Source organism: Mastacembelus armatus, chromosome 3 (genome assembly GCF_900324485.2).
Source record: "Mastacembelus armatus chromosome 3, fMasArm1.2, whole genome shotgun sequence".
In the NCBI taxonomy this organism is placed as follows: Eukaryota; Metazoa; Chordata; class Actinopteri; order Synbranchiformes; family Mastacembelidae; genus Mastacembelus; species Mastacembelus armatus.
In genome coordinates this window covers 21,896,060-21,968,148 of record NC_046635.1, presented here as the reverse complement: position 1 = coordinate 21,968,148, position 72,089 = coordinate 21,896,060, and the positions used below count along the sequence as shown (strand labels likewise).

The 72,089-nt window shown below is 38.7% G+C and overlaps 1 protein-coding gene across 1 annotated transcript; it reads right to left on the bottom strand.

Annotated features, from left to right (window-relative positions):
• Nucleotides 1-32,765: 32,765 nt before the first annotated feature.
• tox3 (TOX high mobility group box family member 3) lies at nt 32,766-71,580 on the bottom strand. The gene is made up of 7 exons (XM_026293733.2): nt 71,141-71,580; nt 49,835-49,900; nt 42,372-42,623; nt 35,851-36,114; nt 35,535-35,765; nt 35,304-35,384; nt 32,766-35,098 (listed from the first exon to the last, which is right to left on the bottom strand). The coding sequence occupies exons 1-7, from the start codon at nt 71,240-71,242 to the stop codon at nt 34,292-34,294; spliced, it is 1,803 nt and encodes a 600-aa protein (XP_026149518.1). The 5' UTR covers nt 71,243-71,580; the 3' UTR covers nt 32,766-34,291.
• Nucleotides 71,581-72,089: the final 509 nt, after the last annotated feature.

Genomic DNA, 72,089 nt, shown 5'->3' with positions numbered 1-72,089 from the left:
CCTTTGAGTGATCATTTTTGTTTTGTTTTGTTTTTTCAAATGAGATTTTTTAATTTCATAATAAACCCTTTTTATAGATGAATCTGTAACATTGCTGAGTTAATCTCTCTGTATGTTACGTGTTTTTCTCTCTATTATAGTAAATTACCATAGTGGCTCTTTGGCAGATATGATAAGACAGGACAAAGATAGAAGTCACAATTAGTATGTCGCATGTAGGTGTTGGAAGGACCGACCAAATCACACCAAAGGGGAGAGGGGTAACTACACTTGACTGAAATGAAACAGTGATGTCAGGGTGTACTGACCGCACCCTGAGTACAAGTCTACATGACTGCAGCAAATTAAGAATTACAACAACAGGATGTTATAAAAAAAAAACAAAAAAAAACAAGACAGACGACACCTCTCTGATGTTAAATTATGGTATTATTTAAGTGGCTATTGAAAAAACAAGTCAATCAAGTTCAACATTTGGCTGATGATCTGATGCATGGAATTACTGTATATCTTGAGGTGACAAATTGCCTCTATAGCTATTATTACAAATGACTGCGGCTACACTAAATGCTTTCCTATGCTGAAAGAAAAAAAATAAATATGGATATAATATTATATCTTGAATACATCACAAAGAAATAACTCCCCTCTGCTTAATACACAGCACAGAGATACAGCACAACAATGCATTTATTGATTTGCTCTAAATAAACAGATTGACACTGCCATTAGCATCTGGTAAGAATAATAGTGCACACTGTGGTCACAGTCTAAAGCAGCAGCAAAAAAAAAAACCCCCAAAACCCCCTAATAATTATTCTGCTGTTTCTGACACAGGAATGCAGTCCGCAAGGACTTTGTCTGAGTAAGGTGACCTCTGTTCTACTGTGGCAGATCTTTCAAAAGACATCCACATACAAAGCATTCAAAGGCTTTGTTCAACAAACCACTGCATCAACCTCAGTAGTGTTTTAGTTAAGACGAATAAAGCACATACTGCGCATGCAAAGCAAGTCTGTTATTGACAGGTTTTTTTTTCAAGTGACCATACTGAGTGTGATTGCATGTTTCCTTATCAAACGAATATAGGGAATTATTTTGGCCCCAAATCTCCAGGCAGTTTAAGGTTACAGTAATCACTGTTTCCTCCACAATAACCTCAAAATATTTCAAGGTGACAGAATACCCCCCCCTCTGGAGGAATGAGTAAAGACCTTTGATTTTTTTATGTCAACCACCATTGTGGATTGAAGACGCCTTTTTGAAAACACAATATGAGATAATCATTAAAATACTGTAACTAGATAGTCTGGTGAGTTGACATTGATTGATTAGTGAAGACAATTCCCTAATTAGTCTATTAAAATTCAGCCAGGACCATATAAATGTGTGAATGTAAAGATGTGTTTCATTATTATGATCATTTCCTCCAGTATAAATGTCCCTTTTGCCGTTATAACTGAGATGCAGACTAATGAATGAGATTTAAAACAAAATCTGGGGGGAAAAGGTAATAAGATTTAAAGTGATCCGAATTTGAATGGTCATTGGGACATAAAGAAACGGTTGAAAGGCCTGGGTAAAAATATACACACAACTCCGGACATGAAACATCATTTCATTTGCATAGGTTAATTAAAAACAATGTCTGACTTCTCTTTTCTCTATGTTGATCAGAATACCAATTAAAACCCACAAGTAATATACATGCAACTGATAATGTTGACAGCCATATGCCTTTGGGGGACAATTATTTTTTACTTTCAACTTAGGTGTTGTTTTGCAAGACTGTTGACTGTATTTAAAATATAATTGGTTGTATTTTGTTTAACTATAAGATGGCTGTCACCAGGAGTGCTAAAACCAACTCCAACTGTCGTAACAAAAAGGTATATTTTCATTAATATGTCAACATTTTCTTTGCAGAGGCATTTTACAAGAGACACAGCGAGCAGTTGTCACTGATGTGACAATATTAACACAATCAGTTGTCATGATGGTAACATCTAGTGATTGAATTAATAGTAATGCTCCAAAGTCTCTTTGAATTAAATAGTTTGACTGATGTAGTCCTAACTCTTAAAGAGTCAAGAGGTAGGCAAAGATGCATGTAAAGCATTTGTTGGTGAAAAGTATCAAAAACAGTGATGCGGTTTCATTAGTGTCGACAGAGACATGTAATGTGTTCTCAGCATCATTTGTTAGAGTGAAGCTCTTGTCCTGTGCCATGTGCAAAATTGCCACAAAATGATATTTTTTGAAAAATTATGTGCCTACAAATTACAATTCACCATGTGACACTTCCATCAAACTGGACTTCATATACTGAACACCCTGAAAGCATCTAATGGTTGCTTGTCTGAACAAATAGCAGAAAGGGCATATGCCTGCTATTGGAGCATTTTAGAACATGCTTTATTTTTATACAGATATTTTATGGCCATCCAGATAGCATTGCAGTGCAGGTTGACATACCCTAGTAAAATGTTTATGGTAAAGCCCTAGGGCTTGCTTAGAAATTTCCATTTGGAAACAGCAAAGTTACTTAAGTCAAAGTTGAAGTTGAACTGACAAGCCCTTGAGCAAGGCATGGTACATGGAAACTAGTGCTTTGGAGCTCTATTCTTATCAATGAGAGCTCGGTTTAAACAGAGAAGACATTTTTTTTTAAAAACACCTCCTTAAATAAGTACATCTATTTTCACAATTTATAACTGATTTGTGTTTGTACTGACATCTTGATGATACATCTGCAAGTATCAAAGCATGGTATAGTAGACGCATGATCCATTATCATAGACTAACATATCTGGACAATAAAAACCTTCCCTTCCATCTCAGAGTTAGACATAGATAATGTCTAAGTCTTGCTGGTAATTAATTGGAGTAGTAATTATATGCATGCAGCTGTTCGGCCAGATGCCGGTGAACTCTACTTGGAAGTGATGTTGGCAAATTAAACATGACAAACATCAGGCTTATAATCAAGAGTTTGTCTAATAAATGCATCTGGTCTCAGATACACCTGAGATTACAAAAAGTCAGCATTCAAAATGTTATGTAAGTAAGAGTTCAGAAGAACTAGTAATATAGTTTTAAAAAAAGTACTCATCACGTGGAAAAACGGCTCTTGTCATTGTGTTATTTTACTGGATCATACATAATCTGTGATCCATTAATGTAATATACAGTGTGTATCTTCTGCTGCAGCCATTTGACGTGGCAAAGCTAATAACAATGGCTGTTGAATAAATGTACAATGTAGTACAATGAATCCCTCTGTGATGGATGGACTAGTAGTAAAATATAATTATTTAATGTAAGTAAAGTACAATTACTTAAACATAACGTAATTACTACTTGTAGCTATTTTCACTCATATTTTTGTGCTCCTGGGCCAAATTAAATGAATTGTATCTTTTGGCGCAAAGCAGAACTGATGTTGGAAATTATTATTTTTGTTATCATATTATTAAACTGTATTATTTCATTTAAGAAGCATTTTTTGTCAGCAGCTTTTTTATTATATTTGCTTGGTGGTAATATGAAACAATCAATTGTGCATTTGAATCAATTCTATGTGTGGGTAAGAAAGAACAATCTTATTTGGAAAATAGTTAAGTAAGGACAATTTGGATGGCATTTCAGTGTCAAGGATATTAGTAATGCACATTAGCAAAAATTATAGTTGCGCATCACTTCAGACTTAATGTAATGTATACAGCAGAAAAAAAAAAAACATTTTCATTAGTTTCAGTCTACTAGATCTAGCCTCTGTTCATCTCCTCCAGTGAAAACCATGTAGCTCCAAAGCAACCAAGCTGTGATGTGCTGCAATGCAGATGGATTTTTCATTGCCCTGCTTGGAGGAGGGCAAAGAGGTAACATTGCCTCCGTTCTCACCAGTGTCTCTCTTGTCTCAGCAGCCTCCAGTCAAAACACATGATCATCATTCCTTCTCTCTTTATCACCACAATGTACCGCATACTCACCACCTGACAATTTCACAGTGAAATTCATGAGCTCATCACAAAGTAGAAATTGATTTAGCATGCTGTGATTTCCTTTTGCTTCTGAAGCACATTCTGGTTTTTTAGTTTTGATGGCACTGTGCTGAATTTTTGCACCGTTCAATTATATTTGATGTCGTGAAGTCAGATTCGATGGCCCTTGAAGAACACAAGCAGCTGGTCCAATATATGACAACAAACAATGGAACACAGAAATATTATACAGCCTACAATAAGACTACAGAGCTCTATTTCCACTTTAAAATGTCACAATAAATGTATGTCATGTGTTTTCAAAGTCATAAAGACGCTACAAGGCCTCTCTTTTCTCTGTAAAGTCTCCAGTCCATAAAATTTACATTCATCTGGGAGGAACCAGATGATTATGCACTGCAATGATTTGGAATAGGAATTGAATTAATAACTGGTTGCCTTAATAAAGCTTCTGTTGTTGTCAACGATGACAGGTTGAGGCAATGTATTTGATAGGTAGCGTTTGTAAATCCCACTGAAAGGCATCATTAATCTTCTCATCTAGATGCTGTGGGACATAAAATGAAAGAGTGGGAAATTACATGTCATCCTCACAGCAGTGCACTGGAACATTTTAAATGGGGGTGTAATTGTTTTCCTGATTAGTTCAGCGTGGGTATGTGTCTATTTATTTACATGTTCTGTTAACAAGGACAGTGTTTGTTATGACCTACTTCCCCCCACCACCCCACCCCACCACCCCATACCCAATTGAGGATGAAAAATCCCTTTGAGCTCAGGGAGCAGCCACAGAAATGCTGCCGCTGGAGAAAGGAACGTTATAGCAGTTCAAGTAGGCAGTTCAAAGATGCATTTGCACCAGTGAAATAAATGGATTCTTTTCTTTATGAACAAACAGATGAGCATATCTGAAGGTACTAATACCCCCCCCTCCCCACCAGGTTCCCGCTGTGAGAGTACTCTAATGGTAATGTAAAGGAGCTGTGATGAACAGGCAGGATTAGTGTTTTAACAGGGAGCCGTATATTTTGAGGTTGAAATTATATGATTATTTATTTGTTTGGAAAATACAACTAGCTACTGCTACATAAAAACGGCCTATTACTGGACTGCTTGCAGTTTTCCACTTACAGTGGAACATCCATCCAGGGTCAGAGTTGGGTAGTGGGTGCTGGAACCAATCCCAGCTGACACTGGATGAGAGGCTATCAAAGGGCTGAAAAAACAGAGACAGACAAAACTCTCACATTCAAATTTATTTAGAGCCACGAATGAACCTAACCCCAATCTGTATGTGTTTGGACTGTGGGAGGAAGCTAAACTATCTGGAGAAAACCTACACAGACACAGGAAGAACATGCAAACTCCACACAGAAAGGCCCTGGATCAACTGGGATGTGAACCCCAAAACTTTCTTGCTTTGAGGTGACAGTGCTAACCAGCGCAGAGCAGAGTCTATACCCACTTTAGTAACTTTGTGAAGTTACACACACTGTAGACACAGTGCTGTGTTGAGCTAAATATTGACAATGCTAAAATGCGAATGTATAGAGGTAATGTTTAATTTACGATAGTAGAATCACCCACGCTTTGCTGCTTAGACTGAAACTTCAAGAATATCTAATAATAAAAAGACTGGAAAAGTCGGGCTATCATCGAAATCAGTTGCAACAATTCACATGACATTGATTTCTCTACTACACTTCATAGCTGTCCAACCAATATTGTGCTGTAATATAGCTATATTGATAAGATATTTTAGCTTGGACTGTCCGACCAACAGGTTGACATGTCCAAGGCTACTAAGATAGCTGAAAAAAAATCATTCTAGATCATGAGTCTTTTAGAGTTAACACTTAGATACGTAACCTGAACTGAATTTTGGGGCATTGAGGGAACAAAACAAAAAGAGCATTTATTAAAGGTTTCTGAAAACCAAAACAGTATGCTGAAAGATGCTAAAAATACTGTAGCACAGAGTAAACCTCTATTGGTTTAGCACTAAAATGACCTCTTTCACATTAAATATTATCATTCTTTAGTGAAAAGATTTTTGTTTAATTAAATACTGTACAGTAAATTATATGATATATTGTTATTATGTGAATTCTTTCATGAATAAAAAGTTGCTTCACATGGATCTATGCGATATATTGTGAATGGGGGTGAAGCAACGCTGCAATAGTCCTCAGAGCTACAGTAAACCACCCACCCACATCACCCACTGCAACAGTAAATAATAATTTAATGCCACTGTTTTATGAGTATAAAATGATACATTTAAAATCAGCAGTTTATCCTTGGCACATAACTCTCAATTGTATAGAAAATACATAAAGCGGTGTGTAGTGCTTGGCTTTGCTTTGGTGCAGTATGTTTGGTTTAAATGTCCTTTCCAACCCTATAATTAAACTACCTGCCCTAGTTTTAAAGGTTCGAAAATAACTCCTAAATGAGCAGATGTTTGCATTTTAACAGCAGCTGTCATGGCGGGGTACTGGCAGCCTCATAACACACATACTTGTTGTAATTGAGAGGTAGTTCTGCTTGTCAAGTGAAAAAATACATCTGTCATAACAAACTGCTGCTGCAACTGGCAGGATTTATTGATAAGGGTTGTAGAAGTTCCCGGCAACCTGGAAATAATTTGAACTTTGTCACGGAGCCCCGAGCTGTACTGTGCTATCGGGCACGCTAGCCATCCTTCATCACACCGTATCTGAACTCTTCTGTCATGGCTGTGCTCAGGCTCCCACTGCGGTTGGATGAAAAAGGTAAAGAAAAATTATATATATATATATATATATATATGTATATATATATGAAATACACATATGAATCATTAAATGCTTAATGTATCTGTTTACAATGCAATTACATTCTTATTTACTGTACATGTCTTACTTCACACAACAAAATTCAGTGTCAATATGTATGCATCAGTATTTATAATCACTATACACAGACTCGCTGGTATAAAATATTTACATTATTATTTACATCATTAGCAATTTCCATTAAACATTAATAGTATGTTCACTTGTGATGTATTATTACTTTACTTTAAAAAACATACTGCACAGTAAACATTGTAACAGCATGTATAAAACCTAGTTGTTTTGTCTTGTGTACCTTGGAGCGATCTGTGCTGTGAAGTGTTGGTCACAGATACTCACTCCACTTCATGATACAACTAGATCTAAACACAGAAAGCTGAACCTGATCATTCGGGTCTCCTGGGAATGTGCTGATGTGCCAGAAAGGCTCAAGTTCACAAGCAACAAAAAACCCAAGGACGCAAGCCACCTGCTGCTGCTCAAACAAAACAACAGCCAAACACTGCAGGTCACACGGCTACTCCTCCGAAACACTGCTGACCAGCCAATGCAACATTAGCATTGATCTAGACAAAGCCAGTCCGCATGCACCATCAATAATTAATGACAAGTCATAATCACAGGGGTTTTTTATTAAATGGTTGGTCTTTTCCCCATGCAGTTGGTAACCAGCTGTGTTGCAGGAGAAAGTCACAAGTCAAACCAGGACAGTGTTACATCCATTTTCTTCTAGACATAATGTTATGGTTATGATTATTCTAAATCGAATGTAAAAGCAGAGATTAGTCTGAAAGATTTTGACATATTCAGTTATTGAAATATTTTGAATTATTTCAACATGTTTAAAAAAGTTGTTTCAAATTATGCACAAGGGTATGTAAACAAAACCACAGCCAAGCAATATTTGTTAGGATAGTTTGAAATTTACCGCAGTACCCACTTACAACCCCAGAGTTGCGTATGGTCGGCCATACCCCACTCTGGAAGTGCTCTCCGCTGCTGTCATAACAGAGCTTTATATAATATGTGCTATTTTAGTCTTCAGAAATAGGACACATGATCCTAAATATCAATGCCTCATCCACTGTACAGTCCTCAGCTGTTCAGAGTCCAACTTAATGAAGGTGCACAGACATAAAATCAGAAGTTAGAAATCGTCTGTCACCCTGGGGCAGAAAAAAAAAATGTGACAAGACAACTGGTATGTGTGAATGAGTAGGTGTGCACCTCCGGATGTTAAAGCAGTGTGTCTCCTCAGACCATTAAATAGCCTATAATTCCAAAGACTGGAACAACTATTCACGTAAAACAAGTCACGGACAGCAACAGAGAAAAAAAAACAAAAAACATTTATGTTTATTTCTTATGGCGTGTTCGACCAACAAGTGTTCATACTTCATTTTGCACATTTAAAATTCTGGGGTGGCAGTGGTGGATTATTTTTAGTGTGTTATACTATAACCACTCATGAGTTAGAGGTTAGAAAAATTAGGTTGACCAGAGCTTTTCACAACAATGTAGAAAATTTCTATTGCTACAAAGATGAAGTCACTGATTATTAATCCCATTGTACAGGATAGAACAGACCGAACAAACTAGAAAAAAAAACTCAAAGATGTGAGCAGTAATTCAGACATCTGAAACTAAACTCAAAAACAAATCAAGTTGTAAAACTAGGCAGCTGAGAGGGCTCTGTCAAGATGATCTGACCAACCACACCATCTTGCTTCATCTTATAATTCTAAACCTGCTGAGACTGGGCAGGTGGGTTAACATTTTAACTTTTAGTGTCTTTATAAACGTTTAATAACATCACCACTGAGGATTCGAGGCAGCATTGAAAATGAATTTACTTTTCGCTGCCGTTTGGCATGCAAAATTAGAGGGTTGCATTCAGTACAGCTTTGTTTGCGAGTTTGAACCCTATCTTCCTGCACAAACCAAGGAAACACAAGCTGGTACCCTGTTGCTTGTATTACAGCTCAGTTTTACATACAAGTGAATGAGAGAAGGAAGTTGCACCTGCCCTTTTGTTCTCTTCCCAGAGGGTGATCTTTGTGTTTGTCCCAAAGCACTATGGAGTACAGTGACAAATTTCACTCTATAAAGCACACATCCACTGGCAGGGACTGAAGAGTTTATACCACCTCCTATTCACTGTTACTGTTACATGTATGTTAAATGAGTGGAATTAAACAGCGTGTTGAGCTATCGAGAACTATTTGAACAGAACAATTCCCACTCCTGTTTTTTTTTTTTTTTTTTTTTTATGCCTTTCTAGTACAAGAACACACTTACACACTCTCACACACACAAATACAAAAGAAATAAATTAGGCATTCTGCCAAGCCCATTACCATTTTTTACAAAGCCATCTACTGATTTAAAGGGGCAAAATACTGAAAAAGAAATCAATTAAAGTGAATTGGATACAGTATAGTGGATAAAGCAGACATGTTGTTGAAATGCAAACAGCATCACCAACACCTCCCTGGAAAGAAAAAAAAAAAATCCCTCCCATCTCTTCAGCTGCTGCTGTCCTGAGAGATTGGAGCTGCAGAATAAAGACGGCATCTGTACTCTTCCAGGTCAGTCATGCCCTGTTTGGGAAGGTTGGAATTTGAGATCCAAGGATAAACATAAGCTCCCCAGAGAGGACGGTTACTCATGTTTGAATACTGCATGGGGAAAATGAGTCTCTCTACAAGCAAAACAACCATGAAGAACACTTTTTTTGCAAAAACATTGGCTCTTTTGGGAAAGTTAATTCTTAACCTGAGGCTTTAGACTTCGCAGCAACTATGCCTGGCTCATCTTTAACTGTTTGTTTATCACTCATGAAAAATATACCATTGTGGAGAAGATTTAGAGAAATGAAATGAATCCAGAGAAAAACACAAAGTGTTCCATTTGTCAATGAAAACTACATTCAGCTTTTTGTTAACAGAAGACACTCCTAAGCTCGATTTGAATAAGCAAAAGCCTGCAAATATCTAAAATGCAAATTCAAGGTCCAGAATGAAGCAATATTCTAACACTTCTTTACTTCTTTTTTTATATATATTTTGATCACCCATCTATTTTTCCTGGGGAGAGAATAATGTCTCCATGGACAGAACCAAGAGTAAACAGCTGTGCCTTTGTATTATGAGTGGTTACAGGTAATCAACAATGCATCCACTTACCCAAGACTCTTCACAGAGGGGATTGTTTTCAGCTGCGCTCAGTGATTGAAAGCATTAGTGATGAATGGCAAACGGCTTAGGTGATCCACAGACTTTCACTGTGACCATGACTGCAGCGTGATCATTGAAAAAATATAGAATGTTCTTACTATGCTTTGAGTAACGTTGTTTTGCAGTTGCATGCACGCAGGAGGATTTTGTTTCTAATAGCATTTGTAGGTCGACTGTCTTTTGGGCTTATATAGTAACGGGCAGTGCAAACAGAATGTGTTTTAGTGAGCTCCAGGTGTCTATTTGTTGTACCTGGAGAACCATTTCAGGCTCATGATAAGAGTCGGGGACAGAGACCTGTGGTTGCCCAGATGCAGAGACATTCAACATGTAGATCAGACCGTAAAACGTTTTAGAGTTACACCTTTATTTTCCAGATTCTTTTACTTAAGAGAGATCTCAGTCTTTATCTAACCTCCCTCTGACACACAGTCACACCTGTTTTCAAAGCAAATGTTATCAGACCAGAGGCTATCCAACCAAATCAAACAGACATGGCTCAGCTGTTGTGACTTGGTAGCATTTCTTGTTCAAAATAGCTACTTTCTTTTCAAGTAAATCACACGCTGAAGGGTTCACATTAAATTGCCTCGCTGTGGCTTCAGGGCATCACATCTAAGCTTCATCTCCATAAAAACATGCGGTTGTGTACTTTTCTGGTGAAAATTTATGCAGGGGGAAAATAATCCTGCATTTTATACATCACCAAATGTTTTTTTTCTGTGGAAAATATTTGCGTTTTACTGCTAATGAACAATTTGGCATCGAGACAATGCTTTATTGTTTCTGTTCGGCTGCTGAGATTCTGAACAGTGATACGGCTGTGGCTCTGCGGTGAACCAGTCCAAAAAGAAGTGCAGCACAAAAATGAAACTTTATAATGTGAGTTCTGTACCCTTAAACGTGTATTTTTTTTTTTTTACCCTCAAAAAGTCAGGTCATCAATGGTATAGTATAAAATAAAGATAAAGTTTCATGTAACAGTGTTGCTGATCATCAACTCTGAAGTTTTTTAAGGGGGACAGATGGTGCAGGGTGCACAAAGAGAATAAAGTAATTGCTTGTCAACATCTTTCCTAATGCATCCAGAAATAAGACTTTACGACCATGGAAAACACCCTCTCAGCATTCATCTGGTAGTAAATAACATAAAGGAAAAAGGGTTTTTAACCCTATAATGATGCTTTTTTCTTCTTCTCTTCTTCAGTTAATGCAGCTTTACCATAGGGTTAAGTTGTGTTATAACATAGGGCTTACAGTTCTGCCCTAATTTTTGGAAATGTCAAATCATGACCTACAGTCTCCATGGACATTCAAATCCAAAACTTGTCTTATTTTTTTCAAAATTTTTGTTTACTATAGTGTGTGTGTGTGTGCGCGTGTGTGTGTGTGTGTGTGTGTGTGTGTGTGTGTATGTGTGCACTTAGATGCACCAACCCATATGGAAAGTATGGAGCTCTCAGTCATGCACCTGAGAGACTTCGTCTTATTTGGCTTCACCTACAGCTGTCATCCAGAAAGTAAAAAGTATTGACTCCAACAGATAAATGGCTATTAAACTCTCATTCCTTATCATTTCATGCATATACAGTGCATGTTGTCTATAACATTATTCCAGGACAGGTGTGTGTGATGCCATAGATTCTATGGCATCACACACATGGCATAGAACAACTAAACATATTTTTTAAAAAGCAATTTTGCCTCTACATGCATAAGTTTGGGACTAATTACCGTCTAATAGAAGCTGCAAGGAAAAGGCGTGTGCCAAAAGAACTAATTTGATTGTAGGGAGGCCAATTATAACCTAATTATGCACCTTACCTTGTCTGAATTAGAGCTCAGTGGGTTTTCAGTGGGTGAAATGAGCATGCTTAGATGGGTTTTAGTCAAGGCAAGTGTTTATTAACACAAATGCTCTAAGAGCTTTTTTTTAAAATAAAAGTTATATATAAGGGCTTTTGTCTCCTGCAGTTATAACCAGCTCTACATGGTATCTTGACAAAATCAGCCCCAGTGAATCTTTTTTGCTCCAAACTCTTCTACACCTTAAACCTGTATTAATCAACACTTACGAGCAGCACAAATAAGCTGTAAATAGACCACCCACTGCACATTTACAAATATAGATAAAAAGGCTTTTTTAGCTGCTAAAGGCTCTGCTAACTTCACCAGCTAGTTATTGGATGTACCTTTGATTTGGTGTTTTGCAGGTAGTGTACAGTAGGTTTATCACCACTTAAAAACATGTCCCAGCATCCTTTGTCTGGGAAAGACAGTGATTAGAACCATGAGAGTCAAACGACACAGTGAAACTGTGGGCCACAAAACCAACAGAGTGTTGCTAAAAAGCAGTGAAAAGCTTAGAAGAAACTGCAGTGTCAGATAGAAATACTCTGTGGGTTTCTCATGATGAGTAAGACCTTTCAAATTAGTTGTCAATTTATTGTTCAAATAAAAATATTGGTTATAGCAGCTTTAATCTTTTTAAGTATTCATAATAATTATATTTTTTCAGGTGAAGTATGTTAGATGGAGAAAATAGAAAAAAAGACATTTATATTATCTTTACTTTATGATATTACACAGGTGCTCCAGTTAAGGAGTAAACAAGTATATTATTAAAGACACAAGTACAACTGGTATCACCAGTTGTGGGCAGGTGTTCCTTTTTACCCCAGCATCTCTTATTTTAAAAAAAAAAGTATTTTGTAAGTCTGACCAGTCAGCAGTGGACAGCCTGCAGCACTGTGTCCCAGAACTGGCTCCAGTTGTGTTGTGTTGTTCTGGATTACAATCAGACATGACAGGCTGGATAAGTGTGAGGCAGATGGTTACTAACATGGCATCCTTTTACAGGTCTTACAGGGAGAACCTTTCATCCTTTTGTTTGCCCTCTGCCTGACGCTCTCAGAGATCACATCATTAGAATCCCATTCTTCACCGACGCCATTAGTCAACTACACTGTCAAACAGGTTGTGAGTCTCTTTTCTTTTGATGGCGTGTTTTGCGGCGTACCGGTCTGCCGGGTTACACTAGTACTTTATTCTTATATACTGTTTAGAAAACAAATAATCTGTCGTGTTTACCTATCTGTATCCCTAAAATCCAGATGTTTTAGGTTTTTGTTAAACAAGGACACGACTGAAAAAAATCCATGTGTTTGCTTTAATTTTTGAGCTGTCACTCATGTTCGCAGAACCCTGGATTACTGTTTCAAAGGAAAGCTCATAATGATAAATACTGAATCCATACTGTTTGGTCTAAGAAAAGGTAAAAAATCACAGAGTTTGTTTTTAAAAGCAGACAGACAAAACACTCAACCGAGCCGCTGGTTCACAAGCAGCTGCCTAAATGCTGTTGAAAGTACCCAAAGAGTGCAGCTGCAGCCTTAAGCTTAGACTGTTGCTCATCAGCGTAAGAATGAATCTGCTACTTCTGTTCACTTTAAACATACTGAGAAACACGTTAGTTTAACACTGCCATTCAAAGAGGGAGCAACTAACATGTAATTACTGACATTAGCTGTTTTTGAAACATAGTGCAAATTAAAAAGAAATCTCAGGTGGACAGCATGACAAACCTGGGGACCAGCTGGCGTATTGCATCAATTACCGTATTGCACTGCGCAGAAGTCTACAAAATACTCAGTTCAGTATATTCAGTTCAAATAAAAAAAAAAACAGACACTTTTAGGTCTTTCTTCAGCCATAGGATGGTGATGGAGCACTCTCTCTCTCTCTGGCTTTTCTCTTCAAATCTCATAAAAAAATAAGTGCATGGAAAAATGAGAAACTGTCTGTAAGAACCTTGAGCACTGTGTGGTGTACAAACCATCAAAATATTTTCAGTTCATGTCCATATACAGCAAACCTCAAAACACATTTCTAGTTCCATATGATCAAGTTTCATAGTAAAAGCATAATCAATCATAATTTTAAAATGCAACCTCTGTGCTAATCTAATTCAAAACATAAGCTATACATGTTCAAAATTCTTCCTATTAAAGTTCTTCTTAAAAGAAATGTAACAACAGAACAAAGTATACTCAAACCAGCCGGGATTCTTTTTACCACCCTGCTTAGTTCAGAAGTGAAATAGGACCAAATAAAAGATGGCTAGTAATGTGTTAGTTACACAAGAGAAAATGGTCCTGGGTAATTATGCTCATGCTGAGTCAGTTTCAAGAGAGAAAATTCAGCAGCTGCTGCCTTATGAATAAACTGGAGTGGCATTGCTAACTGAAGGAAACGCTGTGAGACATATCAGTAATTTCTTCAGTTATTATAATTAACTCAGTATGATACTGTAAATCTTTCCACTAAATACCTGGAGTTTTCATTATCCTGTGATACAGTTTTTTTTTTTTAGATTAGAACTTACTTTAAGTAAAATAGAATATTCTGCTGAACACACCTTAACTCTGTGTGAATCAGCTCAGTTCAGATACAAAAGTTTGGTACAAATGGTCTTAAACCCTCCTATTCAGGCCACTGGTGTCGAACAATGACAGACCATGATTCTTCTCTCTCCAAGTCTTGTATAAATGGCTTTGGGCTGGAAAAGATGTTGTCTGGCAGCATCTTAAACAAGCCACATGGCAATATCATGAATGGGGCAGAGCGGACATTTCTCTAATTGGCATGCTGTTCTATAAGAAATAATTGGCTCATTTTACTCAGTTGAGTGATGACTGGAAAATGTACCCTTAAAGAGTATCTATTCTGTACTTTGGGGACTAATCTGAGAAGCATTCATATTTATTGTCTGTGCTCAGATAGACATGGATTTCCTTGTCTCACGTGTCAAGGGTATGAAAGGAAGGGGTGATTAATGATGCAAGTTTCTCTTTAAGTGTCATTATGGGACGTCATTCACCACAGCTATAACCTCAAGCACCACATATCTTTATTCAGACCAAGCTGCCTCTGTAAAGAAGACAAAATTCACTTTCCCCTCAGTAGTAAAAGAGACTGTTTGGAAACCACGTCTTGTTTTTAAGGCATGTAAAGTTGAGCAGCTAAGCTCAGTTCTGGTTGTACAAAATGGTCCAACTACAATACATGGAACTGAAATAGTCATTTAATGTTTTAATCAATTCTTAATTGTGGCATTTGGAATTCATGATAGCCTGTTTTGTATTTGAAAGATGTCATATATGTACCAGTGCTTGCTCTGCAGAATCCCATTGCATTTTTGTGGTAATGAATTGTACAAACCACTTTCCTATGGCACACAGCTTCCTTGCATCAAATTGCCCTACAGCACTTTCTCACACAGAAGTTAATGGAAATATAATCCGAGTTCTCCATACAATCGGTCAGCCACAGCAAATATGCACTTTCTTATTGTTATACTTGTATCTCTACAAACTATTGCACATTTATTTGCAAGTATTTTGCATTACTAATCAAGTTTTGGAAATGGTAACATAATTGCTAATGCAAAATGGTTGAATGTGAATGTAATTTCTCAGATATTGGATTGCTCCATGGATGAAATTAGTACTTTCCTGCTGAACAGCAGCCCAATAACCACACTGAGTCCATTGAAGTCTACTTTTTTCTTTTGGCCAGTGTCACCGGTTCAGTTTTGTCCCACTCTCAAAACATCATAGGGGATTTTGTTTCATAATTCTGCCTTGAACGTGTGCAAAGAATGGAACACTGTAGGACATACATACTGTACAACTAGGACATATCTCTGTGCATGTACTATTGCTATATGGGACAGAATTACCAGAGACCAGAGGGTTCAGTGGCCTTCTGTTTATCTGCACTAACAACCTTGTTGGAGTTTTGTTCCTGTTGAGATATACTGTATACTCTCATCAACAATGTCTTTTCTTATTATGTTCTGCAATAGTCTGAAGCAACAGGCTGAAGGTAAAGAACAATTTTGAACCTCACAATTATCATTCTGGTTGAAACAAAGCATAAACGATTTTTAAATAAACCTCTATGGTAGTGCTGTGGCCATGGAGGTTTATTAATTTATCCTTTATTTCTTTTTTTCATAGTTTGAACTTGGATACTATTTATGAGATGATTGAAACACAATTTTTGTATGCAACTTGGAACTGGAGTTGCTTTTAGGAACAATATGCTTTATGAATAAAAGCATAACAAATCAGTTGGTCCAGTGGTCAAAGCGAGATAATGTAGGACTGCAAGCCAGAATATCCATCAAATCACAGTGGATATGTACATTCTGCAGATAATTATGACTCTTTTCTGTGATCCCACTGACCTATGGAATTATTTTCAGACGTGAATTCCATATACCTTTGCCGTGGATATTCATAATTTAGAGAAGTCTAGTATTTTTAGTGACCCTAGGACTTTTCCTTTAAGATAACAATTCTTGCAGAATATATATTTAACCTTGTCCTACACAGTATGTTAATAATGTGACTATGCCTCATACACATGAGAATGTAAATAAGTGTGATTATGTTGTAGTTGTTGTATTATTACTGTGCTACTTAATGATGTAGTCACAATAGCTTTTCTAGCTGTTAAAGAGCATCAGCTCTGGCCCTAAAACTCCAAACAAACATGGTCTGCGTTGCCAGGCAACAGACAAATGTATCAATGGATTTAAACATACCCAGACAGGCTATTATAAATGGAGGAACTTGTTTGGCATGACATCAACTCAGTCTCATCGGTTCCCAGTGCTATATCTTAAGTTCTTTCCTTAAGCAGAGCAGGCAGAGCATAATGTATTGCAAATAGGGTGTTATGTAGTGCGCTCATCTCTGTTTACACCTCAGGCAACACAACATTTGCTATTAGTGTGCAACTGCAGTAAAAATGTTCACTCACTTGAGTTTTGCAATCCACTACACTTAAATAGATGTCAAATGTAACATAAACAGAACTGTGATGTGTATTGAAATCATTTTAATGTCTTAAGAGCAGGTCTCTCTCTCTCTCTCTCTCTCTCTCTCTGTCTCTCACTGTGATCTATGTGGAAGAATGGTCAGAGCACTTTTGTTCTCTGAAGTTATGTGCTATGCTTTCATTAAGTGCTTCTGTTCGTTTCTTGACTTGTCCCACTAAATCTAATTTTACCCACTGTGATTGTTACATAGACTCATGAAAAAGTCAGAGACAGGGTCAGGACCTAATGAAAATGATTTGTACTGGCATTTCCCACTCCAGACATAATTTAACATCTAAATAACTCACTGATCCACCCTGTGTAAAAAAGCACAAGTTCAACCTGTTTTTTTTGTTTTTTTTATGTAGTGGAGCCTTCAGTTAAATTAAAAAGTAGAAATCTGAACAAGATGATTGTAATGCAGCATTGTGAAATCAAAACACCCTATTGAGTTAACAGTATTGCCTAAAGCCAGTAAGGGCATAAAGGCTGAATGAATGAATGAATCAATGAGTTACTGTGTAGGTCAAAACTGTATTTCTCATATAAATAGAAAGGCCCACAGTTTAGTTTTCTGTTACAAATGATAGGAATCTAACATTGCATATCTTATTATACACACATTTGATAAATTACCAACATATTGTAATAATACTGCTATATTTTGGGATTCTGTTGTCAGATTGGCTCAAGTCATAATTTTATGAAATAACCATAACTAAGTGCTGCACATGCCTAAATGGAACCATGAAAATTTGAATTCATACCTGCTATATGAGTAATGAAAATATATGTTGTAAGTGATGGCTTTGCAAATACATATATTCAGTATGAACATTTGGAGACATATTATTATTAAAACCTTTTTCTCTTCTAATTAGATGGGGGCATTTGATTTTTTGACCAAAAAGTAAAAACTAAGTTGTTCTTCTTGTTGTTTACTTGTTTAGTAAGTAAAGTTGAGTAGAACAGTGATATGGTATTTTAGTAAAACTGCATATCAAAAACCCTAAATCAGGTCTTCATAATAACACTGTGATTTGCATTATTCATACTTCTTGGGCTTTTGTTCCTGTAAAAAGAAGCTTTATCCTTTACCAAAAGCATCTATTTATCTACGCAGCAGAGAAGAGAAAAAGCAGCAGCTGGTGAAGCAATGGAAATAAGCTTTTCCATAAACATCGGTTGCAGTTTGCTTTGTAGAAATAGCTGAGGAGGATGATGTTTAGAGGTGAGCAATACACTGTAAACTCAGTCATGCAAATACTGTCAAATACAATCCAGAAACCGATTTACTGCTCTGAGAAAACTGCTAATGATTGTGTTACATGAGGACTTAAAGAAACAACTAAGAGCCTGCTCACGTCAGCGTATTACATGCTTAATCAGCTCTTAACCTTTAACTACTTTTGATAAAGTTATTGTCCTACCAAGGAATATTCGCCCAGCGTCCTGCAGTTACACCTAAAATAACATGCCCTTTCTCCTCAGTTCTGCCTTTCCCCGACACACTGGAGGGCCATGGCAGTTTGTGGTACAGGTGACATTTACCCCTTTTCCACCAACACAAACTACGTGCTAGTTCGGAGCTGGTGTTAGAGCCAGTTCAAAGGTTCAACTTCTAAGAACCTTCTATGAATCGATTTGCTTTTCCACAGCCTAGAGAGCCACCACAGAGACACGTAATTACATCGCTGTATATGTCCCAGTCAAATGAGCTCCACTGCATCTTATAAGTTAAAATAGTGCAGCGTCGCTTTTGTTTTGTTTTTGTTTTAAATACCCACAACTGTGTGACACTCTGAGGCTGAACTGAGCAGTGAGCACAGAATATAGGTCAACGAGTTAATGTTAACGTTGACAATTACAGGACAGGAGTTTAATCCCACTCAATGTGCCAGGAAAACAAAAAGACAAAACAAAAGAAGCGTTATAATAAACCATGTCACAGAGAACACAAATACACAATAAACTCACAGACCAGCTATTTAATGTATTTTTTCTTCCCCCAAAACAAACAATTTTAACTGTATTTGTTCCAAGTAGATATTAATAAAGGCCCACTATTTGTGGTTTGCCAAATTTCATGTTCGGATTCAGCTCTTGTTGGTCTCGATAATCCCGCTCAGGCTCCCGACGTAAGCGGCTCTTTCTTCTAGACCAGCAAAGAGTTGGTGCCAGTTTTCCTGGCCCCCAACCAGTTCTTTGGCTGTTGAAATGCAAAGAACTGGTCCAAAATTAAGCGAAAAGGGAGATGTGTTCTGCTAGTGTTTGCTCCAGATGTGCGGCCATCTTGTTCTTTCAGTATTTTATCTGGACTCCAAGTGGAAATGAAAAAAAAAAAAAAAACCCTGCAGACTGCTTGTTATTTCTGCTTTAGTGTTTCTGTTCAATGTTTTGGTTTTACAGTCTGCAATTACATTGTTTTAGTTCGGACTCATTGCTCTCGTAAGCATTGTTACCAACAGAAGCAGGCAGCTGTTTACAGAAAAAAAGGATCTTATTAGACTTCTCAACAACAGGTAAGTAAAGTTACTAACAGGTGACCATAATGAAACATTTAGCAGCTAAAGAGCCAGATATTACTCTCAGGAGGTGGTGGAGACCTCAAGTTTCGTAGATGCACTTTTGAAAAATGGTCACTGTTGGTGACTAGCCTCTGTGGCAAATTGTCAGAGACAAATTGCATTTCCTGTGACTGCTTCACAAGAAAGGCCAACCCACAGTGGATGCTTCTGATGTGTCGTAGCACCTGTAGGAAGTGCTGGCTTTCCGTCTTTAGTAGCTTGATGCAGCTCTGATACAGTGTTAGGAGAGTCAAGCATAAGCAGTGAGACAGAGATGGGTCACGTTGCTCTGAGACGGGAGATTGGATTATATGGATGTATTGCATCCTTAGAATTAATTCCATGTAGATAGATGGTTTGAACCCAACACAGAAACGACGGATCTGGTCACTAACAATGCAAACTATTTTATACATATTGGTAACAACATAATGTAAATTCAGTGAAAACTGTTGAGCCAAATGTATATTAAAATTTGGGGAGAACAGACAAGTCTTTATTAATTAAATACCTCTATAGAGCTGCACTCAGAGCTGAGCATAATATTTATCAACCCAATAAGATCACAAAAAAAAAAAAAATCAGGACCCAGTGAGTGATAGAACATGACAAGGAAGACATTGCCTGCCCGTAGTTTTCCTTGCTGCCCTACTTTTTTCAAATGGTACAGAGGGAGAAGTGAGGTCGCACTACAGTAATTCAAGCTCTTATCCAAATATAAGGAGGGAAAAAGAAACACTTTGAACTCTGCAGGAACAGCAAACAGATGCTAATGAACATGATGTTCTAGTACAGGCCTCAGGCATCAGGATTACAATAATTTAAAGAGAATATATCCACTGAAAATACCACGCTAAAGACAATTTATACTTGGCCTGGTCAGAACAGCCAAGAAAATGATTTTCTTTATGAACCGCTTTCATAAACAGTGGGGCCAACTTTATCAATATAACAATGATCCAATTCAAATGTTAGAGGATTTTCTATAATTTCATTTGCAGTAAATATGGCATAATATTTCTGCAAGCAATTACACTTTTGAGGTCAATCAGTGAATACAGACGAAATGAAAGTTAAGGTTTACTTTGAAATACTCTGCCAGCAACCTTTTTTTGTGTGTATTTTAATCAAGGACAGAATCTAATGGGTTTCAAATAATCACTACACAGTCTTTTATCAGTTCCCTGGAGAAATAAATAGAAAATACTAATTTGTAGCATCCTCATATCAACTGTGGATGTTAAAAAAATTGCCTAAAGTCAGAGCATGGCATAAGGAAAAGAAAACCCTCTTATTGATCTGCCATGTTTTTTTCATGTTAAATGTCATATTTTTGACCACTAACAAACTATTCCTACTGCCCACCTCGCGCCCTATAACAGGAGAGCCAGGTGTAATTGGTTATTTGATCAGTGTAGTTTATCTGAGATGGACTGGGATGGCAATAGTGAAAGATGAGGCATAAAATTACATACAGCGAGAGAGCCAGCCAGCTAGTTCTGGTACAAAAGGTTGGAAAATGTCATAAGCTGCGTCTTGTTGAAGCAATAACAAGAAGCAGCATAGCACAAACAGAAGCATGAATAATGTATTTACATGTGTGCACATATACCCACCACACACACACACACACACACACACACACACATACAGTACGGTACACACGTACGTGTACACATACACACACACAACAAATCACGTCAAATAAATGCTTGATTATAATGTATGAAATGTTTCTGATCAGTCAGCTGAAAAACTAATTTCATTTTCTCATTAGAAGTCTCTGCCTGAGGCTTATTCTCATGTCAGTGTTTATTACACTGAAAACAGAAAATTAAAATCATCAGCTTGGTCACAATCAGAGCTGTGAATCACTATTTATGACTGAGAGAGTGAAAAACAGAGGGGGAGAGAGGGAAAAAAAATGTTAAAGACTGGACAACAGTTGAAGGAATCCATCTCATTTTTCGGAGGCAGTGGATTTATAGCCCACATGACCTTTCCCTCTGAAGGGATTTGTTGCTATGCAGTCGTCCATCATGTTTCTAATTTACATTGTGTTTCTAATCTAGGTACAGTAGGTCAGAGAATAATTTCCATTATGCTAGTGAATAGATTTTGACAAGTTAATGAATGGATTTTAGTGCTGAAATGATAAAATGGTATAAACATTTAAAGCACCAGTTTTTATGACCAAACCATCTCTATGTAACATCTCTAACTAACTGTAACATATTGTTAGAAAAAAACACACTGCAGAAAAAAACACTAGTTTTTATATGCATCATAAACTACAAAGCAAGGCCAATAAATATCAGAATTATCACCCAACCCTGCAGTTTGCCTCAGCTCTATGGGGCGTTTCAGCATCTTTTAGCTCATTGTTTCGGTTTTGTAGCCTCATTTTAATTTTGATTTTATCTCACTGCTCTTGTTAGTATTCAATGAAAAAAGATGTGAAAAACTCACCTTAAGCATCTTGCCAAGCGCATGGATGCTAATGTTGGTTGATGTTTGCTTGATGGGTACATTAACTAGCATCTGTTCTTTTAAGTGATATATGAGTCATTCTGTCCTTTCCCCCAGGTTCAGAGAAAATGTTCATTATGCAGTTAACTAGTGTGAAAACAATTAACCAGTTTAAAATATTTTCCATTTTTAAACTGTAAAATTTGCCTGGTGTTTTGATCTACCTTGCATCTCATTATGGTGCATCGTATTGGTGTTCCACTACCGCAACAGGTTTATCCCATTTATCCATTTTATCCTTTTCTGGATTTTTTTGTTTGTTTGTTTGTTTTTGGTACAACTACAATTACTGTTGCACTTGCAAACTACGGTCCTTGTTCCTTGTCTGGGGGTGGATTAACCTATACACAATATTTGTTAACAACGTTTAGCTGATCTTACATGCAGATTGTATTGTTATTTTTATAGACAAACGCATAAAAGTGTGTAGTTAATGAGTTCATTAAAAAAATAAAACACATCTGAATTGCTCTCTAATTCATTTTGCTTCTTTTTTTTTTTTTTTAGCCACGAATGCTAGCTGCAAAATTGACATTTATACAAAGATGGATCAAATGAACCAGTCCTGAATCAATTTATTTCTGTCTGAGTTACAGTAGTTAAAGAATCATGCTTTTCTGCACTGGGGGATGTGTCTACACTGCTCTCCCGTGAATATACTGTAGGCGCATGTACAATTATCATTGGATGATTCTGTTTCATTATGCACATTCAGGCATGTTGGGTACATTGATATCTATACTGTGCATCTATTATTATCTCACATTAGGCACTAATTTTCAGCAAATCACCTCTGCTGTAAGTTGAACAGTGTTTGAGATAATATTGTAATTATTGCAAAAATATAACCTTTAACTATAAAATGTTACATTTATGCTGATAATTTTGGAGAGTTAACATTTAAACTTCTAAGAAAACTGTGTAGGTCTGATATTTAACATGAATACAGTGCAGAAAAGGCTTAGTTTCTCTTCTGTCTTATTATCCTGTTGCACATGTATTTCTGTATGTATTTTGCATACTCATCTCTAAAGGTTTATACTGCCTCTAAGTACTTTTACAGCCTTACTGGAGCAAAACACAGGTTCTACACACATTAAACTAACATCTGGCATTAGCTGGTCTGCTCTAGTTGTTGTCTATAGGGATACTTCCAAGTTTTTCTCTCATCTCATCAACCAAAAAACCAATGGTAAATGAAATCAAACCATGCAAATATAAACAAGTGCATGATTACAGTCCGTGCGCCAATTTCAATTATTACAAATGCACCGATGTTGACCATATCTGATGAAATATAAAATAAACGGGAGAGTCAGCACTTAAAAGGTTTACTTATGTACATTAGTAGTTTATGCCTTTAACTTGTTTTTACAAATTCCTCGTACATGATGATACGGTTTATGCAGAAAGCATTTCACTGAGACTCAATACGACTTGATTTGTTGAGGATTCTTTGTATGAAGGTGCAGTCGGCCAAACCGTGCTATAAACAGACTTTATTCCACATCACAGAAACATGTGTCCTGACCTTTCTACCAAGACCTTTCATTTATTTTCTAATACAGTTCCCCTTGTGAGTTACTCTGTTCTCATAGTCATAGAAAAGGTCAAAGCAAGCACTCATGTCTGATGTCTGCCTGCTGAATTAGCTGTGTCACCTTTAATTTCTCAGGAATCAGACCTCACCACTCTGCCGAGTCTCATTTGATTGTAGTATGTGATCAGTATTCATGCTATATTAGGCATAGTGATTATGCTGTATATATCAATACAAAAGTAAAAGGGCAATAATAACCTGAAATGTCTTAATTTTATATTAAGCAGCTGAATCCAGCAATTTACTATGAATGATTCTCCTAGGAAATTTGTATTTTGTTTTGAAAGATTTAAAAAGAATAGCTGGGATAAAATAAAAGCTCACATGCCTCACTTGCATTTAGTGCTGTATCCTTGCAATGAGAGGCTGCCACAAACAATAAGTCTGTATCACTCCCCCCTTCAGTAAACTAGACTAGATTACAACAGCGACAGTGTTGCACCTCTTGTAATCCCCATTTATTCGAAATATAGATGTTACTTTAATAACCAAAAAAAGAATAAAGGGATGTGGTTTTCTATTAATCAACAATGGCAACTCATTTACTGTTAAGGAGTGAAATTCTCAATTTAGGACATTGTGAACAAATGACCCTTTATGCACATGAACAGCCTCTGAGAAGGCAGGTGGGGGGTGGGGCCTGTCAAAGCGATGTTGATCGATGAGGCTGCCTCAGATTATGAACACAGAATTAGCACATTAAGACATGTATGATAAATAGACCAACCAACAGCCAGTCCCAATATCACCACAAAGAACAGCTAGACAAATTGCAAATAGCAAGATTACTATTGCAACAACACATCATCAGTAGGGTAAAACTAGCCCGTCTCACACCACCCACAGCTTAAGCTGATTTCAGCTGCACAGCGTGCGTCTGCAGAGAACCACTAGCTCAGCTCATGAGGGTTACTCAACTGTCCATAGTGTCAAGTTAGGAAACAATGAAGCTGTTTAGTGAGATTTAACCTAACTACATACAGAATTACTAAGGATTAATTAGAATAAAATCACCATGATTACGCATTCACAGTAAATACACACAAAACTAGTTGAACTTTAGTGAACTTTCACCTTTCAGCATCCTGACAGTGTTAACCTCTTAGGGAGTGCATATAAAAACTTTGGAAGCTATCAAAGCTTTTTTAACTGTCCAACCCCAAGAACAATCATACCCCAGTTGGTTAGGAAGTTTAGGAAGCAGGTTGCCGGGTTCAGTGGTGTGACCAGGTTTATAGGTAAAAATGAGCTATGTTGCTGTTTAAGGACCATGAGGAACGAACTCCTTATCTTCTAAGTTGATTTTGCAGTACATTAATCGACTCGCAGTCAATTTAACTAAAAGTCTCTGCACAGCCACAGTCCATCCTCTTCTCAGGACTCTCTGTGTGTGTTACAGGCCCACTCACTAATTTAATACTTAGCAGTTTTGATTATTGAATCAGATTGGATTGGAAAATAGCTTAAATAAAAATAACATTTTTATATATTTTTTTAAGATAAAAAGAAGTTTGCTGCAACTTACTTGGTACAAAATGGATGGATCACTAAATATCAGCGGCTTGGCATTTGTTTTGGTCTGTGCAATCCCAAGAAGCTACACAGGGATGTGACTCTGTGCAGCTCTACTGCTGTTGGTAACCTCATTGAGTTAATGAGCCACAGCAGCTGAAGTTTTTCTTACATGATGAGCTGAACCTCAGTAGTCTGCGTGATCCCTTTTTGTCAATATTGCTGCAGTAAACTTGGCCAAGACAGTGTCTTGAAAGCAAACTGTGAAAAGGCTTTATGAGAGGAGACAGAGTTACTTCAGTGTACAAATGATAACAATTGGCTACAAACCCACATCTGACACTGACACAGTCTGAGATAAGGCTGGAAATGGGAAATTTAGCTTTAATCCCTGACTGGAATGAGCTATTTATGAAATCTGTCTTTAATAAATAACAAAGTGGCTGTGTGGGTTCATGCCTGCGAGTGTGCCGTTGGCTTTTGTGTAACCTCCACTGTTTGTTTTAACATCAAACTAATGAAGCTGAAAGGAATGGTAATGTCTTACGTGTTTATGCAGCGAACATACAGACAAAGGGTGTCTCTAATTTGGAACAACTTGAAAACATACTTAAGGTCACAGGGGGAGCTGTCACTACTTTTTTTTTTTTTTTGACAGCAGACCATTTTCATAAACTTGCCTTGAGTGGCTCACTGTTGTGGCAGTATGATTACATTTCTGAATCACACAATACAAACCCTCTACTTTTATTGTTCATGATTTTTATTATTTATTTATTTTGCTCTTTGCTTCTATCTATTAATTCATCTCTTTGTTGATTGATTACCTAAAGAAACACTACAGCTACTCAATCAGCAGAAAGAAGTGCAAAAAGTGAAATCAATACCCGTCTCAGAGAAAACAAAACATTGCTGACCTTCTCCTTTCCATCCTGCCTGTTTGGATGGCCGGAAAATGTCATTATTTTAAATATTTCAGCTGCATAAAGAAACATCCGAGCTGCAGTGTAAGTGTGAAGGGGAGTGTGTGTGTGTGTGTGTGTGTGTATGCCAAAACAGTGGTACAGATAATAAACACTAGGCTGCGTGGCCTTTTAGGACTGTAAATGAGAATGTATTGAGGGTATAAGTACAGACCCCTGGCACCCAGCGAGACCCTAGTTCTGCTCCTTTCCTCCCCTTTAGCTGGCCCCTTCTCTCTGCAGGCAACTGAACAAAGAGAGGACCCAAACAATGGATCACTCTGAGAGCTGAATGGCTTTGCGGGTCAAGCACTAACCCCCTCCCCTCCCCTCCCTCTTTGACAGAAACACAACCCACACTTGTTCTGCTGAAGAGAGGCTGACCCTCCCGGCAAAGAAATAATGAATGCTGCCTGGGCATTAAACTGATAAAACTACTGGGACTGGAATCAGTTTGGCAGACAAATCACCTCTGATGGCGTGAGGATGGAGCCTGTCTTGTGTCCTGTCTCTCCCCTCTTCATTACAAGTCTACTGTACACTGTCCAGGCATCCACACAGCCATGTAAAGCTGCTCAGCAGAGTTCATCGCTCAGGACATGACCTTAAAGATCTTCTGCCCGCTGTTTCTCCAGGCATCACTTGTTTTTACATTTATTTCATTTTTGTTTTGGTGAAATGCTCTTAGAAACAAAGGGGCCAATGTGCAAAACCAACTGAAAATGTGTTGGAAAATTATTTGTTAGGCAAATTGACTGCTCAACTGCCACTGGAGCTTCTGTTTATAAATAAAGCTCCACCTTTGACATCTATCACAGCAACCAGGGTCCAACCATAGATTTGCATGTTTCATAGTCAAATTGGTTAAAAAATACATGTGCAAATCAGCTCCAGCTGCTATTATACTCCTTCTTCCTGCAGTTTCATAGCATCTGGAATTTCAGGTAATATCACTTAGGCCATAAATCACATCATGCAGAATATATTTTCAACTGCTTTCCCGTGATAGTCTGAAGTTTCTTGTACATTATTCTGCTGTTTTGTGGCTGTAAAACCACATCCAACCATCTGGTACTGTGAGGTAAAGGAATTATTTTAATGTTATGAATTATGTGAAAATGCAATTATATCCAGGTCTGCTCATAGTCAGCATAAGGAGCGATAAGATAAAACTTAATTATCCCCATGGGGACAATGGGTAAGATCATCATCATTTACTGATCCCTCCCTCCTCTTTTTCTTCCTCCACTTTAACTTTGTTCCCTCTCAGACTGCTGTTTAACTGTTGTATTGTGTATCAGGTGTATTTGAGTTTCTGTCAGCATTGTATATGGCTGCTGTGACACTTCTATTTGGCTCAAACAGTGGTTTTACAGCTTGCCGTCTGCATGGGCAGCTGAGGTCTGGAGGCATGCAAGCTGTTCAGTCTTTCACCTTTGCTCGCAGGCCCTCCCCCAGGTCAGTGGCCATGCATTAGATCAAGCTAGGCCTCACAAGGTCGTGGAACTGGTGCCAATCACGCAACAATGCTGCATAAAACAGGGGAGAGCAGAAACTTTAAGTGTTAATGAAGCAAGAATACATGTATTTATATCCCATTTTGTTTGTTTTGGTTTTTTCGTTCGTCCTCATTACAACTGTTATCTTAACCTTTCATTGTAATCTGCCCTAATTTAATGACTTGTATATGCACTGAAAGCCTATTACTATATAAATAAACACATTAGTATGCAATTTTGGAATAGAAAACCAAGTCTCATTTATTTTGTATTTTTAATGTTGTGGGGTTGACTGTGTCATGCCAGCAGACTGGATCATTAAAAGCTGAGTGTTAAAATGACAGAAATTAGCTCAATATTAGTCAATATTAGCTCCATTTCTTAGTCATATATGATGCAAAACCAGTGATGGAAAGTACCTTTACTTAAGTGCCTTACAAACTGAAGATACTTATTCTTTACTTGAATGTTTTCATTCTATTACATATTTATTATTTATATTTCAATGCTACTTTGCATAGCAACATTTTTACAAACAAATGCTTTTTTTATTCTTAAAATTCTTACAATAGAACGCTTTATATGTGAAAACACAATAAAGATAAAATATGTAATGTAATTAAAAAAACATTTTCTCTATAAAGTTGACTTTTGTTACATTAGGAACACTTTTCTCAGAAAAATTTAGGTACTTTTAATTGTTTGAAGCTGGAATTTTACTTGCTGTAAAGTATTTTTATACTTCTGTTCATATACCTCAGTAAATGCATCTCACCTTGGTAGCAAACTGAATGTATTTTATGCAAAACAAGTAATTTAAATAATTTTCTACAGAATTAGAACAAAACAATCAATAAAAATTGAAATCCACAGTTACAGTCCTAAAATAGTAAGCATTTAAACCCAGCCAGGTATGTACAGTATGAAGTAGAGTATGTGAGTGTGGATATGTGCATGTGGTTCAGACAGCAGTCATGCACTGTGAGGAGACTCAATGGCTCATTTGCTTCTGCTCCTGCACCCTGAGAATTGACTGTGTAAAAGAAACATCCTCAGTTTGAATCTATTATCACCTGATCCTGTACTGTTTCAAGTCTGCCAAGCCCATAGACTGAACACCTCACATTTAACCCTTTCTCCATATCTCTGCTGGATGGCATCCTATTTCCCTGACTATTACCAAGAGTAAATGTTTTCCTTCGCCCTCTCTAATGAGTAATTTTTGGTGTTGAACTTGTCTCTAACCTTTTCCTACCCCCTTTTGTTTGGCTTTTGTTTGGCAACAGCTGTTATCATGGATTTCTTTCTTTTTTTTTTTGGTCAGCTGTGATTGCTCCGGGCAAAACAGGAGCAGATGGTGTTTTGCTATGCATGAATGGAGCGTTAGAGGAGTTGGACTGAATAGGCCAAGTTTTGAATGGTGTCTACAGAGCACCTGCCTCTTGTAGCAGCAGGGACATCCTAGTGGCATGATCTGTCTTGGCTTCACTGCCATCGTAAGGGATGAAAGAAAGAAACAGAGGGGGAACCTTGTTGGGTACCCTCCATATTTATTGATTTTCCTGCAAGTCGTGGTATAATGTGGTGTACAGTCAGTTTGAGTTAATTGGATGTGACACAGCATGCATGTGTAATCTATCACTCTGGTCTCCTGGTACATTTTATCGGTTTTGTTGCCATGGAAACATGTTGGCTCTGTAATAGCCTATATTAACAGGCTAAGTAAGTTGCAATAAAAGGCAATTTCGGAGTTGGGATCCTCTGCTGAACACAAAGCCTATAAAATACTGATGAAATAAATCGGAAAGTGGCAACAGGGGGGGAGACGAGCTAGATTTTACATTCTTAAACCAAACAAAGTCCAAATAAAAAGAAACTGCTATCATTTCCATGCAATGCAGAGACATCTGTCAACCTCTGGGGCATGATGATCTGTCACAATAAAGAAAGCTTTCTCAAATCACTGACAGCTTGCTGTGCAATTTTTTTTATTCAGAGCAACTGTATAAGTCAACAGAGAATAAATGCTCCAGATGCATTTGGTCTACTAAATACTGACAATGTTCGATAAAATACTAAGCTAACCATAATAATCTGAAACAAACCAGCTCCTCATTCAGTGCTGTTATTGTTATGGTGGCAACTGCTTCCAATAAACAGTTTTTCTTTGGGCTTTAGATGTTTATTCCATGACCTTTAAGATGTTGACAGCAGGATAATAGTGGTTTGCTTATCTATCCTCAGCCTAGCCTGTGGTCAATTGCATGGTACATATATATATATATATATATTGCATGCATCTTGTTTTATTCATATTATATATGGTTGATATCTTAAAAAATTGCTATACATAAGTCCATTGAATTTTCAGTCAAAAGCTAGAGATTCAACATTAAGTAACAGCAGGTCACTATCTATTTCAGCTCTTATATCGACCATATTCTTTTTATTTTTAGAAGGAAGACGATTATTTACAGTTACAGCTGCACCACTTCTTATGGCAATATTCAACATATAACCAGAGTAGTAGTCATTGCAGTGTGTGCTGGAAGATTGCTGGTTTTCTCTCTGTTCAAAATGTTGTATGAGAATTGTTATAGTGTAGCTGTGCACAGGCTGCTGAGGTCAAACAAGTAAAACATCAGACTTACCATAGCAGAATTCAATAAAACAGGGGGAGAAGCCAAATGGCTGAATCACTCCATCACCAAGGCAACATCATTGCATGGAAATCTACGCATGGAAAGTGTGTGCACTGTACATGTGATTTTGTACGTTGCATGTGCATGTGTGTGGTTGTGAAAGAGTGCATGTGTTTATTTATATTTGTGCTTTTTATTATATATAATTTTTTTAATTCATAAAAATGAGCAGTACCTTCACTAAAGCAGTAGTCCAGTTCACAAATTTAAATGATCAGAAATCTTTTGCACAGTTGTATCATAATATTTATACTAGCCCCCTGAATGCATGATTAACTTTGCTCAGAGGCATCATCTGTAGAGCTCCTTTAGCCTGGCAGGTCAAAAGTTCTGTAAACAAACGTTACCATTGGTCAGGGATGTCAACAGTCCAACCAGCCAACAGTGCCCCAAACAAGGTTCACTATTCATCTCAGAGGTCAATAGTTCTCTCCACAAACCTCATCATCGCAAGGTCAAGAATTACTTAAACACAGTCAGCCGTTTGACTGGGGGCATGGTTCCTGTAAGTAAAAAAGGCTGTGGACTTTTAGGGTCAGCTGTCTCTGCACTGCCCAGACCAGGTCTTATCTGCCAAAAAGACCTATTTTTGTTTCTCTTAAGGAGACAAAGTTTAGTGTCAGAGCAGCATAGTAGAGCAGCATCTGTGGCCTGAGTCCAGACTGAGATTGGCTGCAGCGTGGGTCTGATGGTCAGATGGTCAGTGTCAGCAGAGCTTTTGTTATGTTCACATTGTATCTGTGCACTGAACGGGAAAACAACAAAAGAACCAAATAAATCATTAAAATACAGAACCCTTTAGCTTCCACATCTGACTCCTTAGTCATCCTACGCATTGTGCCGAGCAGCTGACCTCACTGAAGAGGAGGAGGAATTAGGTCACTTCATGATTGCATTACTCAAACAACATATTAATGTCATAACGCCCTTTAGGTACTTCATCAGCATTAGTTAATGATGAGGACAGAAAGAAAGAAGAGCTGGGTGATATTGATTGCTTCATGCTTCTATGATCTTATCATATCTCGCTGTGAAAAAAAAAAAAAAATCTTGCGGAGGCAACAGACAAAACCCACAGTATAAAGCAGGCTAAATTTATCTATTTACCTATTTGAATTAAGCCAGTCTCGATTATAGAAGGGGCAGTGTGTAAATGACGCGTGTATATCAGTGTTTTGAAAATATCTGTAACCTTTTTATTGCAGAGTCCCATAACTCCAACCCTGGCTGTGAGATATTTGTACACACAGTGACCGCAGTACTGAGGGGTTATGGAATAACAAGGAGCTCCATGCATTATTAATGGGCTCTGCTGTGAATTTGTTCAGAATAATAACAGCGATTTCCCAGAGCCTCATTACTGTGTGTTTTTAAAGCATGTGTTTGGTATCCATGGACACCGGCTCTCACATTCTACTTTTCTCCCCCTGTATTGAGATTCATGTCATGCACGCCACTTGCTGTTTTTAATTTTCATTTCATCATAAGCACTTTAAGACTGTTGCCAGTGCTTATTTGCAGTTTTCCTGCAGACCTCTTCACTCGGGCTTCTGACAGGACAGATGCTGCAATTAATCACGGCAGAGAAATGGGCATCGTTTCCATACAGAGCTGAAGAGCCAATCACCGCAGCAGCAGAAGCCGCAGCAGCGGCCGGCCTCAGCCCAAATTACAAATGCTTCTCTTAAACTAATTGAAAACAAACTAAAAATTGAAAATTCTATCAAGCTGCTATCACAGAAGCACAGGAGCAGATTCTCTCTCTCCTAATTTGTAACTAACATTAACCTATGTTTAAAACGTCTCAGCTGCCTTTGGAAAAAAAAGGCCCTTCTCTGGGCCAGTGGATTCACAGCCTATTGTGAAGATATGATAATTATTGTTTGCCTGCCTTCCCTCCCCCGCTCACCATATTATTCAAACCCCTAGGGATGTCTTGGAAATGAAGCGATTTTGAAGGGAGTAAGAAAGAGGCAGAATCCAATGCACTGGTGTGTGAGAAGGGGACTGTTATTGAGACAAGTACCAGTTACATGCTGACCTTGTCCAGTTTCAACATTGTTTTTACACACAGTTACAATGGACTTCCACTCAAATCACTGAGAAACAGCACGTATTATAATAATGCCACCATGAATGCTCATATATCCCTGCAAAGGATTCCTTTGCTTTGTCATATAGAATTACTTCATAGAAAACATACAAATTTATTTTTTTATATCTTGTAAAGAACTGAGTGCTATGAATATTTGTGTATTTATTTTCATTGGCTAACAAAGGGATATAAAGAAATACCTCATAGAAGTTATGGCTAATATAACTTTTGAAATAAACCGATTCCTTCAAATAAATATTTGTGATTGATAGTTTAATTTTGAACAGAGACACAAAGAAATATATAATACTTCATACAAAATTATGGCTACTATCATATTAGTGATGGAATGTCTCTGGATTTGTCTTAATGGCCGAGCAAAAACGCAAACATTAAATTACTTTTCCTATTGTGAGCTGAAAACAACTTTTCAAGAACTCCATACTGATATGCATTTATTCTATGGACAGTTTTCAAAAGCAGTTGGTTTGAAAGTAAAATACAAACAAAATTAATCGCTGCTATTGTAACTCATAAAAAAGTATAAAAGAGCAGAAATGCACTATGTGATATAGCAATCCACAGGTCGTTTAACAATGTTTTAATTAAAGCCTCACATATTAAAACTTTACAACAGGTGATATGAAAAATGTACAACATTTTCTTTTTTTTTCAGGGATTTCTGTACAGCTGGCAAAAATACCTCCAATGCCTTTTCAGTTGGCTTTGGCAGTGCAACAAACTGGCTCTGCTAGTTTTCTTTTTTTTTTTCTTTCCCATTTTTAAAACAATGATGGTATCAAGGAGCAGAGTAAAAATACATCACTCCCCAAACCATCTGTCTTGGTCTGGAAATTTGTGTTTACCATAAAATATCCCCTTTGTTACACAAAATAAAAACATAATTTAATTGTTAAACATCTGATGTAAAAAGAAATAGTTTAAAGAATTTTTTTGGGGGGTGGGAGGTGGGGGGGAGGGGAGGGGGTTCCCAGTTACACGCTTTTAGGTGAATCATCTAGAGGGTAGATTACTGGATAAAGGAGGTCTCGTCTCTCCCCACTCTACAAAACATGTACAGCAGATTACAGCTACAGTTTGATGATGTGATGACATAAATGATTTATGGCAGTTTCTGTCTTAGTCTGTTCAGTCATTCGTCCAGAGATCCCGAGACCTTTAATATTCAGTTCCCCTTTTTCTTCAAGACATTGTCTGCATTTGTGACATGGTTTAAATGTGTTCAAATATCAGTGGGTCTCCAACATGTGATGATTTCATCAATGATTTCCCCTACACCACTGTGGAACAGTTACATCTGTGAGAATAACTGGTGAAAGAGAAAGGTCGGAGTAAAGAATGTCTTGTTATATACTGGCCAGTGTGGGGAAAAAAGACTGACGTGTGGATTACTGGTTTCCAGCAATGATCCTGTGAGTCATTCGGTCCAGGCAAGAGCTGATAAAAATCCTTCTGTTGAAATGCATTCAAAATGTCCTTTTGCTGTGCTGAACTGACAACTCTGGCCTCATAAATAAAGCTTTATTGTTAAATAAAACAGCGAAAGACACTCGTCTTTCAGCGTACTGTGCGCCCAGTCAGAAAGACCTCACAAACAAATAAACAATCACTGGGTGCTCACCCTAACAGGTTTCTGTCATAGCTCAGCCTATTTTATAGACAAAACCCCAGTTAACATGTTTACCTCCTGTACATGCGTGTGCATATCCATCTATAACAAGGGACAGGTTCTTTGTATAACATTCTAAATCTTACACACTTCTTAAGTGCAACTTAGAAAAGCAACATGGAATGATGCTTTTATTCTATTCTTGTTCTTTGAGAAATGATTTTCATTTGGCTCAGTAAATGCTGACCTGGGACAGGACCTGGGCGTGGGCCTGGATTTGGGAGGGGTGTGGTTGCTGCTGTGAGGCCGGCTGGGGACTGCCGAGTGACGCAGAGCCTCCAACTGAATGGGGTGTACTGGGAGAGTGTTGGGGTGGGGAACACTGGGACTGGTGTTGCTGCTGCTGTTGCTGTTGGAGATGCTGAATCTGCTGTTGGTGCAGCTGGTGCTGCAACTGCATGTGCTGCAGCTGCATCTGCTGTTGCTGCTGCTGATGTTGTTGCTGCTGCTGCTGCTGCATGTGGTGCTGCTGCAGCTGCTGCTGGAGGTGGTGTTGGAAATGCTGATGCTGCATCTGCTGCTGGATCTGCTGGTGATGCATCTGCTGCTGCTGCATCTGATGGTGTTGGAGGTGCTGTTGCATCTGCTGCTGCTGCTGTTGCTGCTGGAGCTGCTGAATCGCATGTTGCTGCACTGGTTGCATGGGTGGGCTCATCTGAGATACTGCCGTGGACTGGGCACCTGCCACCATGGTCCCTCCGGTACCCATCTGGCCAAGCAGCTGCGGTGGCATCCCAGAGGACATGTTCTGGTGGGAAACAGTGACTGAGGTCATGATCTGACTACCCCCTAGTCTCACCTGCAGAGGTTTTGGGGCAATGGCCCGTGGCAGGGCTTGTTGGAGAGCCTGGGACGTTGATGGCATGGAGGGATGCTGGTTAAGGGGTGAAGGCAGCACCAGTCCTGGCGACAGGCTGGTGGAGGCCAGGGTCTGCTGCACTGAGCGTATAGTCTGAGCCTCAGCAGATTCTGCTGCAGCCTGTATAGAAAAAAAATCAAAAGTTTCATCCAGTTTTCACTTCTGAAGAATGCCATTACTTTCTCTATAATTACACTACAGATTTGCTAGACCTCAAATTGCTTCAGTAACTTTCGTCATTACAGATGTTTGCAGTGCATAATCTATTACAACAAATTCAGAGAAGTTTAAGTAACTTTTCTCTCAAATTCACACATTTTCTCACCTTGGAAACCAGGCTAGCACGGTATGCAGCAAGAGCTTTTAAATATTCTTTCTTGGCAGCTTCTGTTTTGCTTTTGTAAACCTGTGATGACACAAAAGCAGATGGAAAGATGGAAAAATAAAACTTCTATTCCTATTAAGCAACATATATACTGTATATACATTTCTGTCTCCCTGTTAAATAAGGCACACGATATATTTAACTGTTCTGAATAACTAAATGTAGTAATACCTGCTTCTGCTCCTCGCCCAGACCATCCCACATTGAGGCCACAATTTTGGACACTTCTCCAAAAGTGGCATTGGGATTCTGACCCTTGATGGCAGCCTGGGTGTCTCTGAAAAACAGGGCATAAGCTGACACTGGCTTCTGTGGCTCATTGGGATCCTTCTTCTTCTTCTTCTTAGGAGTCTTGGGTTTCTTTGTGGGATCTATAGGGGCTGGTCGCTTCTCTCCAACCACCTGCAACAATTGTGATAAAAACATTTACAAAACTGTCCTTTACATCAGCAGGTTATTAAGAACAATTACGATACAATTAACTCACCCTATTGCCGTCGTCCTGGTCATCTTCGTTTATGGAGCTGGAGGGGGACGGTGTGGCAGACTTGCTGGCAGGTGGAGATGGTGAAGTATGGGTGATGTTGTGTCCTGCCATGTTTAGGCTCAGCTGTGCATTAATTTGGGATTGGTTGATGGTGGTCAGCTGATTCCGTGATATCATCCCATTGGGGCTGTTCATGCTGATGATGGACTTCATCACCATGGTTGGGTTAGGTGGGTACTGGCGAAGGTGTCCCGGTCCCACATTCTGTGACATAAAAGCAAAGAGAAGGGTTGATAAGAAAGTGATATAATATATTTAATGTAGTACTTCACTGACCCATGTTCCTCTGCTTTCACATTGCTGCACAGACCTCCACTTCATTTCTCCAGCTCAAATATATGTGTACTCACTATAACATCCTGCTGCCCAGTGTATGGAGCTCACGAAGCTGTATCGCTTCACCAGAGGAAATCGGGTCATTGGATTCTTGGATTGTTGTGTGGCATATCGCATGTCACGATGTCTTGGGTCTTAAATGTCTCTATTGCAAGCCATGATAAATTATCTTGACACCAGTGGAGCCAACTTTATAAGCCAGTAATAGATGACTACACAGCTCAGTTGATTCATTTCAGAACTGTATTGTATGGAAATCTGTGACACAGCTGTTGACTGCCCGGTCCCTGGAGAGGAATAGTGGACTCAGTTCCCTTGCACTGTGTACATAATTTCAAATGCTACAATAAAAAGACTGTTCCTGTTGCAGTTTGGACGCATGCACCCAATGTCATTTTATTTCGTGATGGCCACGAGCCTGTATGCTTTGGTGAAAAGTAACATTAAGGTCACAATTCTGTGCAAGCGGTACTATATTATGTATCATGTTTGAATCTCAAAAAGTGGAAAAAAAATGTTTATAATATTTTATATAATATACTCTATAAATCAAACAGCTGAATGTGTGAAGTTTAAGAGCTTTGGACAGGTCCCCATCTCTTCTGCCATCTAGGGTATACTGTAATAATAGTTTCAAAAGATCTTTCACTTTTTTTTCCTGGTAAAACATTCAGTTCTTGAAAAAGTCTTAGAAGAGATGCAGGCAGCATGTTTGCATTGATTGTGGTAAGGATGAAATTACGGGGCCTGCCACATCCCCAGAGGGAAGACTGATCAAAGAGCCAGAGGAGCTGACATGGAACAGAGGAGGGGACATGAACACAACAGAAAAGGTGATTTGTTCTCCCTGGGTACATCCATCTGGTATTCAGCAACACAAACTCAATCTCTCCTAACATCAACACATCATAAACCCACACACCTGGCTTTATTGAAAGAACCTTATGAATGCCCGTCTTCAAAAACAATATTGTAACACCATTTCAGACAAAAATATATTGAATCTACAATCCATTTCTTTCTCATATGCCATGTCTACTGCTTATCATAAATACAATCTATGAAGTGAGAAGAGATTTATATTTACATGTGCAAAGACAATTCTGTGAAAGGTGAGCCAAAGGTAGGGTAGAAATTGAAGGCATGTTGTTGTGATTCTTCAAATGTGGAAGCTTTCAGTTCTCCTGCACATAAAAGCTGCAATAAACAAGTCTATGACCAAATAGTTGTGATTTACATATCTGCAACCCACCATGCTCCAAGTGCTATTGTCATCTTCATTACCGAGACACGATGGCTCGCAGTTTGCTTTCTGCTCACTACGAACATCAAAGATGTGCACACTGAGCTCATTAGTTGTGGCCATCTGTATAATAACACTTTTACCCCAATCCCAATGATGCAGTTTTGACTTAGAGCAATGGCCCATTCTGTAATTTGGTTGGAATATGGTTATTTCTTCTAAATGGCCTTTGGATGTTTTGAATGTTTAAAAAAAATATACACTGATGACCACATTTAAACACTTAATCATATCACATTCAACAGCTTGCTAAATGTCTTATTTTACAACATATTATAGCCATAACTGAAGGAGCAATTTTGCTCTTCATTTCATATTACAAAAGAGGGATGACAGGGATGTCAGTGAAACACCAGCATTAGCACATGTCTGATTTGAATGAAAAGATAACGGCTAATAACACACTAGTGAAAGAAATCAATTTAGGTAACAGTTGCCTTGATTGTGAATATGAATCTTGTACTAGGATGTTTATTTATGTCCCTCTTCCTTCTCATTTGCATTTTGATTGCAGTATTGTCAGAAGTCACAGCAGACATCTAACTAGATACTTTGATAGTCATCGTAAATCTGCAAATAAGTCCTTATCTTGCATACACAGTGGCCAGATGTGCCTTCCTTAGGTTTGGTTGTGCGCCTAGGTGTGTTGTCTGCATGTCAAGCACTGTCAAGCTTAATCTACCATCTAATCAATAGAGGTTTTTTTATGTAAATTGAGTTTGTAATATCCCCCATTGTGCTGCTTTTAATATGAAGGATGAAATAGCTGGTAACAACATAATGCTGTCAACAATATGCAGCCAAAAAGAAAGAAATAGCTTGTTTTGTACAATATTGCTGGCTTCATCCACTTTTAACACAACAAACGCTCCACACGCAGCCACATAAAGCATTCTGAAAACCAGCAGATGAGAAAAAAAAAACACTATTGACAATGTGTCAAACCTTTTCCACAATAAACACAAGCCAATAAACACAGCAGCTGGACTCAGAATGCAACATTATGCATTCACCAAGTGATAAAAATCTCAACACTGATGTCAGTGAAGGCAGGCTCCAGCCTCTTCTTAAAGATATTTCAAATCAGAATTTTGGGAGAATTTATGAACAGTTGCACCCTGTACTAAGCTGTAACAGGCTGAAAAGAATGTTAACAAGTTCAATTTCCATTCAATCAATGACAGAGCTTTTGGAAATGTTCCATGGCAGGAGAGGGGTAAAATCATCTATATGGTAATTATAAGGATGAATCCCCCAGTAACTTTCTCTAGCATGAAAGGTCAGTCCTATTAAAGATAGTTTATCAGCGCTCTGCACATATTCCTTTACTCGGCTTCTATATGGGTACATCATTTTATTTTTTTTCCTCCATTTTCTGCAACAGCTGAAGTCTGTGCTTAAGCCAAATGAGAAAAATGGAATTTTGAATGCCGGTAAAGGCTATAATAGCATGAAGATAAATTGTTTTTCTTTCCCCTGCCCTGTCTCAGTCAAACACACTTCTCCCTTTCTCTCTGTGGTGTGCAAACTCAGCCTGTCTATCTCCACAACCTCTAACCCCCACTTAAAAACAAAGCAATCTCCCTCTCACTCCCCCCACCATCCCCTTACCCCAACTGTAAGACCAGTGGGTTCCCTCCCCTTCAGCTGCTGACCCATACCCTTTTCCACCATTTTTCCTGATGCATTATGGGTACTTAAAAATTGTCCAACATGACATCATTCCATTTTGAGAGCTGCCTGAGAAAAGTAAATTACAGAATCAATCATGCAGAAGGTCAAGCTGAGACTTCATTACAAGTATTGCATGCCTGCATGAATATCTTTCATTTCTGACTGACCCAATATGTCACAATAGCTGTCTGTTGAGGGAGAAAAGAAAAAAGAATCGGAGCGAAAAAAAAAAAAAAAAATCCACTCTCTTAAATTGATGTACAACTCATGTCAGTGCTTGGAAGGAAGATAAGAGGGAAGTGTAGAAAAACATGCTTTCTGCAACACTGCTCACATTTTCCATTTGATTCAGGATATAGTAGTTTTTGACCAGTCAAAACTGAGGGTATTATATTCACAGGCAAGCTCCACAATATCAAGGCATATCAAATCATGTGAACAACAAACTACATCATCTTATATGATGCATGTGGTCCAAACACAGTATTTTTGGATTAGATATTAGCATATCTTTGCTGCTGTAAAGTTAATGGCATGTGAAACAGCTAGTTGGGTAATGAAAAATATGTAATGCATCACCACACAGTGATAAATGTAATAAGACAGCAGGGCTCATGTCCCCTAAATATTGATTTTAACATCTAATACAACCAGTTGACTACTGTAGATTTTCAGATGCAGTCTCGGAGGACACAGCACCCGTTTCAGTACATGCTTACATGTGTCAAGAAAAAGCTAAAATGTGGAGAAGGCACCAGGTGTTTTTTGAAATAGAACCCAGAGACCCTTGCTGTGCAGCAGGGAGAAAATCGAGAAGAAATTGTGAATAAAGCAATACTGGCAGCTCTAACTCCAGTACTATTTGGCACTATTGAGTCTCAATCACAAATCAGGAGGACACATGCTGGGAGACAAAAATGAGAGTCAGAAGCTTGTTAGGAGAGCAGATTAAATAAATAATGACTTCAGATTCAGGGCTTGCCAGGCACATTGCAGCTGAGAAAATGTATTTCTCTTTGTAGAAGCCCGGCATCTGTGGCCAATTTGCAAGACATACGCTGAACATTATGGGGAAAGAAATTAGCAGAACACTTGGCAATGCAATGACATGGAAGAAGCTTTTGAAAATAGCCCAGGTATATTCACTGGTTGGCTTTCTCATTAAGTTCTGATAAGAGACAGGCTTTCACACACACTAAATATTCTCCACCGGTAACCTAGTACAGTGGAAGAAAACCAAGACAAGTGTTTGGGAAATATGAGCATGGTGGCTTGATGAAAAATGTAATTGCAATAGTGCACGGTTTGTTTGCCCCTGCAGCCATAACAAATAACACAGAATGTAATCATGTATATAAGGTTGTCATTTCTTTATCAGTGTGCTGACAAAATGACAAAACACCCCTCTTAGGGCCTTCGTAAATCATTGTATCTGTATATGGAATGCATTGCGAACAGTGCTGTTACTTATCTCATTTAAAAGTTGTGTTCTCTGTTCATGGCAAAGATAAAAACATAGATGAATACAATTTCTATAGGTATTGTCACAGGGCTTTTGGGGATCAATCCCATTTACAGGAAAAATGAAGGGCCACCACAAGCCTTCCTGCGGTACAATGTGTGATGACTGATAAAAGAGTGAGTGGTGTGCTGACGACAATGCCACGAGGCAAGGAGCAGAAACCCACATTCTCCCCTCAGTTTTTAATAGAGTCTCTGCACAATCAGAGACATGAGCCATGCAAATGGTGTTAAAGAGGAATAATGTTTGAGAATCAAATCTAATCCTCCAGCAAGTTGTGAGAACAGTCAGGAATGTAATTGTGTCAAGGTTCCGTTTCTTCCAGATGTAGAAAGCTTAACTGACCATGAAATGAAAATTCTTTAGGCAAAAGCCTTCTGGGGCTCACTTACTGTATGCGGTGGAGATATTTTAAAGGCTGCAATTATTTTACATGCCAGGAGCATGGAAGCAGAAAAAAGCTGTAAAATTTTATAGCCCCTTCCCATATGGAATGTAAATAAATATCTATAATATCTGTGTGATTCAACAAATGTGTTGTAGAGAGAAGCAGGGGGTCTAAAACACATTTCATTTATTCACACAGTTATAATGATCATAGCACCTCTTCTGTGTTTTTTGGTTCACAAAGCAAATTTAACATCAATATCATCATTTCTCAGCTCATGCCTTTGTCCTTTCATTTCTTTTCTCCTAAATGAATCTTACATTTTTTATAATAGGTTTGTAAGACAACTAGTCAGCCAGTGACATTTCCATTTTTCCTCCTCAATGCTTCTATGATTGTGGCATTTGAAAATGCCTTTGCAGCTGCAGACAACAATCTCACAATCTATAGCACATAACTGTATCAACATAAATAGAGTGATTACTTTGTCTACTGTTCCATGTTTGACCATCTGAATCAGAGGAAAGGAGGATTAAGTTAAAAATATATTTGTGAAGACCTCACTAGAAGGGTAATTTGCTATGACACAAAGACAGAGCTGATCCTAATTCCACACAAAGCATGTGTGTTTTTTGAAGGCTTTGTGTGACATTGAGCAGAAACATGCATCAGCATTTACAGCAGGAAAAAGGCTTCTCAAGGCAATATGAATTAAATATGAGCATGTGAAACTGTGACACCTTTGGGTCCCATTTTCACTGTCCTTCTGGGGTTGAATGTGCTTTGTACTCTAACACCTGTGATCTATTCACATCTGTTCACCTTACAGAGGCTGATCGACCATGCTCTGTGTGCCTTTTTTTTTTTTTTAAACCCTCAGAGTAAGTAACAGAATATTATGACATTTACTCAGTGTTATCATATACCTCCTGTGTTGTAAACAAGGCCAGATGTTGTGTCAGATGTGCTGACAACAAGGGGCATACAAAACTGTGAAGGTGACATTATGGTTCAGTAAAAGACCTCATTTACGGACTGTATGCTTCTGATATCAGGGGTCTCTGGTAGTATATACTTATAAATCATATCTTTTGGCTTGGATGCCACATGTGGAGCTGCTTCTACAAGTAGGACAGTGCTAGTGCAGGATTTTGTGTGTTGACAAATGAGGATAACATTTCTCTAGTCACAGAAAATAAAAGACTAGTACTATATAAACTGTACATAGTAGTACTCACCATGGGTTGGCTGTTGTTTACAGACACCCCTTCTTGGTCCATCATGTTGCGTGAGATAGTAATAGAGGGCAGATCCAGGCTCTGAGGGGGGAACTGGGGGATTAATGGACCCCTGTGTGGAGCTGGGGGCTCTGGCATTGCTGAGAAAGGTGAGTCCACTTCCGACAGACCCAGACCAGGCTCCGTCTCAGGTGGAGGTGTAATAGGAGGAATCTCAAACTCCTCGTCTCCCAAGCTGGGCGTATGGAAGGTCTGAAAAGAAGGAAGGAAGAAGAAAGTCACGATATTCATAAACACAATGCATTCGTTGAGGTTGGCCTTATCCAACATGCCCGAAAGGAAACCTTCAGGGATTAAATCGGACAACTTTGTTTAACAGAGGCAGTGTTTTAGTAAAGTGGTAATACACTTGTCTGTAAGTGCACTAAGATGTAGCATTTCCTAAACCTATTAAAGTCCACTTTGAGGAAAAAGAGGGAAAAAGGCCAGTGTGGAATAAGACGTCAAAAGCAAAAATATCAAGCAGCAATCACAGGAGAGAGAGTATACAATGATAAAAGCCCTTAATCTTGGGGATGGATGATGTTGGGTTGAAGTGCAGTGAAAATACACGTCACAGGGAGATGGGTTTAAAGAACATTTTCAAAGATTATTACGCTTGGCCAGAAGTGTGTCTTTTTGTTCCCCTTGCCTGCACCCTTAAATCTGCTCATCAAACAGCTTAATCCTTCTGCCTTTCAAATTAAAGCTTTTGGTCACACTTAATTTGCTTATGTGCCTTCTTGGAGATGGGACTGTTCACCTACTTGAGTCTTGTTTTCATCTGCACAGTGCATTAAGCTTCTCTCTGGAAAGCCAATATATTCATATCCTCACAATGACCACACTACGGGGCTACATAAATACATCTGAAAACAGGGCCAAACAGTGCTCTAGCTGAGGTGCTGAGCTTGGCTGCTGCTAAGTTACTGAAAACCTCTTCAAAGCACAGGTCGCTTACTAAAAGTGACATGATTTTAACTGCTAGCATGGCTTGGCATATTGCTTGAAAGCAAAGCGGCACAGCCCTAAAATCATGTTAAACTCCCAGCACTATATATAAATATGAAACAAAAGAAATCTGCTCCATGAATGCTTTAGGTTGATCTCACTTCTTTTTTTTTATTCACCTTGCAAGACTTTCACAGAAGTGTTTAGGGCCTGCCTGGTTGACCTCATCAACTATGAAATTTCTGACAATCCTGACATAAAAGTATTTGGCTTAGATGCCAAAACAGAGGTAAATAGGCGCTGACACGCTTTCAAAAAGGCATTGATGACTCTTTCTCAAGCTAATTCAACTATTCACAGACATGAGTTTTATTTTAAGAGCAACTGCAAGTCCTGGAAATGATCATGCATCACCTTTAAAGATAAACCTAGATTCTTTGAAAGGGGAACTGTTTTTTCTCACTCTGTTTGCTTACTCAAAATTTACATAATACAGCACATGTAAAATGTCACCATGACTTGTGACATAGGACCCAAATTCCTACCATAAAGCAGGTGAACTCCTACTACTCTCAAAGCTCCAGTCGCTACTGTCAACAACAGAGCTAACCAGGCTTGTCTTCAGTGTCTTTCTCACCTCTGTCTCCGGTAGGGGATGGAATAACAAGAAAGACAATGGAGGGAATATGCCAACACCGCCCTTGATTAGGGAGTATTAATGTTCCCCTTGCTTGCTTTAGCACACAGACACTTGAAACTAATTCATTGCCTACTCAGGGCAGCTGTCTTTACAAGCGCTGATGAATTCCAGTGGCACAGACACCTAATAGAGTTTTCATTCCCCCCTTCTCATTCTCCCTTCCTGCTTCGCACCACTGTTTCGCTTTTCAGTGCTTGTTTCACAGCTAGAGAATCAGTTCTTCTTTCAGTCGGAGCTAAGGTCATATTCATCACAGCCCTGGCCTCTGGCTCACAGAGTGCAGAATAAATCATGAGCACCTTCAGTAGGAACCATTTACTCTGAGTCCTCTGCTGTCATATTATGCTTCAGTCCACTCAAAAAACTCAGTTCACAATAATGCCTGTTCAGCAGCATGTGACTCAAAACATGGATTGTCTAAAGTTAATAAAACAAAACTGTCATAAGTCACAGACAGAAAGTTTGCAGTTGCACATGGGAAGAATGTCCATCATCATGGTCTTCATTCATCTTTTTCAGCTTCCCCTGTGGAGCCGGGGGAATCTCCACACCAGCCTTAAGATCTATGATTAAAGTCTCATCTGTATCATATCATGCTCACATATCATGTGATCTGAAAAAAATGGCACACTATGATACCCTCTCTGACAGAAAGTTATCAGCACTGTTTTTGTACTGCCTTGTCCAGTATAGTCAGTTATATAGCACAGGTTGTATCACTTTGTACATATTTATCTACATAACCCTTTGCAGGAAGAAAATGTCAGAATGGATATTATTTGCCGATGTATGTAGGTTTCCAGAGCCATTACATTGAGTAAGGTAAATCAGGGCATAACTACATAGGCAACTGAATCTGGTAGGATGGTGCACTGTGGCCTAAATTACAGAGTCAACCCAAGAAGAAGGTTGGCTGAGGTGAACTCTACTTTTGTAGGAAAGCAGGACAACCATGATAGTGACCTTTAAGTCAAACACAGACATGTGCTTGGAGGAAGGGAATGCTAGTGTTTAGTGTCTACTAAACAGCATGGAAGTGGAGGATAGGGGGAAAAAATTACAGTGGGGGAGGGAAGGTGGAACAAGATCAGTATCAAATGCTGTGCTTGTGTGCATCTCCTCTCTTTGTTAATGATGATACATATTAACATCTGCACCATGGGCACTGAAAATGGAGACAGGGAATTTGTGTCTCATTTGGGGGTGGTATGGAAGATGTTAGCTGTCCGCGAAGAAAAGGCCCTCTCCTCAGGGAAGAGGTGCCAGATTTTACTGGAACCCACAGAGTGTTACAGTGCTGCACACTGTCTGGTGTCATTTCACATAAAGCCAGTCTAATTCTGCACCAGGAGCAGCTTAGGGGCTCTGATCGGAGATTAAGAGATGCACAATCCACTTTCTTCACATCACCAGCCTGATTATCCATTTAAATTGTTCTGAAAGGCTCAGCAGAGCCAAGTGCCAAGCCAGCTACAGGCTTGGGATGTGCAGGCATGTACAGGTTAAGGGGGGAGGGTTGGGGGGGTCAAGGGAGAGGACAACAGTCTGAGAGAGAAAAGAGCATTGCCTCCATGTCTTTCCACTGACTATCACAGGGTTCAGTGGTATGAGGGCAGAGAAAATCTTGTAACAGAAAGTCCTGATGTACCAAGCACTGCCACCCTGAGCAGGTGCATAGGAAATATCCGGTCCTTAGTGTTTACCAGGATCAAACTATGCTGTTATGCAAATTATTCTCATCAGTCTTTATATTAAACCTGGGAAAATGAAAGTGTGATGACATGTACCAAGGCTATTCAACATTACTTCAAATACAGAAAAGTATTTTAACTTACTATTTTACAGTAAGTTAAAATAGTCTCACAAGATGTCAGTCACAAAGAAATGTGTCAGGGTCATGGTAGAGAAAAAGAAAAAGCTAGAGGATCACTAGAGTCATTAGGGTTCATCCTCTGGGGACTTTCAGTATGTATTAGTAAATTTTCCTTATGATGTTGTACCCCTTTCCTTCTATGGTGTTCTTTCAATATCAGGATAAAAAGCAAGAGAAAGCTTTTCAGGCAGTATTCCCAGCGCTTCAATGCAGTAATATAATTCAAAATGCAATAACCAAGACTTGTTAAAGCAACAGCATGCAATTATTGCATATAATATGTTTCAGAATCAATAGAGGCAGATCAAGGATCCAGTTTCACATATCTAGACAGGCAGAGTGCAGCTCCTCAAATGACAACATCAACTATGGCAGCCCTAATCAACATTATTTCAAATTTGGATCATTTGTAGTCCATTTCTACATATTTATAGTTCACTGCACATCTCTAATTTGATTGGGAGAGTAAAGTGATATGTCTGAGTGGAATACAATCTCAGTGTACAGTATCCTGTTCCCTGAAGGAAGCAGTCAAGCATTCCCTGTTAGGATGTATGCTTTACCAGGCACACCAAGGTCATCTTATCTCATCCTCTAAGTGCATAAGGTAAATGATACACTGGCAATGATACACCACATAAGCAGCAAAAACAAGTCGCCTGTTTTAATGTAAAAGCATTCTGCCTTGTGCAAAATCATAAGATATGCAATTTGAAGTAAGCAGTTTATAATGCAAGGAAATAGTGTAATAATAGTGCAATTAAAACAAATGTATTATGTGGTTATGCTTATAACAATAATAGTGAACACCTGTCTAATACACACTGGTTAAAAAAAATTACCAAAGATTTAAAAACTACTGTATGTATGCAACTGTGTAACTTCTGAAGAAAGAACTGACATATGCTTCCTTTTACAAATGAGAAATTGAATTCAAAGGCAATAAAACACAGTTTGTCAAGCACACTTATGGTTTTGCTGCTACACTTTCATTTGGCCTACTGTGACAGGAACTTATCGCTGCTAATGATAGGATGATAGATACTGCTTAGTTAATGTTATATAAGAAAAAGTATTTAGTCACAGACATGTTACTTTTAGCATCCAACCTTACCTGAAAATTGTCACAGTTGTGGATACAGTGGCTGAATTTTGCAAAACCCAAGAGGGTTCAGGACTGAGGTATAAAAGAGAAATACAACAATGCAATTTTTCACACAAAACAGCAGGTAGAATAAAAAAAATGCTGCAGGGTTGTCATTGTCCAAACTACTGACATTTCACTAAATTGAAGCTAATCACTGATTGTGATGTAACTACTGTTCTATGAACAACTGTATTATGGCAGCAAACAAGACAAAAGACTTTACAACCTTTAGTCAGCTTGCATTATTTGAGGGGGGGCAGCCGTGGTCTAATGGATAGAGAGTCGGACTTAAAACCCAGGTTGCGGGTTCGAGTCTCAGGACCGGCAGGAATCGTCGGTGAGGCAGAGGCAGAGTGAATAGCCAGCGCTCTCTCAACCTTCCACCTTCAATACCATGACTGAGGTGAGACCCTTGAGCAAGGCACCCAACGCCCTAACTGCTCTGGGTGTGTGTTCACTGCTGTGTGTGCACTTTGGGTGGGTAATGTAATTTCCCCATTGTGAGACTAATAAGGGTAAATAACTTCAATTAACTTACTTCAAGCTTCCTACTGGCGGTGTTAATGCTAAAAAAAAAATAGTCCCTTACAGTATGTAGTTCTCAGGTCTGTTCCTCACCTTAGTAGTTCCTAAAACTGGTTCCCTAAAACTGTTTTGTCCAAAAGCGCCTATTATACTGGAAAAGTACCTACTTCGAAGTAGGAGATAAAACATCAATACAGTAAACTATTATAGTTCTCAGTTCATTTAGTGCTGATACACAAAAGGGGAACTTCATCCAACAGTTTTAAGAACTATGAAACATTTTCTCCAGTCCAAAAGTTCCTGATATGTCAAAAAGAACAGCAAACTTTCTACAACTAGTACATTTTAAAGTTTTGAAACAGAAAAGGTTTTAGAGAACTAATGTGTGACAGTGAAGTAGAATTGCAGGTTTTTGAACAACTGACTCTACACAGGTTAGAATGTCATATGCTAATCGAATTAATAACTCAAAGCTAATTATAAATGTCCCAGGCCTCACTTGAGAAAAAGGCACAATAGAGTGGCTGGATTTGAAAACAAAAGGTAATTAGTAATGGTTGTATAAATGTAACCTTGCTCTCAAAAATGTTACTTCCATACCTAGTGTACCCTTGGCTCACAGCAGCTGTATATGCACAGTACAGTAGCAATACAGTGGAGAAAGCATGGAGTGAGAGGGGAGTGAAAAACCTAACAACTCAAAGAGGAAGTAACTTTAATCCCATAGTAGCTCAAGTTGCAACAAATACTTTGGACAATCCGCCTGAATAGAAAAATCTATGTTTAAGACTTATTCTTTCTCCTTCTGAGCACAATACCATCTGTGCCCTGACACTGGAAACAGTTGTTCCTTTTGATAAAATGCAAATGAGCTGGGTTGTTTTTATCAAGGAGTCACCCTCCTCCCCCTGCACCCCCAACCCCACCCAACCCAGCCCATCCCCCCTTTCCCTGACTGCCACAGTGGGCCCTCACAGTTGGGGGCTGAACGCTCTCCAAGCAGCTTGTGTCAGCGTGGTCCCTGCTGCAGTGGGCCTCAGCGGCCCATGGATACAGAGGATGTGCTCACTCAGCGTAAATGTGGGGGAAAATTAAACTTCTTCCACAACACTCTGCGGCTTTGTGAAGCAGCCACATTATGAACATGAGGTCACACGCTCCAAACACTTCTGAGTTTGAATGTCACAGTTGCATGTCGAAGTGCCCAACTGGCGTGAATAAAAACAATGAGGTTAACAGAGACATCTATCTCAGTATCTTGGAGCTGTGTCATGATGCGTTGCTGTAGGTTTTGAAGCCAGATCAGTCTCCCCTGCTAAACTGAATCACATTGGCCCGTTTGAACCACAGAGGATGGCGGGTATTTTTGGTGCACTTGTCTCTAATGACAGGGCAGCAGAGGAGGTGAAAGGGGAATAACGTGGATAAATTTAGCACACCGTTAGAACTACTATGGCTCAGGCTAACAACTATTCTGTTTTTTCTTTTAATGCAGCAGTAGAGTATACGGAGTTATTCCAGGAGCTCCACAACCATAGATTGTTGGTGACACTTCTCTTTTTGTAAGTGCCTGTAGATAGAGTGGCTCTGAAAGTGATTGAACTACAGAATCTCTTTGGGCTCCTTCATTATATGTTTGAAAAGAGGAAGAAAACAGGTGTTTATATCCACCGCTTTCTGAGATATCACTTTATCTTACAAAGCGCAGTCAAGACAGTCAGATCACATCAGCATTGGCTCTCCAAAGTTCCTATGTGACAATATAGGGTGAGTCTATAGCTCATTTTTTGTAGGCTTAGAGTCTTGTGTAGCTCTCAGGACAGGAAACATTTGAGCCAGTAGCATTTCAGGTAATAAAAATAATATTACCTATGATAAAGACAGTGAAATCCAAATTGGAGTTTATCATTGTACATGATTTAGAGAGATTTACGGCATAAAACTTCCACATTGATTTTTACTGCTGCCAACTTTGCCAGTATAGTGTTCCTTAAATAATGAATCCTGAACCACAGAAAAATATTAAACGCCAACATTATTTATATACATTGCATGCCTAAGAAAATCCCTAGCTAAATGAAAAATACTCATTACCAAGTAAGAAAAAGATAATGAAACATGTATTTAATTGTAAGACAGAATACATATTGGAAAGGATGTTTGCATTAGTTGAATTGCCCATGTGAAAAGGTTCTCTTTATTGATGGAAAAAAGCAAAGTGTACTCACATCACCAGCGGCGAGTAGGGCACCATTTGCCTCTGCCATGTTCATGTAGTTGTTATTATTCTGGAACTGCAAATAAAGACAAAAAACACAATCAGCCAACTAGTGTCGAAAAAACATCCAGTGTAACTCAAACCCTTCCTGTTTCATAATGGACACCTGTCACTCAAGACAGATTGCACACACTTGGCTCTGAATGTTTGCACACTGAGTTAACCTCTTTCTGTATGTGCACAGGCGCATTCTGCCACTCTGCTACATGACAAGAGGCATGTGAGAGGCCCAGGCCAATTCAAACCAGGGTAATGAGAATCTGATCTGGCTATTCAGCTCTTATGGGATGGCAATTAAGGATATGTTTGCATCACAATGCCAAGTATCAAGATGTAGTGGCAGGTTATTAACTTCAAATAACCTATGGGAGAGGAGTGATACTGAAGGGAGATGGAGCGTGTTTTTAATAGGGGTGGAGTATATTTTTGGTTTATGGATTGATGGGTCCATTCTAAATCCTGATTTTTACAGTTATCCATGCTTATGTGGAATCTAATTACATAACAGTTTTTTAAATAATAATCCTATTTATTACAGTAAAAAAAGTATTCTAATAAAGCATTTAACTGTTAATATCAGAGTAATAACTGTGTAAAACAATGCTAATAGTGCTGAAATAATAAATCCCAGAAGATGAACATGCATTAGTTGTAAAGACTGTTTATAAGCTATTAAAACCTTATAGTTTGGCGAGAAATAACATGTTTTCACAACATCCCCTCCTTCCCTCTCCAACCCACACAGAGCCTGCTGGCAAAATGGCAGCCACTTCCTTTCTTCAGAGACACAACCATGGTGACAGGTAGGAACAATGGGACATAGAATGAAGAATTATGGGGTAGCAGCTGGGCCCAGGAGCACAATGCATCTCTCTGTGAGTGAGGAGTGCAAAACCCAGCCTCCATGGCTCGTCGGAGAAAGAATAACGGCGCGTTTGCATCTTCGCAAGGTTCCACTGAGAACACTCTCCCTATTTTCAACAGAGCTATGTAGTAATCTCTTTTGTGTGTTTATTACAAAGTCACTCTCTTAAAACATTATGAGTGATGGAGAGCTCCAATAGACAGTGAGAGAAAAAAAAATGGCTTCTTATCTGAACAGAAGCCCAACAATAGCAGAAACAAATTAAGATCAGTGTGAACTGAGAAGTGCATTAATATATTTTCTAACCCTTTGTGGTTTTTTTTTTCTTTTCTCCTTTTCTTCCAAGTAGTTAGTATGTGAATGTAATTACCGTAAGAACTGCTGCTAATCAACTGCGAATGGTATCCATTAATTAGTCTATGCCCTGGAGAGAGAGTGGGGAATCAGCAGCAATGTTAACAATGTTATGCACCAACGAGAAGGGGAGCCACAAGCTCTGCTAGCAGTTACTGAAGCAGGTGGTTTGCACTCTCGAGGCCTACTGGTGCCATCGTACCTAGAGCTGCCCCACTAAACTATATCTGACTCAAACACTGGGCTTTATATATTTGTACAAATGTTCACACAAATGTATAGACATATACACACACAGAATCACAGGCGCCAAGTGAGAAACATCTGTCAATAGCTGGTCTCCCTTTACTTCCCAGCTGTGTGTAACTTTGAGACATGACATGTCTGGGTTACGTCAGCCACTTGGCTGGTAATTACCCTTATGCTGGGCTTATCTTGGAAGTGTTGCTCCGTCCCCCTTCTTCTTTTAGATAACAAATTGAAGTCTCAGAGATATCCCTCTCTATTCAAGCACTAGGAACATTGTTCTGATTGTGGGGGGAGATAGGACTGCTGTCTCTGTTTCTTCTATCCCTGTGTCTATGTGGATGCGAATAAAATTTTAAAGAAAGTGCGAACAATTGCTCTTTCTTATAAACACCTTCCTGTGAATTTGTGGGAAAATAATACAGACAGATGTGTCCTCTTCTATTATATATTCCTGTATAATATGCTCCCCATTGTGTGGAAGGAAATAAGCGGTGAAATGTTTCTGTAAGTAGAGTAGCTTTGTGTCAGCTTAAGTGCAAACTCCTTACTGGCCTTAATAGTCGCACTTTTTCAACTCAATTACTCACCATGTTACACATCACTGGTTAACGTAGATGACAACTTCACAAGCATATGTGTTTATAAATCGCGAAGTAACGTGTCATTAAAACAAACACCACACTGAGAGGTATGGTTAAATTACATACTGTAAGCACGGACACTGATCTGAATCACATTAGCTTCATTAGAGAAAACACAATCAAGTTCAGTACAAGTGCTAATTAGCAGTGTGAAACTCCCTGGGCTCTGTCTCTGTGAGTCATGCTTTATTGTGTTTCCAGGGCCCTTTAAGAGCAGTTCTAAATCTCATCGGAAAGCTGTGACTAACATCCCAAGAAATGTCCCCAGCCAGCAGTATCAATCATCGCCATTAAGGCTGCACCATGTCGCAGCTCAGCCCAGGCCAGAGGCCTTGGTGGGAGCAGAGATTGTTACCGTTATTCTCAATTCCATTTTTTTTTTGGGGGGGGGGGCATTCAGCACCCATGTTCGCGGCAGTGCTGATTGAGTCAAATGCCAGATGAAATTAAGTGTGATTGGACGGACCATGCAGCTGATGGTAAGGGACCGTGTTAAATGGGTCAGTGCAGACAATGAAGGCTCTGTAATTAAAATGATGTGACGAGCAGGATGAGAGTTGCTGCAGCCATGTAAGAGCCCAACCAACTGTACATGTATGAAGAAATGTTTTGGAAATATATATATACATGAATAACATGGGGAAATCAGATCACTTGATTTCTGCAAGATAAATGTTCCTGTAATGTAAGAAACTGGCCTTAAATGCCTTGTAAGAGTCTACAGCAACACCTCAAGCAGTGACGTTACATGCATTCAATAAATCAGTGTCTTATTTCCTCACCTTTCCAAAAAACAGAATCATAGGGAAGCTATAGCAAAGGGTGCTTTAAAATAGCTGTGGGGTTAAAGGGTTTTATTAACAGAATGAATTCACAGTTAAAGGTTCTCTGTAATATGAGTCACACTAAAAGCCAGACATGGCTACATGGTAGAACAAACACTGAGAACTCTGTTTTTCTATTTCTCCCTCTGCACCACCAGCACATTTCTTCAATAACTGTTTAACAGGAGAGAATTAAGAGCTTACATAGACCCTGATCCTAATGTGAAAAGACTCCACAGATAATCGCAAGTAGAAAACCAAGCCACCTTGCAGTAAATGGAATGAATATGTATTTCGAGCTTTTCCTGTAAATGCACAGTACTGCTTTTCTTTTCATTCTAAGTGAAGCTAATACTTGTAAGATATTGAAATCATTTTGACAGCTTCATTTGTTTATCATCAGATAAAATGTTTAAAGTCAGAATTTAAATCATAAACATCAGCTTGCATACTGCCCCTTTTTAAACTTTTCTGACTGAAGTCAGTGTAATTTTGATGCTTCATTTTTTTTTTCCTGCCTTTAAAATCCCAATGCAGGAATATTTGTATGAAAGAATGTCCAGTGGGAAATAAGGTGTTTTTCAGCTATTATAGCAAACAAAATTATTTCAACCTCAGGGCGAACACAATATTGCACCAACATGACCCCATCTCACCTCCAATATGATGGAGTAACCACAAAGATCCTATCAGTAAACATGAACTGGACAACCAAGATCCACAGAATACATGCCTGAAAAGCCTCTGATAGTACAGCTGCCTTGTGCGCATGCATACAGATGGGAAAAAAATGTGTATGCTAGTAGGCTAAACCTTTTCATCTGAATATCAAATACTGCTTTGTCAGTAGTAGTAGTAGTCAAAAAATGATAAAGACAGTGTGAAAGACGCATGATGACAGTGTAGTATAAGAAAGAATGGAATGAAAAATGGAAGAGATCGATAAATAAATAATAAACAATAAAGCTTGACTCATCTAATCTTAAATGCCCTTTCAAATCAGCTTCAGTAGATTTTCTTTGGTTTTACAATACATTATCTAAAAGTTTTACAAATCAAAAAGTCACAACATCACTGCTGTTTGTCAGCAGGTAACCAAATTGGACACATTCTTTCTCCCCTCTGAAAGCCACCAAGCTAATTCAATCAAGATCCTGGGCTTTTCCAGAAACATATCAACTGCTGACAAGCGATTTTACAGTTCAGCTTGAGCTCAGTAATCACAGCCTAGCATGTGTTCTCTGGAACATGACACTTGTGCTAATATGTTCTCCAGTGGTCTCTATAAAAGACAGCAAAAACACCACAGTTAAAACACAACATCCAATCCTGAGAAACCAACGGTAATGTATTATTTTATGCAATTTCCTTTAAAGCTATTGGCCTACTGCCAGGTTTGAGCATTTCTGTCAGTGAAAAGGATTGGAGGCTCAAAAGAGCAGCACCGTTTTCTTTTCTGCACTCCTGGTCAGCTCCTGTTGTAGCCTTTGGGAAAGTTATCATTTGATTCCCAAGGTCCTCCTAACCAAATACATACTCATTTACAACCCAATTCAGGATAAACATGCTGCAGCTGCCTCTCTGGTGATCACAAGGCCTATTCACGCCCGGCAGGCCAGCGTACATGCAGCGCTGAGCTGACATATATAGATATATTTCCTCCTATGTGTGCAGCAGTCAATTTGTAAAGCGACTCCACAACACAGCATGTCCACACAGTCAGCTCGCAAGCTGTGTTCAGATCTCCAGGCTGAAATCGATTGGTAATTCAGTTTAAAGCTAAAATCATTACTCTACCAGCCCAGCACTGTCTTCCACCATTAGGACTGCAAGTCCTCAACTACCTAAGATAGAATTGAGGGGAAGTTCATTGTAAACATCTCACTCTTCCTTTGCCTCAGTGTGAGTATGTTAAATGTAATGCAGAAGATGCAGCCTAAGAAAAAGTCTTAAATTTCCAATGTGTAATATTTAATGATCTATCAGCAGAAATGGAAAATAATATTCATAAATATGTTGTCAATGTGTAATCACTGGATAATACCACCTGTTGCATTTTCTTAATCTTAGAATAAGCCATGTAAACTACATAGGGAGCAGGTCTCCTTTCACGGAGGCAGCCATGTTGCGCTGCCATGTTTCTACAGATGCCCATAATAGACAAACCAAATCTCAACACTAGATGTGGCTAAATTTTTCATATTACATTTTACATATTGCACCCTTTAGGTCTTATCTGGAATCTCAATAAAGCAGATAAAAGTTTTGTTCAGGCTGAATGCTCATTATCTCCTCTTACCCCACACTGATTGCAGTTTGCTTTGGAAGATGTCTGTAGAATTTGAGAGAAAAGCATCATAGAGAGAGGTTGTCATGAGCAAACTCAAAGACATAGCCAAATTACACTACATGGTACAGGGACATTACAATTCTGTCACAGGGAATGAAACTAAGTTTGCATGTCCGACCAAAATGACAAGCTTAACTATCAAAATAAAGAGAAAAACTTTAAGCGATTTCACAGCTCAGCAAATATGTATTATGTTTGTTCAAGCTTCCCAGTCATTATGGCAGTGTTGAAGGACAGTAAAAGGCACGCTATAGTTGGTACATTCAGCATATTCCTTGGGGCTAAATTTATATTCAGCATAGACGTGGTGTACAAGAGTGATAACATGGAGATGCAAACAGACCAGGGTGAAACACAATTTGTAAGATCTTTGCATTTCTTTGCAAGTATTTGCAAATAATATTATTTGAGTTTGCCTCATTAGCTCATACATTAGTTAAAGCAAAAAAAGCTGCCAGTCACAGAGATTTAACCACCTAGTGTATGCTGAATTGTCAGAATTCAAGAAATGTTTTTTTTATGTACATATATAAATTAAATAAAAGACACTAATAAGGTTAATGGGAATGCCATAAACCAAATGTTAAACAAATTCACTTGTTGAACTGAACATGGTGCTAGATTAAATATTAAGATTAAAGTTATGGTTAACAGTGACCAAAGTTATTTCAATATATCGTGAGAAGTACAAGAATATCTGTACCAAATGTAAAAGCAAATAAGTACTTATAGAGATTTTTCACTTAATATCCCAAAACTCATGAACCTGGTTACCTAGATAAAAGGTTACTGGATCATCCTCTAGAGGAATTTCTTACTATCCATCCATTCAGTTATATTTTTCCAATATTTCAGTTTGGACAAAGTGGGAGACCAACTGACAAATGGATGGCAATGACAATTGCTAAAGCTATGACTTACTAAAACATAGACTTATTCTATTCTGAATTCTACTTTCTCTATTTTTTTAAAATCAAGACATTGTTTAAATGATGCCATCATCATTTTCCCAATCTTGAGGCTTTAGGTGTAAACGTTGATTATAGAGCCAACGTCGGCAGAGCTACATCGAGTGGCACCATGTTACACAACAGAACTAAAATACTCTGATGTTCACCAGAGCTACTGTATTCTCTAAAGCCTAAAACTTGGAAATGTTGCCAAAACAAAGACGGTCTCAGAATTTGTCACAATGGTTCTATAGCTTTAGCCCAAGAGTCTCAATGCTATGCAGGTCAACATTCAGCTTTTTTTTCTAGCTGTTGAGTCTTCTCTGTACTCTCAAGAGCAAATCCTAAAAGAAAGCACAAGCTAAATGGGGTTCCAACTTTGATCTGGCGGGGTGCAAAGCCATTGGCCTAGAGCCACAAGCAGCTTAAGCAATGGAGAGGGCCTCAGAAACATGGTGTAGTTTTCTCACAATGGCTGCTGTTGCATGGACACACAGCTCTCGAGGATGCAACATGAGAAAGGTTCTGGTTTACTCTCAACAGCTTAGACTCCTCTGCTTGACATTCTTCTGCTACAGAGCAGGAAGCTGCTGTGGGGTTAAGGAAGCTAATACCTAAAAATGACATGGTTAAATGTCATACAGGAGAAGAGCAGCTTTCTGTAACTGAAAATGGGTTTGTTTTTGATTGCGCTAATGGTGATGGTTGTGCTACTTCTCTTGCTTTGTCGGGTAGCTATGAGCTCTGGGACTTGGATTCACATAATGCCCTATTGAAAGCTGCTGGGAGTTGAGTCCTCTCTTATTGCTCTAGCAGCACAGGCACATTTTTCTATTCCCTATGTGCTGCTACTGGTTAATACACTCATTATAACCAGCTTTGGGAATGTGCACAGTCAAGACCTTTTAGAGATGGACTTAACACAGTCCTGTATTGCTTGTTGAGTAATGGCAGAAAAAGAAAATATTTGATTTTGTGAATTAAAACTGTATGCTATGTTACGTATTTATAGTATAAGTGGAAAATCCAAATGCACTGTGAGCAAGAAAAAAAAAATGCTTTAAAAAGTATTCAGTCAAATGAATCTAATTTGTAGCTACATGTGTGCAGCCAGTTATATGTTTAGTCTCTACTTGCTGAATTCTATTTTAAAACTCTCAGTGTGCTCTGTGACAACACTTCCCAACCCATGTCTTTTCTGTTATTCTTACCATAAGCCCGCAATAAGCACAAACCGACCAGTTGTTCAATCTCTATAAAACTGAAAAACACAAACTGCTGAGCGGTGACTCATATATCAGTCTATTATATACTACAGGGCTGACTGTATTAAACAAATGGCTAGGCCTGCAGCTGGAAAAGAGAGGCAATATAGAGAGAGCAGAGGTTATTGTCTAATTTAAATCTTGGCTGCTTTCCCAGAACTGTACCACATTCCAATTTGTGGCTGTGTTGCTTGGCGCTACTGACAGAGGTCCGGCTGCAAATACTCTCGGGCTCCTCTCCAGAAATCTGTCTCCAAACTGACAATCAACAAGTTGGCAGAGATTAACGGAATGACTGGGGCAAGTTAGGTGAAATAATGAAAATGCACAGATATGGGTGTTGTGCTTTATGTTGTTTCTGCGCGTGACATTTTTTTTTTTTTTTCTCCCTCCCATTGTGGTTGCAATAATGTTTCTATAATCAGTATAAGTTGATGTGCAACAACACGGGCTCATAAATAAAGCAAGTGCATTGCTTCTATAACATCCTTGAGCTCCATAATGAAACAGCAGCTGGAAAAGACATCTGTGTACACATAGTAGTTACAGAATGGATGAGCAAGCTCTTAGATGCAATTAACTATTTCAAGCATTTTGTGCCACACTATTGTCCATTCATCTGCTAGATTGACAGCACACCAGGACATCATTAGCAAACCTGACGGCTGTTGAGTCGCAGACATTGTTTTTCTTGTGACAGCAACCATCAGGCTAAGTGCTTCACTAATGTTTTTAACAGTATTTAAACTCAAAATGTCATTTTAACATTTCCTACTTCAAAAGCAGTGGGAGATTAAGATACCAGCTTTGAATAATTACAAACACTAAGCTTCAACTTTGATTCCATATCATTGCACTGACATTGAAAGAGATTCGGAACAAAGGCACACTACACATCTTTTAGTCGTAATGCAAAAATTATTCCTTTCCTCCGTGTAAAATGACAGTCTGGAGATCAAAGGCAAGCAGGAACCTGGAGGTCTGCAGTGTATGGAGGTAGTGCTTTTTAAGAGAACAAGGTAAGTTAGCAAAGTGTTCACATGTGTGGAGAAAAAAACTATGCCAGGTCTATGCAAAAACCATTTCTGTTGAAGACACTTGTTCGCGTGTGGCCAAACAAATGCAACTATCTTCTCCAGACTGAATTTACCTATTGATTCTAACACACAAACTGATAAAGAAATTCTATGTAGAGTGTATAAACACTGCAGTCTAAAATGGATAATGTAAATTTAAAAAAGTTCAAAATGGGTTAGTCACAAGGGTTAGTCCTGTAATTGTAGTTTTGATATATTCCTCTAAATCTTAATGCACTTGAAAGCATGTACAAGTAAATAACCCCGAATCTGTTACTTCTTACCATTGAAAATAATTGTATATGTTATATTTGTACAACCCCCTGTATTGATTTCCTCCTTTGACCACAACTCCCTCTGAGCAGTTTTATCCCATTTCTCCGGTGCAGGCAGCTAAAAAAAGGGGTCACTGACATTTTCTCTACTTGAGGCTTGACCTCTATTTTAGGACCATGCTGTGAGTTTCTCCACTAAAATAAATGAGAGCAGGGTACAGTCTGCTCTGCACTTAAACCTTCCTGTGCATGTGTTCTCCCATCAATCTCCATTTGTCTTCATTAGGTTCACGCTTCACCCACTTCTCGAATTCTCAGCCAGTACATATACTCAAAGGAAAGCATCACAACATGTAATACCATGGTCCAAATTCCTGTCGACTTGTGCATATGCAAAAGCTGACTAACAATTAAATGCAAATAACTTAACTCAATCAAACCTTATAGGTGAAATTACATGTAAAGCGGTTTCCAATGCCACTCAAAGGCAAATGTCACAAATGCAATTAATCAATATGCAAACAAAAGCTTGTAATAAGAAAATCAGTGGTTTCAACAGGGGGCGCCATACTGGAAATACTGGCTGCAGCTTTAAACTGGAGTGAGGAACTGAATTCCCACTGTTAACTTGTCATCAGCTAATTTACCTGGAGCCAGAAGGTGAGATTCACTGGACACATAGGGAGAGTTAATCTCTTCATTCATCTTTGCTAAAGAGATCGACCCAATTAGCTCGCCACATTGACTGACAGCCCTTGTGTTTGCTTTTCTCCCCCGACTTTTCCCCCCCTTCTTAAATCAGGAGATATGCAGTTTATGCTGGCTCTAGCTGAAGGATTCAAATAATTCAAGTGTACTGTACAACAGTGAAATAATCATGATGGCTCTATTCAAATCTGTCGAGTCTGAAATATTCACCACTGCAATTTGCTGTGACTGATTAGCCAATGGAAGGGTTGCTTGGGGATAACTCTCTAGAGCTCTGTAATTGAGCAGATTTGACTAGAGAGAGTTTTCTTTTTCTGCTGATAACTACACACATTGGCTTTTTAATGTACTTTTCTTTTTTTAGCCTCTCTTAAGAGCCAGTCCACATCAGAATTATGACACTTGCAGAAATGACAGTATGTAGGACAGTTTATACTCTGACTGCCTAGAAAATTTGATTCCGCATTATGTTTCATCTGACGATTTGCCATGGTATCTCAGGCTGTAGCCCAGAGACCAGTGAGCATTGGTTGGTGTGGTCACTGTAAAATGTCAGATCTAGACACTAAAAGTCTACTGACAACAATAGCCCTAAAAACTGCCAGTATGACCTCTGACATCCCAAAATACACACAATATGGACAACTTTTTAAGAAAATGTCTGTTACTAATATTGTATTACAGGATACTGACTTTTAAAAAATTCTTTATAGGCATTTTGCTAAATACCATATGAATTACATTATTTAGCATCTTTTAAACCTCCAAGGTAAAATAAAAGAGTTCTTCACTCAACCAAAGCAACAAATTATCTTAAAAGCTCATTTGCTTTGTACAAGCCATATGGTGTCATGAGGCTATGTAACAACTGAAAGAAAAAAAACAACATATTATTCCTCTTAAAAATGGAATTTTAAACCCATGAGCAATTAAATGTTTCATTGCATAGTTTAATAGACCCTGGGGTCTTGCTGGAATACACTTGGTGCTTGGTCTGCTATGACCAGTAGCTTGCAGTTATTAATGTAAGCTAAACTTTATGACTTTTTCCTTCAACTAATTTTAAACCTTAATTTACTTTTATTTTGCCATTGTCCCTAGGTGTCACCATTGATGCTGTTTAAAAAACATTACACAAGGTTGCTTTAAATGGTTAACATTTAAATGAAAATTTAAATGAAAACGAATTATAATCACTGGTTTGCATTCATAAATTGTATCCCACTGGGCTCAAATATATACAGATAACTTAATTACCTACACCATTTTATACATTCTGTGAGGGATTGGATGGAGAGAAATTATGATAAACAGTGCATTGAAAAGGGTAAGCCATTAAATAATATCTAATAATGAGCTGTTTCATTATAATCCTGTATGGGTAATTATGAGATTAATATGTCAATCCTGGTATTGGCAGGTTCTGCAGCCAAGAAAGGCTATATTCACCACAAACCTTGTGCCACAATGCACTAAAAACAGCTTTCGTCTTTCACATTAAATCTCATTTATTTTGTACAGCAAAAAAAGAGAGATGCTGTTATTCTTTTCCAAAACACACCACTAATGCTCTGGGGCATGATTTGTCATTGTTATTCAGTGCTCGCTCACCTACACTTAAAACATGATCCTTCTGGATTTTAATTAAGCACCAAGGTACCTCCCAGGGGGTTCTGGCTTGGCAAAGGAAACTACTTTGATTTATGTACTACTTTGTAGTTCCTGCTTCAAGCTTGCCTGTTATGAGAGACTGTGATGATGAATGAAAGTACTGGGCAATTATTCTTATTTGTTAATTAGTTGCTGTTAGGGGTGTATTCTTCTTAAAATCTGAATTCCCACCAGCAGTGAAGCTAAACATAAAGCTGTCTTTTTACATAGCATCTCTCCACTTTACAACAAACAGAAACTAACAGATACCAGTGGCTGAGTTAGGACTGGGTAAATTGAGCCTCCTACAGTAAGTAGGGCACATGTCTATACAGAGTCAGTCAGCTAAATTTGGTGACAATTAATTGGTACAGCAACAAAAGCTAATAGCAATTTGCCACTATGTATTAACCGTCTGGGCTGGACAATACATCAATTTTGTACTGACCCACTCCCCACCACCCACACAGCAAAAAATTGTCAAATCAGCAAATATTTGCAGCAACTATGGAATGCTTTATCAACACTGATTGTAATTATACATTATTTACTGGCTGTTAAATCAGTAGAGGTCATGTATTTGATCAGACTAAACATAATGAGCATATTTCAATTAACAAAAGAGCTGTCCATCAACGGTAAATAACCTGCAACATGTTGCACCAGCCTACCCATAGCAGACTCTGGTTTTACTGGTTTCACAGAAGACAATACACATACCTTATCTACGTGAATGACTTGCATGTTGTCCACCATTAGTGCAGCTACTAGAAAAACATGGAAATTAGAACAGATGCCTCAAGGTTATACAAATTCAGAAATATTGCTGCACCAACTTTAGCGGTCCAGAAAATCTTTCAGTAACTGCTACCACCAAGAAAATGCACACTTAAAGTAGGGCATTGTTGCTTAAATGGTTTATCACTTGCATACGCATGTTTACTTGTCAGGCATTAGCATCAGCATCAGAGCTCTAACTAAACCAAACCAGGGAAAGCTGTGTTTTGACTAATTTCTTCATCAAAAAGGTAGTCTCACAATTGGTTTGGTCATTATAGACACATGTGCAACTCCAGCTCATTAAAGAAGAGGCAGCACTTACTGGAGCAACCAGGTACTATAATAAAATACAGTGTATTTTCTGGCAATTAAATGACACCTCTAATTATCAGCTCGCCAGAGTTACATAAGAAGAAGTGTACATTTTTGTTAATTATCCATCTCAGACTTCGTGGAGTAAGATTAACACATCTGCTTAGTATTGTCTTTCTAAAGGACATATAATCTTATTGTTATTGACACAAAGCAAAACAATAAACCAACACCGTGAAGGTACTGTGCAGTGATTTATGACAAAAAAAATCTGATATAAATCAAAGCAATATCTGAAGACATGTCCTATGATGGGAGCTAAAAGAGAAGTTGGTCAGCCACCTCGGTGACACAAGAATTTCAGAGACAGTCCTTGTATGAGGTCTGTTCTCGTAGATGCATATCAGAAGCTAATAGAGTCTCGGAACTACAGGGGTACTGTGAGATCGCTACGATTATCTCTTCAACTGCTGAAGGTCACCACTGCTGAGATGAGCAGCCACAAGCTTTCATAAAACCATACAGCGTATCATTATTTTCAAAGTGTTTCATTATGAGCGGTTAACCTTGGCTAACTCCGACCTAACACTTTAATCAGCTGCCTGTGATGCCTTTGAAAGAGTGTAATCATTCAGTTTCTCTTCTTGTTTATCAGCAGGGGCGACACACAAATGTAATGTAGCCTGCCAAAGCTAAGGCCTCACAAAGCTTGATCTTGTTTCTACTTCTGCCATTCCACACTATGACCACATGTGAGAGTCCACAAGCCAGCAGAAACACACACATCACAATAAACAAGGACATGCTGTGAATAAGCCCCGATTTCAACTCCTGAAAACATCAGATGCCGCCTCAAGAATTTTATAGACCCCATTCATAATCCCAGTTGAGGTTTCATGGATTGGACCCTTATTATGTGGCTGGATCTTTTACTGAGACCATGTCCATTGTTCCATTTGATCACATTACTGAATAAAAACTAGACAGATTCATGAATACTGCACCATTTTCATTAAACGGAAAGTGTGAAAGCAGTGATATTTCAGTATCATGTTGAGAGCTCTGCTCATTTAGATGAAGACAATTATGGCTAAAAGAATAATATAAAAGTGAAATAACACTGTCTCAAAAAATTGTGTTCCCTACAGAATATTTTTTATTTCGTCTTCACTGCAATCACCAGTCCTGACAGGTAGAGCATGATAACATTTTCATGGTTACTGTCAGACAGGGGTCTTGAGGCTTGGGATTTATATTTCTTAAATAAATATTTTAAAAACTGCGATGGACTGGTGACCTGTCCAGGGTGTCCCCCTGCCTTTCACTCAAAGAGAGCTGGGATAGGTTCCAGCAGATCCCAGTAACCCTAAATAGGAATAAGTGGCTATAGATAATGGATGGATGGTTCGAAAACCCGGTGACTAAGTGCACAAGAATGGCAGGAAATTATAAAACAGAAATATAAATAAAAACACATTTTTACATGAAGTTGGTCTTGAAGACAGCTACAACTACATTTCTAACAAAGCAAATATAAGAAAGACTAACAGAAAAACATATTATTCTATGAACAGCTGTTTCATTCCCCTGTGGGACTTAATGCTACACTGAGACAGTGCAATCCATCAGTGCAATCTTCATATCATTCAAAGTGAATATGAATTACAGCTAAAAACAAGCTATTCATGCCAGTGAATATTTTTATCAGTCTAATGAATGTATATACAAGATTCCATCAAACTGTGGCAGGATGAGATGGCTCTTTTCCAATTCTGGGAGACTATTAAAGCACATTTAGTGGGTTAAGTGGGTTTATAGGCTGCAGTATTATTGCTATAGCAGTAACTACTCAGATAGACATTACCATTATCCAACTGCCACAAACAGATTTTATGTTTGAGAGGGGGTTTGATGACTATAAGATCTTGAGTACAACATGAACAGAATCATATATGTATTTATATTTAAAAGTTACTCGTCCTTCAACTCTGTGCCAGTGTGCTCCAACATGCCATCTACTTGACCATTCAAATGAAAGGTTATTCGCTCCCATTATTTAAGCTCTTTGTCCAGCAGGTCTGAGGGATATTTGCACACCTGCTACTATTGTCAGTCCTTTTACTGCAACCTGGTAACACGCTGCATTATGGGAATGTGTGATGTAGGAGGGGGCAGGTGGAAAAGGGTGGATTAATCACAATGTGTAACATATAATAGTACACACACCTGCAGCCCATGCACCACTAATGAGAAAGAAATTTACGTTCAACCTGATACATGAACAACTGTTGTAAAAGTGACTAGTATTTCTGTGAGTATGTTGTTTTCTTTAAAATGGTCACAGCTGAACTACAGTAAAATAAGAAATCCCAGACAGCTCCAATACAGCTTGTTTGGCTGACAGGACTAATTTATGTGTTGCACAAAAAATATCTTAATTTTGAAAAAGCACATTTACCCAGTTGGATGCTGACTTAAAAACAAATAGCTGGAACAACTGGAGTAGAAAAGTCTAATATAGATGAATTCAACTAGTCCAGCCTAGGAAAAATTGCCTGTAACTGTGTGAGATGGAAGACATTCGTCAGTGGCCTGTGCTCCTCGAAAAGGGCCAACGGCTTAAGTCAAGCAAGTCAAGTTAAAAGGAAAACAGAAGAATGTTTTGATAGAGTCTGTGAGCCCATTAAGAGAATTGGACATTAGATCTATGAAACATGGAATGGCTGCCCCTCCCGAAAGCTTTTAAAAATGAATGTCTTAACAGTGAGGCTAACCACTAAAGGGACACAACTTATTGAATCAGTCAACCAGAAGTGATTGACTGGTGCTCTTGAAAACACTTAATTCATGGCAAAAGCAGTTTTGGGGGCACAGGGAGTTTCTCCCCTTCCTTTTAATAAGTCAGCAAGGTTGAGGCTGTCAAAAATTTGGTGAGCCAAAACCAGATTAAAACAGTCTATCATGGAGGAAAATATCTCCTGTCGGGGCCCTGCTTTGATTCAAGGGAACACAGGATTCACATGGAATAAGAAGACACCTTCAAACCAAGAACAGGAGGTTGATGTTACCTTTGCCCTTGTAAGACAGACTAACCAAAACATTAGATGTGCTGTTTTTCATCAGCGACATATATACAATTCACCACAACTCCAGTAAGTCAAGTGTTTTTAGTACTTGAGTCAAGGGGTATCTCAGTCTGATGTAAAGATCATTAAATCCCACCACTAAAACCCAAACCCCTACCTGACCCGGGCAATGTCGTCTTTGGTTCCTTAGTATGGAACAGACCTGCAGGTAAGGTTGACAGCCATCTTACAGATAAGTTCAGCCTTTTTAGTGACTTTGTGTGACCATCACAAAAACACTTTAGTTCAAATATGTCTGAACACAACTTTGCAACTGAAATGACTGGATAGCTAATTTATGTTTTATATGATTTAACCACCACCAAAATATAATAAACATTGGGATTATCACTGTGCCATGTTTCGCTTGTGCTGTAATGATGCATCAAATAATTGCATATTATGGAAAAAGTAATAAAGCAAAGAGCAATTTCCATTTGCACAAGATATCTAAAGTCTGCCATGAATCAGAAATTAGGAAAAACCAGTGATTAAAGCAATAATAAAGACAAACTCGTTCATTTACAATAGCCAGTCAATTCTAAGCACAAGTGAAAAACAAACTCTTCTTTTAATATATGACTGGAGATGTAAAAATAAACCATTTTTCCTCAGGCACTTACACTGCTTGATTGATGTAGTGATGTTGTGTACATGATCAAAATCCAATAACAAATGTGACTCTCCTGTGCATTCATCCTCTTTGTATCAGTGAAAGTGATGTTTCTGAAACAGCCCTGTAGCTACAAATTGTCCAGAAAGAGAAGGTTGTTTTAATGCCATGGGGACCAACACTGCCAGTATTAATCCTCAAGAAAAACATTAAATCACAAACACATGCTAGGCCTACTTTATAAAGACATCCAACATGCAAGAATGGATTATTTTACTGGATTTGCTGCATGTTGAGGGCTCCCTTTTGTACTTGATCATGGCATCACAATCTATGGCATAGAACTGAAATACTCTATGTCATGCTGTCATGTCAGAATGACACGTGATGCCCGGTCGGTCCACAACGCAGCAGTTAAGAAAACAGTTTTAGAGTATGAGATCTGCCTAAATGAACCATAGTGAGTAATGTATAAGGAGATGTAATGAAGTGGATTTATGAGCAGTCAGGCAGGATTACAGGTCTTTACGAGTGTTGATCTGGGTAATGGTCTATGTCTGTCTAAGATTTCAGTCAGCCTTTGTCATATCCACATCATAAACAAAGTAGACAACCCTGTCTTAGGTTTCCCACAGGTTCAGACTGTTGGTTCACATTATCAGACTATATTAGTATGAACTGAAACAAATTCAGAGGGAAATAGATGGCGCTTGTGTGTGCACATACGTGCCATATGTCAACATCTCAGTGTGATCAACAAGGTAAAGAAAGTGACAGCTGTGATAAAGTGGTGTCATAGGAATCAGAAACGATCAAGCTCACGGTTTCATACAAAGCCATTACAGCTTCTGTCTTCAGAAACAATCACTGTGAATGCCTTAAAAGTCACTTTTCCTAAACATTTGCGCTGTTTCACTGTTTCACTGATGCATCACTGCAACATTATAGCGACAACCATGAACTTTGTTAAACGAAAATCCATGCTAAGACACTGTGCAGGAGGTGGAGAGCTGTGCATTAACAAAATGTGAACATCTGCTCTGTGTAGACATATGTGTAGTGTGGTCTGTCAAACAGAGCAGTCATTCTTAGAGGCAGGAACTCCAAGTACAGTGTGTGTCTTCAAGCAGGCGGACTAAAAATAACACTCTCTAATCTCAGTGGGAAAATTAGGTGTTTAATAAATCTGTTGAACTACATCTCCTGACAAGCTACAATTAAGACTCAGCTATTCACTTCTTGGACATTTAAACATTTAACATGCACCTTGGAGTCATATCCATCAACTGTTGAGCTTCACAAAGCAGACAGCCTCTGTGGTTACACTACCCCCACCCCCAACACACACACACATACACATAAAGCATCAGCACACCTACACACACACACATTTAAAGTAGTGTTTGGATATGTTTAGATGTGTGTGATGAAATGGCACCAGCTGTGTACACTGAAGTGATGCACAAGGCCCCTTGGTTGAGCAGAGTGTTAACCCCTTCCCTCCTGATGAAGCAAAGGGGCCAAGTAGACAAAAGAAGCCTGCTCTACTATGTTTTAGTCACAATAAAAGATTATTACCCAGGGGTTTGCTGCAGTAAAAATATAGTAGTTCACTAAGATCTCTTAAGTGTTTGCTGCTTTTGGTTTCCTTATGCATGTTAGGGCCAGAAGAAGCTATAATCATGAACCATGAGTAGGCCTCTTTTTCACCTACAGGACATTTTACAGGCTGAGTAAAATCCTCTGATAATTGCAGCTGCTGCCCTATATCATCATGTCACTCTTAGTGTCTTAATCATTGTTTGCACAGCATTAGTAGTTTGTATGAGTATTTCATAACATAGGTGAGCAGATGGTGAAATACAAAACAGATGGTGTATACATTTTGGTGAGTGTTTTATCTATAGTCACCTTAAAAAGTAAACAAGTAAGGCATTTTTATCAATAAAGAATTTATTTTACATACAAAGTTAAAATCCTTAAAAATGATGGACTCTGCCACTACCAATAAATACCACTATATAAAGAACAATTTATGAGTGCATGGGTAAGTTTGGTGATACCTTATCTTTGCCTGTTGATGATACCTTATCTTTGGCTGCTGAAATGCTTTCCTTAGCACAATGTTAAGGTCCCCTTAAAGTGCACAACATTAAAAACGATACAGCAGGTCACAAAATACAATTTTACTCCACAACTTTCCATCTGGAATGTGTTTGTATGTATGCCTCTGCAAAAAGTATCGTTTAAATATTCTGATGTATGGTCAGTACCCAACTACAAAGAATTTTGATATCAGTGTGGTGCTGACATTACTTTTGCAAATAAACCCAAACTGTTAGCACCAGTGCAGGTGAAAAGTTTGTATTAACATCTGTTGGTAATTTCAGTTTCTCTGTGCCTGGAGGTAATGAAAGTCCACACTAAATGGATACTGTATCTGAAACATTATAGAAACCTCAAGAAAAAAAGACCAGATGGCCATAAATATGGGAATAACACTGGGTCCCTTTCATGAAACTATTAAAGTCAATCACTTTTGACTTTTACAAATACCAAAATGAGTCAAATCCAAACAGCTCCTTGTCTTTGGTTAAAACTGTGCATGACTTAAGAGCCTGCATAGAAAAACCACATAAGTTTAACTGTCTTGCATCAACAAAATAAGAAATTAGACAAATAAGAACTAGATGCAAAAATCTTTACACGCCCATGTATTCATTTAAAGCCCTCCAAACTTTAAAAGGCAGCTCCTATAAATTTTACCGACTACAACCAGGTGTTCTCAGCACAAGCCAAAGAGCCAATAAACTTAGGAGACTGTCACAGATAAATTGAAAACAAAGCAACTTAAAGCAACAACCAATGGGTAAAAGTATGGGCCTTGACGAGTATGCCCTTGAGCATAGCTGATCCGTGTTCAACCTTAAGTCAAGGCAGTTTAAGAGAAACGGACCCTGCTGTGACTGCCCCGTCACCCACCTGAGTAGGCTGCTTTAATGTTGAAAAATCAAATCACACAAACAATCCTTTATGTTAACTTCATGTTTGATGGTGTTTAATTATGCAGGATTACAGAGAGTCATTTTTTTTGCTGAAGATATTTTATGAGCAATATTCTGCTGTGTGAATTTGTGGCATGTTTCTCCTCAGCACCACTGTTTCTCCTTCATCTCAGTGCCAAAAAACAAGCAGCTTCATTAGTCATGACTGCAGCACCTAATTAAGTTTGTGCCACTCATTTGGATTTTTCTGTAAATTTAAAAGAATCTCTGATGTTTCAAAGTGCCTCTGGGCCCTTCTGTCTCTGTTGTCATTAAAACGGAATATTTCCTGTGCCAGCATTTTGAAAGGGTATTGCCGGTTTTCAAATCAAAACTGTGAATCTTGTGAAAGTTTTGCTGTCTGCAAAGGTGCTGTGACAGCTTATAAATAGATTAAAGGAGCAATGCTTCAGTTCTGTCTGACTTCTAAACATGCCACATCTTTTGGATGACTAACTGCTCTGCATTGTGCTACCTTTCAGCAAGCTGATTCAAATAAATTGGAGGCTTATTTGAAAGATGCATGCAAAAGAGTCTATTTGTTCACCATGGAAAGGCATTGTAATTAGCATGAAATGCATGCTTTGTACTCTCCCTCTCTCTCTCTCTCTCTCTCTCTCTCTCTCTTCAGCATAACTGGTAGAGATACTGGATATGCACCTTCTCATCACCCTCCCTCTCACTCTCTACCTCCTCCTGCATTGTGGCCAATTACTGTTATAGATGGAAAATTTCACTTGACCTGGGGAATTTATGAACAGAAATAAAATCATACTTCAGCTCTTACATCTATTCAAAGCAACGTAGTTAAAATTTCTCAAGGCTGATGAAGACATGATGAAATTGGGCACATATGACAAGTTGGCCACATGACAAAGAGCTGATGAAACAGTGAAACAAACCTGGTAACTGTTTTGAGCAGCATCAGGCAGCGAGGGGCAAACAGAGCTGCACTATAGGGCTGAATAATTTGGATGGGGGTGGTGTGTGTGTGTGTGTGTGTGTGTGAGGTGGGGGGAGGTAGGGGGCACCATTGTTTAGACTTTATAAAAACAGCACGCTGCAGTTGTGTGATTTCTATCTGTCACAGTAATATCCCCTCTCACTGAGAAACATAGGAGTCGAACTGCTGGTGACAAAAATGTGCAACCATGCTTTACATACCCTCACTCTCATATTTTAGAGTTAATAAACTTGTCACACCTGTGCAGTCTCGCTATTAACAACTCTGAAACACTGTTGCTTATACAGATGCAGTGAGTGAAGTGAATAAAACTCCTTGAAAACAATGTTAAAGCTGGGAGCCAGCAGGCATCATGTGGCAGTTTGAGGCTTTACTGATGCCCAATGCTGACAGTGAAAGCATTCATACTGAACAGAAAAAAACAAAAAAACAAAAAAAAAAAAAAACAACAACTCTGCTGTTTCTCACTCTCTGTGTGTGTCTGTACAGAGCTGTGAAGGTGAAAATTGATAATCAGAGTTCATTTTAGGCACCAACTGCAAAATGCCTCCCGCAGCAGTTCTGATGTGTTGCAGCTAAATACTCAAAATAAAAGTTAAACACCGTGTAAGAAAAAGAAAAAAACAAAAAAGTGTTTGTGTAACATGCTTTGCTTTTTAACAGCATTATGTAAAAAAAAAAAAAATCGGATCACAGTCCCGCACAGCAGTTTATCTGACACCTGATACACTATCTCGCTTACACCACGGTCTAATGCTGGTACTGTACATGTAGAGTGTTGATATAAAGGAGCAACATAAAACTATACAGCCAACAGCGCCCCAGGACTGAGGGGGTCGCATCAGTCCGGCGAGAGTTTTATCAGCACAACGAGGCTGATCCGAGCTGGACTCTCAAGTACCAACCGAGTTCCCAAACCATTTCAATTAACACCACAACAACAAAGTTAGAAGTATTCAGTGAGCAACTTCACCGAAGGCTAATTGCTTTGTTGCTAACGTCAGAATGAGGTACACTGGGAGGCAAATTAAAGGAAAGCAGCATGTCAAGTCTAGTTTTAAATGAACTTAGTTCTCAACACATTTTTACTCAGAATTATGGGGCACGCTTTTTTTTTTCTTTTTCTTCTTTTTTTTTTTAGCTTTAGCACCTGCGAGGTCACACGTCATGAAAGTAGGACCACAAAACACAGACACAGACAGGTCTCTCACCTTATTGAAGTTGTAGTAGCCCAAACAGTGGGCAAAATCCAGGCTCGGTGGATCTCCTGGAATAGAATTTCCACCAGCAGTCGGGTAAAACCTTACATCCATGGTGGGCGAGGGGGAGCCGCACAGCTGTAGCCTACTCTGCACGGAGCTGGATTTGTTTCTGCCGTTTACAATCCAAGCGCTCAGAGAGAGAGAGAGAGAGAGAGAGAGAGGGAGAGAGAGAGAGAGAGATAGACGGAGAAAGAGAGGCTGCGAAACTGACCCAAGCTTTTTTTTTTTTTTTAAGGTTAGGAGGGGGGGTGTGAATGAAATACTGCGGGTGAGGTGAAGAGAAAAGAAATGTTTCGAGTAAAGTTTTGATATTCCTCTTCTACAGCTGATTGAGCCGCTTCATATCTGAGGAAGCCCCCCGCATGTAGGCTGGACTGAGCCCAATAAGCTGTCCCTCAAGGAGCGGTAGGCGCTGGTGTGCCCATGCATTTACACACAGCTGCTGCTGTATACAAAGAAGCCACGAGACCGGCGACCGTGCGTGGGTCCACCTCCTTCTCCTCCCCTCTTCAGGAAAAAAAAAAAAAAAAAAAAAAAAAAGTGAAAACTGTAATAAAGTGGTAAGTATAGCTGCCAAATAAGTCCGCGCGTCAAAACGACACGCGTGACCACCACAAACGTGTCCGTATCCTCCACCGTGCCTCTCAAAAACTTTATTCTCCAACTTAGAAAACTTGGTTGGTGAAGTAGTTGGGAGTCTAGGACGTGGCTAGCTGGTCCCTGAGAGGCCACCTGCTAAATACAGCGTTTGGAGGCTTTGTAGAAACAAGCAGAACTACACTCCACAGATGGTGCAATTAGTGAATATGATGTAGTACACTGAGTATACCCGGTCCAGCCCTCGGCTCTGCCTGTCGTTGTGATGAACAAGACGAAATGTGTGAACAAGCCAGCCACT

What these genes read in the sequence shown, in the direction of transcription:
- tox3 (XM_026293733.2), bottom strand. Translation starts at nt 71,242, where the DNA reads ATGGATGTAAGGTTTTACCCGACTGCTGGTGGAAATTCTATTCCAGGA. An exon ending in CCCTACTCGCCGCTGGTGAT is followed by an intron (nt 42,624 to 49,834) that starts GTGAGTACACTT and finishes CCTTCTTTTCAG; the next exon opens with ACCTTCCATACGCCCAGCTT. An exon ending in GTGCTAGCCTGGTTTCCAAG is followed by an intron (nt 35,099 to 35,303) that starts GTGAGAAAATGT and finishes TTTTCTATACAG; the next exon opens with GCTGCAGCAGAATCTGCTGA.